General features: G+C 41.1%; 1 protein-coding gene across 2 annotated transcripts; it reads left to right on the forward strand.

Annotated features, from left to right (window-relative positions):
* The first annotated feature begins 5,293 nt into the window (after positions 1 to 5,293).
* grm3 (glutamate receptor, metabotropic 3) lies at positions 5,294 to 46,356 on the forward strand. 2 transcript variants are annotated; one of them, XM_023291242.3, is made up of 14 exons: positions 5,294 to 5,442; positions 9,372 to 9,440; positions 16,239 to 16,298; positions 23,040 to 23,592; positions 24,844 to 24,987; positions 28,917 to 29,186; positions 29,649 to 30,249; positions 36,867 to 37,109; positions 37,214 to 37,403; positions 37,745 to 38,054; positions 38,166 to 38,359; positions 38,590 to 38,722; positions 40,214 to 40,391; positions 42,680 to 46,356. In XM_023291242.3, the coding sequence occupies exons 4-14, from the start codon at positions 23,281 to 23,283 to the stop codon at positions 42,754 to 42,756; spliced, it is 2,652 nt and encodes an 883-aa protein (XP_023147010.1). In that variant the 5' UTR covers positions 5,294 to 5,442; positions 9,372 to 9,440; positions 16,239 to 16,298; positions 23,040 to 23,280; the 3' UTR covers positions 42,757 to 46,356. The 2 variants fall into 2 exon arrangements, with proteins under 2 accessions (XP_023147010.1, XP_035813572.1); XM_035957679.2 differs by lacking the exon at positions 9,372 to 9,440 and having other exon boundaries at positions 5,305 to 5,442.
* The last annotated feature ends 25,733 nt before the right edge of the window (positions 46,357 to 72,089 follow it).

A 72,089-nucleotide genomic window follows, 5' to 3' on the forward strand; every position in this document is an offset into this window, starting at 1 on the left:
GCCCATGCTTTGCGTTTCATTGATTCGGCCTCTCCTTCGTCTCATCCATGCACCCTTATTGTCAGAATGTTGCTGCAGATCGCCTCATATCATTAATCAATTATTCACCAGTAGCCTGTTAATGTTTAATGACTGAGGCTGCTGCGGTCAATTACTAATGAATTGTGGTCGTGGTGAGAAAGCTCAGAGGAGAGGCCAAATCAGATACTACACACAGTCTGTTTGTGTACGTACGTGTGTGCATGTGCGAACATGTAAACCGTGTATATCCACAAATACACCTGGAGTGTGTCTGCATTAGCATGTGTTCAATATAATTTGATTAGCAAGTAATTCTAAAAATAATTTTGTTTTCAATCATTTTTTTCTTGGTTTATTTTTTTTCTATTTATTTTCTTTGATTTTTGCTATATAATATTTAATAGTTTTTCACAGGCCTTCCTTCTTCATACCTATGATGAGGAACACAAACTAATTCTCGATTTTGCAAAGTCAAAAAACAGATGTAAGACTAGCTTTTTGCCAATTTGTGAATATTTTCCAACCAGTTTCGGTCAATTGCCAATATTGACAATGATTATTGCAATTTTAAAAAAAAATCTAATTTCAATATCTGGTCTCTCCTGTAGTGGAATTAACATGTAACATAGAAACACCAATTAGCTGTGCCCTGTCTTATTGTGATGAGCAGCTTGTAGATGTGACCACAAAATACAATGCTTTTCAAAGTACTTTAGCTTACATATGAAACATATCATATTTATTTTTAAGCAAAAGTTTCAACATTGTAAGTTTTGGCCTGACCGGCTTTATCTGCCGATCAGTGTTCTTTATGGGCCGATACCAATATTTTATTTTAAACTCTTTGTCGGCCGATATGATGATGATGATGATGATGATGATGCCAATATCATTGTACATCCCTAAAAAATGGATTCAAAGAAAATGAAGAAAAAAAGTAAACTTCTGAATGTGTGCTCTAGTGTCTTTTTAGTGCAAAAAAGTTAGTTTTTTTGTTGTTTCGTGTGCGTGCGTGCGTGTGTGTGTGTTTATTTTATTGTTATAAACATAATTTCACAATTTTTCTTGTTTTTTTAATGTGGTGAAAGTATTTTTTTAAGAAACTGACTTAATTAATAAGCCATAAAACAGAAAGAGGACAAAAAGAAAGCACAAACAGTGAAAATGTATTACAAAAACATTTTTTCATCCTATAAGGCACAATTTGCCCATTTATTTTCATAGCAGCACATAAAGTTTTTTGTGTAAAGCAACCTGGACAGTGTGCATGTGCGCGTGTGTGTGTGTGTGTGTGTGTGTGTGTGTGTGTGTGTGTGTGTGTGTGTGTGTGTGTGTGTGTGTGTGTGTGTGTGTGACTGGTGAGCAGACGAACATGGAACAGGTCAGTGCTTGTCCTGTGAAGTGTTTGTGGCCTGCAGTCTGTTGGCCATGCCTCTGTAACCAGGATAATTAGAGACCAACCCCCCGTTAGGAGCCATAAACAGCCAAGAAACAACATTAGCGTCATGATACACAGAAAGAAAAGCACACGTTATTACCTTGTCATCTAGAACACATTTTGGGCAAATTTGATATGCGTCATACTTAATTTCCAAATATAAACATTGTTTGAAAATACCAGCTGGCAGACTTTTGTGGAGTTTCGAATCATGATGACGTCCACAACAGCGTTGGTGGGATGCAACAGTGGCATATAAATGTATATAAAGAGAAAGAAAGGAGAGTAGAGGAGAGGTACTTAGTGCATTATTGGAAGTCCTTCAGTAGCGTAGGCATATAGCCACACAACTAAACTCTGTTAAAAAGGAAAGTTTTAAACCTAATCTTTAAAATACAGAGTGTGTCTGCCTCCTAAACCCAGACTGGGAGCTTGTTCAACAGCAGAGGAGCCTAACTGCTGAAGGCCTCTCATTCTGGTCTTGGAAACTCTAAGAACCGCAAGCTAGCCTGCACTCTGAGAGCAAATTGCTCTGTTGAGACAATATGGTACAAGAAGTATTTAAGATATAATTCAGCTTGGTTCATTAAGGATTCTGGGTAAGAAAGACTTTAAATTCTGGATTTTACAGGAGGCAATTGAAGAGAAGCTAAAATGGAAGGAATATAAGCCAGAGCTGAATTGAAACGACCCCACAATAGCAATATACAGTGTATGAAAAATGCTGGCGTCCATACACACAGTAGCTCTAAGATCCAGTCTACTATCTACATGGTTTAAAAACAGGCATTCAGCATATCATGCTTTACAAAAACATGAAGCTGGTATTTGTGAAATGACCACAAGGACAAGAAAAATTGTGGAAATGTAAGTGTGTATGAACCCAAAAGTGTACTTATGGTCACCATGGTATAACTTTACATAGTATAACTTTAGACCATCAAAGGGCAACAACCACATGAAATAAATTATATAAAGGCAGGTAATGGCATGTGAGTGTATGCAGGAACCAAAGTAATTTCTTGTACTATGAGCTCCAAACAGCATCCCTTCTTAGGTAACATTGTCTGCCAGCTGCTGTTTTTCTCTTTGCATAACTGTGTTAAAGGAAGACTCCACACAGGGCCTTATGTGAGAACGATGTGTAACTTTCGCCCATGCAGCAGGAAAAAAAATAGATCTGATTCATCTCACTGAGTTTTTAATTCTACAGACTATTAGCAACTCGCAAACATAAATTCCATAACAGTCTATACCCATTGTAGTGAAATTCAGAGCTTGGTTAAGCTGCTCCCCTGAGATTTTAGCACTCCCATCTGGAATGTGCCCACAGAAATATCTGAAGACTCCTTCCGCCTTAAAACATAACCTCATTTAAGGAAAATAATTTTAGCTCATGTTTAATGCAGCTGCAATCAACCGAATCAGGGCCCTTCTTCCCATTTTTGCCAAACTGTGGCCTTGAGTCTGACCCAAGATTAAAACACATACAATTATTTATCTTTTTGATTTAAATTGAGTTCTTTTTTCATCATATGCTAAATGGAAATTGCCTAAAACAATTTTAATGTCATAACAGGTCACAGCTCCACATTTTTCAAAGTACTTTCGTCCACTTGGCCACATCACAAGCGACCACACTGACCAAAGCAAATGAACGCTTGTGGTTGGAACTAGACCCGTTGTCCGACCAACACTGGGCACACTTCTAAGCACACTCACTCCTCTGTGTGAAGCTCCATCCATCACGAGGCCAAGACAGGACAGAAGACCATGGGAAATGAAGCATGGCTAATTCTATTAGCTCGGGGACACAAACAATCTGTGGGGAATCACAGACGAAAGAAACATAATCCCAGCGGACCCACTTCCTGCTGCATGAGCTGGAGCAGTTCACCATGATGAGGCAAAACGTCACATTCCTCCACACACACACACACACAAACACACACACACACACACACACACACACACACACACACACACACACACACACACACACACACACACACACACACACACACACACACACACAAACACACACACACACAGACACACACACACACAGACACACATGGGGCCTCATGAGTGTAGGTAGTTTCATATAGGGAGGTTCACAATGTCCATATTTGCAATCTATCATGTTGACATCTCTCTCTTGGCCAGTTATTATTCTTTTTCTTTCTTTCTTTCTTTTCTGTTCTGTCTTTCTTTCTTTCTTTCTATGTTGCTTGCTTCCTTTCTATTTTCCTCTTTTTCCTTTCTCTCTTTTCGGCTGTGCTGTCTGTGTGGAAAGGCTGGTCTCAAAGCTCTCTCGCTGAGCGACCCTTATGGGACAAAGCTGGCTTTCTGGGCTTTTTGCATATATGCAGGCCATGCAGACAATGAGGCCTTTATTAGAGTAGCCAGCATCTCCTAGCTGGAACGGCAGGGATGAGGGATGAAGTCTGAGGAAAGCTGTGACTGACACTGGCCACTAGTGTGTGTGTGTGTGTGTGTGTGGTGCACATTTCCCACCTCTTTCCCATGCATGTGTGTGTGTCACAGAGGTGTGAAGTGGATGCTCTTACCCGTACTTCTTCAGTCAACTAATCAATCTCCGCACACCCAAAGCTTACCCGCCATATGGCGTCATGCAGCACATACACGGACAACATCCGATGCAGCCAGAAACTTCCCGTCATAATACATCTGCATATGAAACAGGCGAAGCAACATGCTGTGGCCTTTAGCTGCAATCAGAACACTGCTCTGAGCAAGCCCTCAGACGGTGTATCTCTATGCACTTGACTAACTTTACAATGCAGAAATCAGGCCTCCAGTCTGAGTGCCTCCGTGTGTGTGTGTGTGTGTGTGTGTGTGTGTGTGTGTGTGCAGTGTAGTGTGCATTTTGTGTGTGCGTTCGTGTCGAGCAGAGACAGAGGACGCTCTGTGACTCAATCATGCGTGAAGAGGATTTTCTGTTCAATAGGAGCTGCACACTTGCATACTTGCATTCTAATGACTCCATGTGCATAATCATACAAACAAGTAAAGATGCACAGATGCACGTGTTCATGTTGAACACACACTTCCACATGCAAAAACACACACAAACACACCACTGAAGGGCACTTTTTCTGTTCTTGCAATTAGAAAATAGAGGAAAGAGAGACAAACACCTAACTTAAAAAAAATAATACCCTGCATCACATTAGTGTAATCTATATAAGTAGTTCTAGGAACAGCTCAAAGGGTGGATGTCCTACATCTCTACCACTGAATGCAGCTACTGCCATGTTCTTCAAATATGCCTGAATGAGATGAAGCATGGACAGCATGTTTAGTGCTGTTTCCCAGATTGTCTTTGCCACTGACATCACAGAGTGTAATAATGTGTTTAAACATTAATGGAGCTTGCATGAAATAAAAACAGGGTGTGAATTTCTCTACCACTACACATATGTCTGCAATCAGGCTGCAAGGACAGACAAATAGACGGGTTCTGTTCATCACTCTGCACCTCACATGTACAGCATTCATCCGGGAGCACCTATGTCTCCCCCTCTCTTTCTTTTCACTCTCTGTCTTCATTCACTGAAGCTAGAGTTGTTGTTCTGAGTGGTAAACATGTGCTAAGGGGGGTGAATGGCTAAGTTTTCTTTTTATCCAATAAAAATGTCTCCTTGCCAGATCGATTGTTGTTGCTAGGAGACTGAAGCATCCTTTGGCAAGGGGCTACAGCTCTCCACGTCTGTTGTTTCCCTCCCCATCTCTCTCTCTCTATCTCACTCACTTACGCTCTCGCTCTCTCTCTCGTGCATGCGCGCTCACACCCACACACACACACACACACACACGCACATTCACGGAGCTGGCGCGCAGCGCAGTGGCGCCCATCCTCTCTCTCAGTGCGACTCCTCCGAGGGATCAGGAGTAGACTAAGTCAAACTTCCAGCAGCTTAAGATTTGTGCGCAACCTTTGAAGGATCGAAGTCGTCAAGGTAGGTCAAATATAACATATTCCTCACCGGTGGGCAGTTGTGTTGTAGTCTTAGATTACAGGTTAGGGCGACAGAGTGCAGTGAAAAATTGACAGTCCGGGAGCGTTCAAGCGCGCGTCAGCCAATCGTACGGTGGGGAGCAATTTGCTTTGAACTTTGCGCAGGATTTAAACACCCAGTTGTACTGCATAAACGTGGTTCTCGTGTACTTCTTTTAATCAGATGCAGCTAGTGATCTCGGACTGTGATAGAGAGAGAGAAAAAAGCCCCGGTAGCTAATCTCTGCAGCAGATGCACGATAAAGATACAGAAGGTGAAACAAAGAGTATCTGCAGTTGCGTATTTTACGCTGCGTGGAGAAGTTATTTGGGTTCAGACAGACCGCACTGAGGCATGCCCCTCGGCTTTAGGCTTCCTGGGGAAAGATGGGCGGGTGGTGCGTCTCTGGAAACAGGCATACAGGTGGATGAGATAATCTGATTTGGTCACTGTTTATCAGGGTTGTTAGTTTCCGTTTACCTTTAAACCACCGCTCCACACCTTGCGCCAGAGGGGAGGCGTATGGAGCTTTACTGAAGGTACAGCGGGAAAAATGTGACTTTACACATATACTGAGGCTCAGCAAATGTTCTATTTTTCACTGATGATCTTAGAGGTGTGACAGAACTTGGACTTACTTAATGGATGAACATATTCCTTCATATCACCCACATGTGGTTCCCCCCATGGTGTTGTCATGCACCCCAACTAGAAATAACACATCTGAATTCTGAAAACCAGCCAAAAAACTAGACCCATGGGTGGTATTCCTGTAGAGCAGGTGTGTCTTTATCACCCTCAAGAGTGAGCTTAGAGTGACCTTACCTGTTATTTTCTTTATTTTTTGAAGCAATAGTTTTAGTTATGCTCACATTTTGTTGTGTAATGTGTAGTTTATTTCCTCTTGGAGAGCACATTGATGCACACTTGGGATGGTGTTCAGACAATATCTCCTACGCAACACCACCCATGATGAGGTATGCACTGATGTGCTGATCAGTCAATGAATAACTCTGAGTTGGTGTTGATGCACCTTGTTTCTGTTTTCCTCAATCAAACGGTCAAATGTTACTGAAATATGCAGCAGACAAGTGTGACATCATGTTCTTGTGTTACTGGAGACAGACTTGCATTAAAATAAAAATTATGCAAAATTTATCAAAGTATTGATGCTATTTTTCTTTGTAGTAATTATACACTATGTCTAAATCTGTACTGGAATTATAATATTAACATATAATATTAACATCTGACTTTAGGCTGACTAGATTAGGAGTAATGAGAATTTCAAATTAACGCTGTTCTTTATGTGCTCTGTTAGAGAGGAGTGAAAGAACAAACATTTACTCAAAGGAGGGGTGGGCAGCGCCTGTACCGCTAGATGTCTGAGAAGCTTGAGCCTATAGGAGTCATGCAAATAATAATAATATATGTAACATGATAATAATAAAATGAATACTATGTTGTTGTGAGGCATTAATTAAAATTTAGAATTTAATGAATATGACATAGAATTTGGCAATTTTTCCAGTTTTTAGGGGTGGGGTCAACATGTTACGTGTGCATTAGCGTGTGTAAAATGGCAATTACTTGTTTTTTACAGAGTAGCATCAGATACCTGTATATTTATTTTGTGATTTTGGAATCTAAAACTAAAATCTGTATTGCATTGGTATGCTTCCAATTTATGCTTTACTGATACAATGCAACGTGTTTGTGGTTTATAAACAGATTTCATATGTTTCAGCCCAACTCGTTGCTGTAACTTGTTGCATAATTAAATCTAATTTCATACATGGTGTGTGATTATGTACAAACTGTACGTCAGTGAGAATCTCAGTGTGTGTCAGTGGAGGGTCAAACATGGTGTAGGAGAGGCTCGCAAGTGTGGGTGGGTATTTGGTGGCCTTGTTAAAGCTTAAAGATGTGTTTACATACTTATATATATGTGTGTGTGTTTGTGTGTTTGTGCACGTGTAGTAGAGGAGAATAAGAACCTGTGCGCAAGTCACAGGACAATTTTTGATGGTGAATGGATTTGGCCTTGAGTTTCAGCATTTTTGTGCTGGTAAATGTGCTTACATGAGCATGTGATTGTGCATCTGTGTGTGTGTGTGTGTGTGTGTGTGTGTGTGTGTGTGTGTGTGTGTGTGTGTGTGTGTGTGTGTGTGTGTGTGTGTGTGTGTTTACATGTGTAGAAATGGCCTTGTAGCTGCCACAAAGCACCACTCAGTGGATTCTGTACTGCATGCAGTGGAGCACCTCATCGTTAGCATCAACAGCACAGTGGAGGGTGTGTGTGTGCGTTGGAACAGAGATTTTGAGTTTAGAAGCTGATCATTGAATATCACAGGTGGATGGTTTCCTGTGAAATGATGATGCGTTGATTCAATAATTCGATGTATTGTTCTTGTTTGATAAATCATACAGCACTAACTGGATTAGGAACCAGTCATCTGTTTCCCCCTGGACTGAACCATTAGTGACACTATCTGATCATCAAACACTCAGTCTCTACAAGCCTCTATTACCAGCTCATTCTAATCATGATCTTTACGTTGGAAAAAAAATTCAAATTGTTAAAATATCCAAAAATTTCCGACACACCACCTGCAGCGTGACCTCCTTTCTGCACACACCTGCTCAAAAGCTTGGTAGAATTGTGCATGACGGCAAAGATGGAAATGTGTTCAACCATATATTGGTGAGAATATGAGAGTCTGGAAGTACAGTAACTACCAAGCATATGGATAGAAAGCGAAGAAAAAAAGTGGATTTTGCTCCAAGAGCAGTTTTTGAAGTTCTGTGGACATTTTGTCGCAATTGAAATCCATTACAGCTGACATAAATTTCAGCCAGCCACAGCTACCAGGTTCCATAAAGGACAAAACTTTTCAGCAGAAACCTTAATATGAACGGGACAATTCTTTGATATTTCAAAAGACTGGATGGCATAATGACAGATCAGTGCTTTACACATTTTATCTGATAAGCTTATATTTTGCTGCAACTACAACACAGCCTTCTGAAACAGCTGGATTTTGGGATACTGGTATTTTACCAAAGGCTATCAGGGCTTGTGTACATCTTGTACAAATAATTTGGCAAGAAGATGGCATAGTCACTGTAGCAATATTAATTTCACATTTTGGGTTTCCTACAGTACTATTCAGTATAACTTTAACTTTAGCTTTAATGGTACTATGTGTGTCAAATTATTGAAATGGCATATTTGTTTCTTTTGTTTGTAGAAAATGACACAGTCCCAGTAATTGGTTTGATTAATCCAGTCCTTCAGTCATTCATGGACTGTTAAGAATTCTATACAGTGTTCTCAGTAAATACAATCTATACAGACATATAACTAGCTAATAATAATGTATGTTTTCGTATATTTGATAATTAGACATTTGTAATTGTACACTAAAAAATTCTGTTTTCCATTATGAAAGTTTCCTGTTTTCATTCACAAAGACATATGCCACCACAACTGTGAGCAAAACTGTTTTTTGCAAACAGTTATGAATGCAAAAAACACAAAAGGGCTGACAATGACAGTGAATTACCAGTGGTGCTTTTGTGCCTATTTTACAATAATCATAAATTTTGAGGTCACCAGTAAAAAATGTTTCTATAAATACGTTTTCAGGTCCTACAGGTGTTTCCACTGTCAGCATGTAAGAGTTTTTTTAAGTAGCTGTCCATGGTGCTGAATTCCTCAACAATTTATTTAAGTCATTGTAAGCTGTCTTTTATAGCACATACATGGCAACAATGAAATTAACATCCCATGGAGCAGCATGTTTAGAGTTATTATAGTTAGTTCTGACTTCCCTTCTTTCACACTATTCTCTCTCTCTTTTTCTGGTTTCGTGTGTTCAACACTAAAGACAAGGCGATGAAAACATGGGATCTCATCTCAGCAGAGTCGAGGGGAGTCTAACACACTAACAGAACAGGTAGGCAACTCAAAATCAACGCGTTTTGTCATGCACGCAACAACCAAATGAAATATGATAAACAAATACCTGAAATATGTGAAGTTTCTATGCTCTCCTCCTGCCTGTGTGGGTTTCCTCCAGGTGCTACACTCTCCTCCCACAGTCCAAAGACATGTAGGTTAACTGGTGACTCCAAATTGTCCGCGGGTGTGAATATGAGTGTGACTGGTGATCTGTTTCTCTGTGAAAGCCCTGTGACTGAGTCGCGACCTTTCTCATCGTGCTCCCGGCCTCTACTTAGTGTCAGCTGGGAGCAGCTCCAGCCCTCCAAGTCCCTCTGAAGAAGAAGTGGCTAGCTGCCGAATGAATGAAAAAAATAAAAGCCTGCTACCAAAAAAGAATACTAGGCAACAATCAACCTTTTCGTTGAGAGCAGGTATCATTTTATGCAGCCTCATGTTCCTATAGTTTTCCTTTATCACCATAAAAAGATCTTAGTGTCATTTGGAAACTGCAATTAAACAGATTATAACAAAATTTCCAGTACAACCTCATTAAAGGTTCAATCCCAACAAAGAGATCACATGTATGCATTTACTCTTAAATCTATTAGATTTATTATGCTCAAATTTGAGCTCATTTGTAACTATTCTAACTTTATCCCTCAATATAGATGCTTTTTTCACAGCAGCATCAGGGGTTCATATCTGCCAATTTAAAAGTCCATCTCCAGTCTTTGATCAAATACCTAAAAACTCATCACTATATATCAAAGTTAGATATTTAGACATTTGTTTTTCCCTTCAAATAACCCCTTTGTGCCTAAAAATGTCTTACATGTAACTACACACATGCCTTTAGAATATGCAGCTCTATGACGTTTCTGCGTCTCTCTCCAGCCACCCCTCCTCACTTACTGCAGCTGGAGCACACCAGCTCACCTAAAGATCTACTCAAAGTCTGTAAAACCGCTGCACTATACAGCGGAAAGTTGCAATATTAGAATAATTCAGCCATGCATGTTCAAACTAGAAATTGATTTTAAAGAAGAATAATGATATGGAAAGCTCCACCCCTCAAGTTAGCAGAGTTGACTTCTTTGGTTTGCTAAATAAGAAAACCTCACAGCCTGAATCCCTGCTTTTGAGATCAGCACACTGCAGCTTCCAGATAGAAATGCTCAGCCATGTCATTGCCTTCTACTTTTGCTCATGATATGTCTTCTAGCATGTAAAGAACACTATATGGATGGATGTTCACAAGGTAAAAACGTGTTGTAGTTGCTTTTTTTTCCTACAAAGGGTCTTAAAAGGGACACTCTTTAAACCTAATGTGGGATTTTGCAGGGACTTTTGACTCTTACCAGGGATTAGAAAATAAATCCAGGCTTTTGCTTCATTGATTTTGGCCATTTTTCTTGGTTCTCTTGTGTCAATAAGATAGTTACAGCATTCTTCCGTTGTACATTTTTCAATTCTTCCCCGCAAGTTAGCATGTCTAGGAAGTTATGTACAATTTTTTCCCTACGCGTACTTTGTTGGATATCAGACAATGATAAATGATGGAATTGAAAAGGGGAAAAGCATAAAAGCATGCTGATACTAACCTGACATTTTTGCTTGGAAGTTTAGTTTTTAGAATACTTCATATTTTTATTTTGTTTTTGTCTGTAGTGTTTTTGTATGGTTATTTGCTTCCTGTGTTTTGGTAATCAGCATTGGGAGTATTGTCATTAATAGAAAAACAGATCCTTTATTCTGTTCTGTGAATGCCTCCCGAAGTTCTTGGCTTCTCCGGTATTTATGAAAAAATACCGCTGCTGTCCTCTACATGTTCCTTACACTGTTATGCTCCAGTGACGAAACAGGCATGTGTCTGGAGATCGCTGCTGCATCCCTCAGCTCACCTCTCATCGTTAACTACAGTCACATCGTACACTGTTCCACACACACACACACACATACACACACTTAGCAGCATGCACAAACATACACTGTGGTAGCACTACAATGCGTGTTCACTGACATCTCCCCCTTCCCTGCATCTGCACACACTCACTCACACACACACTCACACACACACTCTCACACTCTCACACACACACACACACACACACACACACACACACACACACACACACACACACACACACACACACACACACACACACACACACACACACGTGCACTCTGGGGATGAGGCAGTGAAAGGGCAGTGGGATGTACAGCTGTGATGGTGTGTCTCAGAGAGAGATCAGACTCGTTAATAAATGATGATCCTGAGGAGGGAAACTGTGTGTATGAGTGTAAGAAGGATAGTGAAAGGTGGCTCACTGGTCATGCAGTGGCTACTATTCATACAAAGTGCCTTTCATTGAACCTACAATGTGCAGATATAAAAAGCTTTTAATGTCTGATTAATATGTTGGTCATTTGTTATCTGATAACAGCTGATTTAAATGATAGCTGAGATAGATAATAATAATGATCAGCAAGATAATGGCCAGATGAAGATCCAGAACTGGGTCAGGATTTGGAATGGATATTGAACAAATAGAAAATACAAGTAAAAACATTTAGAACTATGTATCTTAGTGTTTTGTATCCTATTTGATAATGTTTTGAATGCAAGATTCCAGACTCAATGTGCATTTTGTGTATATTTATTACTAGCATTACTAAACGTATGATTCACACACACCAATAGTTATGACAGTGAAGTCAGAGGTCAGCAATTTCCAATTTTAGATGCTAAATGTTGCATTGTTACATGAATGAATGAGTGGATTTGTTTATTTTTGTGTCATAACTGTTGAAATGGAGTAAACAAGGGATTACATAACACACAATAATCAATATAAATAAAGCCTTCCAGCGGTTGATGTTCACTTTTGGAAGAAAAGCAAATCATTACTCCACACCACAAATGTTCTTAATCAAAAGAAGAATAAAAATCTAGTGGTGCTCATAAACAAAGCCAGAATTTCCAGCATGAATAGATTCCTATGCATTTTGTAGCAATGCACTACTTTCTGTCACACGCTGTCCTCCAGGTTGTGATCACATTACAGGCACAATAAGTTTGGCAATATTTCTCTCCTATTGCATCAGGTATGACAATTACCCTGGATATTCTCTCCTAATGCTCAGGTCGAACTCCCTCTATCCAACCACTCAGCCTTTTCTCGCTCACCGCTGTGTGGGCATCTGCCACTCACCTGGGAACCACATGTGAGCTGTGAATGTCATCCTGAAATAATCAATAAATGATATTATATATAGGGCATTGTGCGAGAAGTCAGAACTAGAATTTGGACTTTTTATGTGATTAAATGTAAATCTGTGCCTGTATTGTTTCTCACATTAAGGGGGTCCTGGGATATGGCCAAGTATCCCATGACAAATTTAACTATCTAAAAAAAAAGTAAGGGTAATTTAATGTGCTTTGCCTGAAAGTTAAGTTGCTTTTCGATTCACTTAGCTTTTGTAATTAACTGACTGACATAACAACCATTTAACTACGGTCAGAAAAGAAAGAAGCCCACGGACAGTTGTGTTTTAATTGCAGCATTAAACAATTGACACAATGAACTCATGAACACATACTCACGGTGCAAATCTTCACTTCAGCTTCAGTCAGTATTTACACATATGTGCTCAAAGCATTGTCCAGCTGCAGTAGAATCGCATATGAAACCTCCATTTTTTCCCGTTGTTTTGTCCTCATAACCTAATGAATTGATAAATATGGAAAGATACATGACAACCTGAATGCAGTTTTTAAATACTTGTTTTATAACCGGCAATGTCACAAGTCAACAAAACACAAAATTGTCCTTTCTGATAGTGTAAAATAACTGTTTTGTCACTTTAAATAAATTAAATGGTTTGTGTTTAACTACAATAGGTTGAACTTATTGCGCTGCAGTGGGAACTCTAAGTCCCACAATTACGATAAAGAAGAGTCCAGGGCTGATGTGAGAGAGCAAATTTAGAAAGTTTGTCATTTAAATCCTAATAATTAGTGAGGAATGACTGCAGTAATTGGTTTTTACACATCACCACCTAACCTGAATCAGTCTAAACCAACCAACATTACTTCTACCGAAGAGGCTTTTGTCTCTGTCCAAGCAAATTATATGTATTTGTCTGACTAACTGCCTGAGATATAGTGTGGTCAACAGCCCATGGCCACTGCTCCCTACCTGTCCATTAATGCTCCGTGTACCTCATGTATCGACCACGGTGACGACAGACTGGCGGGTGTGTGAACATGAATTAAGCAGGATGCAGCAAGACCTGTGACAAAGAGGGGTTGACTGATGCTCCATGATGTCTCCCAGGGTCATTACATGACAGTTAAGTTGATAGATGCCGTCCACAGAGGGGTAATTCTCCTCCTGACAAGCCCACTGCCTTGTACAGTGATGAAATGCGGATCTGATGAATGCTTTCACACATTTCCCAACACTGGTCTGTTTTTAGGCTGAGCAGCCATTTTTAATCATGCCACGTCAGATGAGCTATGGACCACCAAAACTCAGGGAATACACACTGTGAGGGCTATGAAGACATCTGATTGAAACTCTGTGGGAAGGCATAAAAGATACAACTACTTTCACAACGCTGTAGATTAATCTCTAAATTATTTCTTCCAGTTTTGGTCTATAAAATGGCAGAGCGACGTAAAAAATGTCCAACGCTGTTTCCCACAGTGCAGGGGGACCTCTTCAAATTGGTGCTTTGCACAACCAACCATCCCAAACATATTAATTTTAACATGATACAGCAAAGACAGGCAGAAAATCTGCATCTTAACCAGACACATAACTTGAATGAATGATGGGCCTGCCATAAAATCTGAATTATCGATTCATTTCCATTCGGTTTTAGCACTTTCACAGTTAATTAATTTGGAAAAATCACTCACTGTAGTAAAATGTACTGAATAAAATACTCCAGAATGCTGAGCACTCCCACTGTAGACTTAGTGTGGTGCTCAAAGCTTTAAAGCTCTTTTAGTGGAGAATCCTTTTGGAGTACCCACTGCACATGAGAGCGCAGTTTAGCCTGTGTGCCCCTGAAGCACACTACTTCTTATATGGGTTAATCCAGTTTTCATTATAAATGTACTCCTTTATCTGGAACAGCATGTGGATTGTGCACTACACAATGTGAAACTGCAGTTCTGTAGTTAAGCAAAAATCAATGCTGTGTGGTTAAATCTTTTCAATTTCAGCTGTCTGTAAGGTCCAGGAAATCAATTTCTATGTGTCTACTGTGATAGGGCCTTTAACCTGCGCACCTGATGCGGGTCATGGAAGAGACTGATTAATCAATACTGGAAAGGCTGAGCTCAGAGGGTCTGATTATTAATTTTGATTGGTAAATTGTGATTAAGGGGGTTTAACCAAAGTTAGCTGTCATCACACACCCAAAGACCCACTGCCATTCAACATTTAGTCTTTTATTTTCAGTTTTGTATATTTCTTTTCATCATGTGGACTGGCGTGCTTACATTAAAAGGACAGAGGGTTGTGCATCATGTCTCGTTGCCTGTTTGGTTGTTATATTTTGTGAGATCTTTCTGTCCTATTTATGGATCATCAGTCTTTCCTGCCTAAAACGCGCTTCGTAAATAATTAATGGTCACAGCCCATTGCACCCGTTAAGACTGTCAGAAGTCTGGGACACCATGTCTGCGCACATATACTTTACAAACACACACACACACACACACACACACACACACACACACACACACACACACACACACACACACACACACACACACACACACACACACACACACGTAATACTTCTGTGAGGGTTAAAATAAAAGTAGTCCATTTTCCACACATTTTGACAAGGACTACACACATCCTGTCTTTTAAAATTCATGTCCCTTGAACTCCCTCAGCACTAATGAGTAGGACTGGAGTTATTTGGCTTTATTCGCTAAAATGAAGAGGGAGAGATGGGAAGAGAATGAAACACGGAAAGCTGTTGATGAATTAACTGATAATCCTCTGACAGTAGACAGGTCTAATAAGGTGTTGTTCTGATAAAACAAAGCTCCTGTTACCCAACTGCTCATTTTTCTTTCTTTAGAAAAAGAAAAAGAAAGAAGTCACCCAAATATGCACATACAGTGTCTTCTCATACTGTGAGATGCACGTCACTGGTGCAGCTGTGAATTCTGTGAGTTTTGTTATAGACCGATAAACAAGCGTGCACACACAGTAGAAGCATAACACACACACACACACACACACACACACACACACACACACACACACACACACACACACACACACACACACACACACACACACACACACACACACACACACACAGAGCGATGGGTTGTGGGCTATCTCTCCTCTCAGTGTACCGCGGTCCATCGACCCTGCATGGCTGCTCTCAGCTGGATACGTGTCATCCACAGCAGCCCTGCCTGTTAGGGGGAGAGCGAGGGCTGTGGAGGGTGTAAGGGAGGTGGAAATAAATGGGGAGAGAGGGAGGAAGATGGGGAGAAGAGGGGGGTGAGGAAAGGATGCCGGGAACATGGCTTGGAGGAGACGGAGGATGGGAAACAGGAGAGGAGTGTGGTGGTGGTGGTGTGTTTGCAACCTACTCACTGTTGAGCAGGTCAGAGGTGAAATAGGGTTGTCTGTCAGATGCTACTCTGCATCAGAGCTCCCAGTGAGAAGGGTCAGCAGTCAACCCCCTGCTCTGTCCTTTTAATAATAACAGTCGGGTTCTTTTCTGACTGTCTTTTTTCTCCTCATGTGCATCCCCCATGTCTCTCTAATAGGTGTCGTTGGCGATGTTGCCATGTGCCAGCTGCCATCTTCTCCTATGCTTCTTCACTCAGGTAAGACATTCAATATCTGTATAATGTGTGTACATGTAATAAATATGCAGAATTTACTGGAAGAAATCTGAAAAGAAAGTAAATAAATGACAACTTCTGGTCACTGGCCTCGCCAAGAACATGTCCAGCTTATAACCTCCCATAAAATCACAAGTGTTCTTTTTTACCTGTATTTTTTTTCTACAGATCCACATGATTTGAATAGATTAAACAACCATGATGTCCTAGCTACTGGCTTTTTTTCTCCAATTTGGACAGCACTAGCCTAACTGTTTGCACCTTTATGCTAAGCATAGCTAACTGGCTGCTGATTATATGACTAGTGGCTAGTCTGCCATACATGTCAGCTGACATTTTGTTTTGTTTGACCCTAACATGAGGATCACATTAAACAGATGCGTTTCACTAAACTCCATGAAAATGTTCTTAATGCAGTTAGATGCAAATAAAGAATACTGAAGACCAAAGAACCTATGAACATACTTTGAAATATAGCACGTTGACCACTGGCATCATGCAGAAGGATGGACTACAAAGTGAGATAAAGGGGTGAGCAATGTCTGTTGAGCCTAAAGTCCATGGTTTTAGTGTGAAGGTGGTTCTGTCAAACTGGCTAGATCACTATAGCAACCTGTGCTGCAGAGAAAACCTATTCCAGAAGAGGTTAAGTTCAGAGTTTGGGTTTTAGATCTGCTGTAAGAAATGCCATCTGTTCACAAATATATAGATGATACATTTTCGAGTAGGGGAATATACTATGTATGTAAACCTGTTGGCTCATAACCTTAGTAATGCCAGTGAATAAAGTTACAGTAACAGAAACTGTATATGTGGTTTTGCCACAGGAGCCTACATGTTTTCACTTGGTAATGCTGAAAACGCATTAATATATTTTTATGCTTGGTTCTGACTTGCTGCCAAGCCTGTTTTACACAGCTGATTTTGCAGCTAATAGAACACAGATTGGTATTTATCACAGGGAATATTCAATAAACAACATTAATTTCACTTTGATTTTGCCAAAGACTAAAATGATTTGCACGTATCCTTCATTATGGGACAGTGTCAGAAAATGCACTTCTTGAATATCATGTTTAAATGTATGAAGCTTAGAGCTTTAATGTGCAGCTGTCATGTTACAAATAAAGGACTGCATTGAGACTACACTTCTACTATTCCTCTCTTGCATCAGTTGCAGTAACAGTGTTACTTTTTGCCATAATTCATTCCTATATTCCTAATCTAAGAGTGCCACTCTTGACTGAGCCAGGTGGCACACAATCAGTTCATGTTGTACGAAAGAGCAAACGATGCATGAAAAACCTCACTTTATTTGAACCCGCACTGATTCTGATGAAGAAAGCCTGGACTACCAAAGAAAATTGATAACCACTGTTGTGATGCACATTAGTTTTGTCGAGCAAGCTAGCACAAAGGAAGCCAGGCAATGCAGAACGTGTTTCATAGCACATGCCTCAGTACAAATAAGCTGCTAACCACTAGGGCAGCAAATTCACTAATTGTCTTTCTTGTGAGCAGCTGTGACATGTGACGTTTAAGGCCAGTGTTACGCTTTTAGCATCTACGAGAAAACAAGGGTCTGTTAGGTCAACGTTACATAAATTTTGTCATCTAAACAAGTCTACAAGAATGTGAACAGTCCATGCAGCAAATACACTACAAGGTCAGGAGTGTGCATGCATGCAATATGTAGACACCAAGTTACTGCGCATGTATGTAACACAGTGGATTCAGATTGGAATAGAAAATGGTGTAATAAGTCTGCAGCTGTCCTCGAAATGCAAGAGCATTTTTCAATATCTCAATGTCCTTTTACAGTGTGGACTGTTTACATATGGACAGTTTAAATATGTGATTTGTGGATATGATGGATTTTGTAATCTAAACAGGGCATACATTTACCTTTCTGTATCTTAGGTCATGTTTTAAGAACTCAAAATGTTAATTCAAATGAAAATGCATTCGTTATTGCAATGCCAATTGTGCATACATTGGAAAATCTACATGTTATAATGTTCCTTATGCTAAATGTTGATGTCTGGCGTTTTGTCTATAAAGACTAGCATCAGGTATGAATTATTTTTTCCTAATGTAGAGAGGTGTGGACAAAAGTAGCCAATTTTAACTTTAATGCCAAAATTTTAAGAAAGGCTTTTGACACATCTCCTGTCATGGTCTGCATAAGAGCACTTAAAGGATGTTTTTTCCCCCCAGTAATGTATTTGTAGTTTAATAAAGAGCGCCACATGTACAGCCACACTATGATTCTTAAAATACGTGCAATATATTTAAGAAGCCAAGTGTCTGACTGTACTTTAGGCTCCTTGGAAATATTTTTGGTAATAAAGAAAGGAACAAAAAAAGATTTTCTGTTTCACAGTGTGTGCTTTGCTTACACAGTTGCTCTTGAGACAGGAAGCTGGGTTTGGGCACTTTCCAAGAGGTTATAATGAAGCAAACATTCAATTTCGGCGGACACCATGAGAGCAGGGTGAAAATGCTGGGAGATATTATTTGGCACATTTCTGGGAAATTGACTTCAAGAGCTGCCAATTAAAGTAAAGAATACTGTCAACGTAAGGCATTCAGTGAAACTGTTATTATAGTTTTAGCTTCATAAATATACAAGCATGTGCTTATAGGCTACACAAGAGCTCACACTCAAAACAAACACAGCTACATCTGCAGCCTTGTTGTTTTGTTGTCCTCAAAAGTGAGCTCATTACATAGTTACCCTTTGTGTTAATTTTAAATTGCCCTCTAATAATGATGTAAGTTTGTTTAAAGAGTGTATTTCCAGGAACTCCAGCTATTTTCATGGAATAGTGGAAATCCTTCAAGGACGATCTCATTTTTTCTTTGATACACAAGAACACACTTTCTCGCACACACACACACATCGAGCATGTGTGACAGGATCAAGAATAGATATAAATCTTTAATAGACACCATTAATGTCATTCCTCCACAAAAATAGGCTTTAAGTTAAATTAAATGTCCATGTCAGATGGTCTCCTGTGGGATTCTGACGTGAAACAACTCCATGAAGTAAGCCTAACCAGGACAAGAGTCCCTTTTAAAGACGACATCAGGGCACATCATGTGAAGTTCAGTCATGGTTCAAATCCTGCATTCACCCTGCAGTCTTTCCTACAATATCCGTTTGTTATTTATTGTATATCCTGATCCTACATGTTCCTGGCCACACTAATTCTGATCTCTGCTGGTTGAGGGAGAAGGAAGCAAAGACATAGAAATAGTCTGCTTTTAGGTCAACCCCTCAGAGAAGCAGAGGTGTGTGTTCATGTGTGCGTGGCTGTGTATATGTGTGTGCGTGTGTGGGTGGGTGTTTGTCTGGGTGTGTGTGCGTGTTTGTCTGTACGTATGTGTCATATTACAGAGCAGAGTGGTAAAGGTATGGCAGCCGCCTGCAGAAAAATTTGAGCTGCCTGCATCTAAGAGAAGCTTTCATCCTCCTACCTGCCCACCAAAGAGGGGAGACATCTCACACATACATGCACACACATATACACACACAGACGCACACATACACACAAACCAGCAATCAACAGAAATTTCACTACGAGCGTGCTCCTTGGTCTAAATTGATTTTGCTGGTCACAACGTCAACCTCAAGCTTCTGTCTTATCTCTCCTGAGGACTGGAGAGACTGCAAAGGAGACATGAGAGACAGAATTTGAAAGAAGAAGAGAGTTATTTCTTACTCAGGGCTTATAAGCAACTTTGCATAACCTAAGTAGTTTTAGATACATAAACAGACAGAAAAACAGGAGAGCTGGTATAGGTTATTTATTATCTTACGGATATAGCATGTATATCTCGTGATTTGCATTTTCTTAAAGTCATGCTTGTTCTAGAAGCCCATTTCCATGAAGGGTTAATATGCAGTATATCTGTGTATTTCTGTATTGTTATCTGGATAAGCATCTAACAGATGTGACCATTGCTTCACGATGCCATTACAAGCATGCTCATGTTTAGCAGTTGCAGTGTTTACCATGCCCACCGTCGTAATTTATCATGTTTTTGCATGGTTTGCTAATTAGAGGATCAAAGTTATCACAGTCCTTCCTCAGGGCGCAATTAATGTCTCTACCAAATTTCATGGTAATGCATCCAGCGGTTGTTCAAACCATTCCCCTCCAAAAATGTCAACTTTATGGTGGCACTGGAGAAAAAGTCACAGTATCACCAGTTGTTTTGCACCAGGGACTTAGATTATGTGTAGCTAATTTCAATGGTTATCTATTCAATTGATTAACCAATTAACAGAATATCAGACTATCACTGACATCCAACAAACCTCCAATCTATAACAACCATGTATGTAGTTTGGTTCCCACCCTTTTATACAAACTACAGGTGTGTATCGGTGATAGATAATATGCTACAAAGGGTTTAGGCACAAAAGAAATACTAAGGAATAACTAACCTTGATAGGAAGATTATGAAATGGTTGTGGTTAAACAAAACAGGAATGACTATTACTTTGAAACAGAAGCTGACTAGCAATGTCTCATCTGTGCAACCTGACCTCCTTATACAGATTTTGAGATTCTCCAGCACTCTACCTGCACCATGCATTTACTCCTTCATAATTACCATGGCCACAAGAATTTTTTTGCTTTTTATTTGTAATTAAACATATTGTTTTGGGGCATTTGCTGACCCACATTAGAGATTGTCTGAACCCCAAATGACACCATTTATCAGCTCTTGAAAATATAAAAGAAGGGCAAGAAGCATCAGATTTTCATCTTTCTGGTGGCTGTTAAGCAAACCGTCTGTGATATGCTGTTCCATCAGAAACCTTAACCAAATCTAAGTATAAAAACATGATATTTCATCAAAAATCACTTTGTTCTACATGTAAATAAAGTATTTGCTCTAACAAGATTCTGTGCTCATTAGCGCAACTGTGACACTATTAACGATTCAGCTGTGACGAAAAATTACATGACAAAAGTTCAGAGGTGTTTTGACTAAATTAGACTGAACTGCAGACTGTCTTTACACAGAGCATTTTTTTCCTAATATTCATGACATCTGTGGGCTCTTGTATGCTGTTTATGTTCATTTCCAGTTATTTAAATTTTTGTAAAATAAATACTCAGTGAAATTCATTTTTTGATTTTTCTTTTTTTATGATTTATAACATTATAGGTTTGGTATGTTGCACTTTTTGAGTTCTCTCTTTTTCTAGCCATGGTTGTACTGTTTCCATAGAAATGCAGGACTTTATACTGCTGTGGCAAAGGAGCCCATAGTTTGTAAACATGTGACAGGATTTTAAAAAAGAAAAAAAAAAAAACATGTGAAACTAGCCAGAGTTCAGAGATTTATAAATAAAATTTAATTCCGGTTTGTAATAAGCTGCTTTTACAAATACAAATTCACACAGCGAGATGAAAGTTGAAATACCTCCAACTCTTTCTGTTGTCTTTTCAAAAACAAACCCTTACTGTGAAAAGGAAAACTAAGCAGAAGTCATACAACAGCATCACATGGCTGGGACATGACATGGTTACACGGTTCTTGGCTTATAATATTGCTCGCTGAGATTGATCACAGTGGTGGCAGAATAAAAACAGCAAGAATTCTTTTTACTACCAATTCTAAATGCAAAGTACAGTGCCCCAATCTAACAATCCAGAAAACATAACACACAGTGTGTGTTAATACCATGGTGCTAACACATTCAAAATACCCTTCCAAGTACACTTCCTTTAGTGATCCTCAATAGAATCTTCTGTTTTCTTTCCTATTAAATTCCCACAGCTCTACTCTCCATTTTGTAATGCATGATTCCTGCTAAAATCATGCATCTTCACCGGTCAAAACTCCCTCCAGAGCTCCAGAAGACATTATATAACTGTCCTTACATCTATACTAGTACTGCCTGTGACAAATAAATTGTAAAATCTATGGAATGCATCTTTAAAATTAGGCTCACAGACCTCATAATTATCATATTTTAGCCTTGCTCTGACAAAATTGGAGGCGGAGGATGTGACTGAACGAAACAGCTTTAATTGAGTCGTAAGCTGTGATAAGTAGCATCAGCTGTTGTTGGCCTCATTGTTGTCAGATAGCTTCTTTCATGCTAAAATGCATTCAGTCCTCACACTGTAATTATGCACGGGAGAGGGGGAGCAATAAATCTGATATTACACACACACACATACATACATACACACACACTTAGGGGTATAAACTCATAGACAAGCGGAGAATTGTTGAAACACAGATCAGATTAGAGAAGCTTTTCTGATCTGTGGCATGAGAAGGCTGGGCTCATGTATCAACCAGCCATCTAAGCTGGCTTATCCTCATACAACCAGGGGCAGACACACACACATAAGCACACACACACACAAAGAAAGAAAGAAAGAAAGTTTACTGGCTGATGTAAGGGAGGAGGGGGGAGGTGAGCGAACAGTGGGGTACAATCTCCAAACAGTTCCATATCCCTTTTAGTCATGGCCTGCCTTTGGCTGTGAAGCAGAAATGACTTTGGGCCCTTGTTAACAGTGTCCCCAAACTCCCCTAAAGGTCTGCTTTGCTGTCTTTATACTTCATAGTAACACTTACACAAGTATTTCATTGTGTAGCTCTGGACAGCTTTGTGATTTGTCCTATAGCGTGTGGATTGACTAAGTTATATCTCCATCCTCTCCTCTCTATCTCCTCTGCATGCAGAACTGATGTCCAGATGGTGTGCCCCTCCATGTGCGGTCCAGTTCAGCTCTCCCTGACCGTTTCATGGGCCACCAACCGACCCAAGCACCCACGGCCGTTGCTTGACTCAGCCCTGCTGCGCTCTGTACACCTCGTTCTTAACCCCTCACCCCTAACCTCAACCCTCAGCCCCTCACTTCCCTCACTCTCTGTCAAGCCTGTCCTCACATTTTGACAATCCTCAGCCTTCCCTGAGCCCAACATGGTGGCCCGCATTCCCGCTTTAGCGTTGGTCATGATGTGTCAAGGCGTCTTGCTCTCAGACCCACCTCAGCCACGCCGAGAGATACGCATCGAGGGCGACCTGGTGCTCGGCGGCCTGTTCCCAGTGCACGAGAAAGGTGCTGGGATGGAGGAGTGTGGCCGTGTGAATGAGGACAGAGGGATCCAGAGGCTGGAGGCCATGCTGTTTGCCATAGACAGAATCAACATGGACAACACTTTACTGCCAGGGGTCTCCCTTGGGGTCCACATCCTTGACACCTGCTCCAGAGATACGTACGCACTGGAGCAGGTGGGTGAGCCTTGTCACTGTAGATGGTATTGGCTATTATTTAAACACAGTTTTCTGTCAAAGGAGTGTTTTTTTCCTATGCAATCCAGTCGAAACTCTCATCACATCATGTTTGTAAGGTGTAAAAACAGTTTGCAATACCTTTCGCTGGTGTACAATGCCTTATATTTTAATAACTAAAAATGGCTTTTACAAACATACATGTCCAAGATTGTTAAGAAAAAAAAATATTATGGGTTATCTGCAAATGCAAGAAACCGTTTCGATACCTAGTTTTGTAAGTTTAAATGTGTTTTACATGTCTGCATGTATATGGCAATTACAAAAATGACCAATTCCTCAAGAAAAGTAATTTAATAAAATAATATCTATGCAAGAGATTTATTTTCTCCAGGACAGTCTTCTATGTTTATGTTGCAGATCATTGAGTTGTATCTGCATGTACCTATGAATGCAGATACAGTACAGTTCAGATAAAGTTTGTCGAATTAGCTATTTGTTCTCTTACACTGTTGGGCAACTTGGACTTTTGCTACATTTTGTATTTAAGAAGCAGCTCGGCTTAGTAAGTTGTGGTGTCAGAAGTAAAAAGTGCAATGTTTCCATTTTAAATTGAGTAAAACTATACGGCCTCATTAAAAGGTAATATTCAGGTGAAGTAAATGTACCTCAAAATTCTATTTCATCCACATCGGGTAGAGGATCTTGCCTCAAATGATAACAGCAAATCCTTGATGGGAAAGCGAGATTGAAGCTATTTTCAATGAGGGAAATGAGCCAGATAAAGGGAGTGGGGGGAAAGCGCAGCATTTTCCCCTCAGGGATTGTTATCTTCAAAAAAATGGTATCTTATTGCTAAGCTATTTAGGGATGATGCATCTAGTGATCTTATACAATGAGCTCTTTGACTGATTGTACAAACCCTGAATTCTTGACATTTGGTTTGCCAATTCATTAGTTATTTGTCCACAGACCAGAAACATGCTATATTCTGCCTTCATCTCAGAGGAGTTAATTTGCAATTTGGACCCTGTACTGAAAGCATTAAGAGCCTCTAGTGTAAAGCAATGGACTTTTGATAGGTCCTTCTAAAAGATAGAAACTTTGCATTAGAAATCTAATCAATTTTATTTGTGTAGCATATTTCTTACAAAGAACATAATTTAACGACTGATTAAGAATTAATAGATATTATATCCAGTATGGTGGACAGCATTTGATTTTAAATATCTATGTGCTTGTGTTGCCCAGGCTCTGGAGTTTGTAAGAGCCTCCCTCACCAAGGTGGACGACACAGAGTTTATCTGTCCAGATGGATCTTACGCTCTGCAGGATGACAGCCCGCTTGCAATCGCAGGAGTCATTGGAGGATCCTTCAGCAGCGTCTCTATACAGGTAACAGAAATATAGCAATATTTATCTGAGCAATATTCATCATTATCATCTACTTTTATCTTGGTGGGAAGGTTCTTTTTTCGTTTTTTACTCATCCTGGCACAAGCTCCAAGACCAACTGTGCAAAAGCTGACTTCCAGTGGCAGATTCCAGTTCCTGTGTTTCCATGTTTATGTGACTACGTTTGTGTGAGTGTGTGTGTGTGTTTCTGTGCATGCATGCGCTTGGTTCTTGGAATCAAGTTCCATTCTCGTGTTCTTGTGTGTTTCCCCGGCTCTTGTAGCTCTTGTCACAGAGCTGGATAATTTGCATAGTTTAGCATAAAACCTCCTTCTCCCTTACTCCTCTGTGACTGCACAAAAGCCTCCTCCTATCAGTCCTTAAATCCCTAATCTCTGCAACTGTCTCTCTGTCTTCTCTTTCTCACCCTCTCTTTTCTCTTATTCTCTCACATTTTATGTATTGCTTCTTTTCTGTCTTTTAAATCTTGTCTCTCTTTCTTCTCATCACTTCCGACTCCTCTCTTTCTTTTTATTCCATTTTTATATGCATTCAGAGGCATCCCTCCCAGCTATTTGGGGAGAGCTCAGTGTACGCTGACCTCAGCCCCCTTCTTCTTCTTCTCCTCCTCCTCCTCCTCCTCCTTCTTCTTCCTGGGGCAGCCATTGTTAACACATCTGCTCTGCCTCTTGTCCTTCATCACACATAATTATCCTTTGTTTTCTTGCAGCTCATTCTTGTTGCCCTTTGTTGCCATTGCTGTTATTTTCACCTGTCTTTTCTGAGGGCAGCGCTGTTTACGAGACCTGAACAGTGCTCTGCTTTTTGATCACTTGCCAGTGAAGCTAATCCAGCTACTCCTTCATGCCTCTCTACTTGGCCAGTCTGTCTGTTGCTTCTAAATGAAGTAATAGGGAATTATTTTATGTTTAACCATGCACAACTAAACTCCAATGCCTTGAAGGCATTTACTTAACAGGCATCATTCCTCCCCTCCACTCATTCATATGTGTATGTGTATCTGCGTGTGTGTGTGTGTGTGTGTGTGTGTGTGTGTGTGTGTGTGTGTGTGTGTGTGTGTGTGTGTGTGTGTGTGTGTGTGTGTGTGTGTGTGTGACTTGCATTCCAAGTAGAAAACACACAGCACCCCTCCACTGCACCATTTTTTTCTTCCTTCTCTTTCATTTCTTTGGCTGTCCGTCGTTCATATTCCTACAGTACATCTTCCTTCCTCGCTCTCACACAGGAAAGGCAGCAGCAGCTTTCGCTAACAGAGTAAACTCTCCGTGTCCCTACAGACAGGCCACTTAGGTAGCTGTGGTCATTGTTCAGTGGCAAGTAATGGAGCAATGCGGTTACATTTTGCAGCGTGACCTTCCGTGACATTTAAGTCAACTGCCATCTTAAAGCCATAAAACCTACCTGGAGAACTATAAGCAGGGATCATCAGTGTGTGTGTGTGGGTGTGTGTGGGTGTGTGTGTGTGTGTGTGTCCATCAGAGCAGGTGTTGGGTGTATGTTTGGACCTGTCCTTGTGCACATCAGTATACGTTTGCGAGTGTGTTTTCTAATCTTCTACATTATTAGTCAAATGAGATTCTGACATGTTGTCAAAACAGCTCATCAACTGAGCTATGAATGAAATATAGAACAGCCCAGAGTGATGCGCTCTAAAAGGATTAAACTGAGGCGAGAACAGAATGGCTGTGTAGTTTGTGTTTATTTGAGTGACTGTGTGTGTGCATGTTTGATTGTGTATGTTTACATGTCTTTGTGAGCGTGAGTACGTCTGGCAATTATACTTCCATTGTTTGTGTGGCATCTGTGACTAAAACTGTAATGAAGAGAACATGACCAAACCCCAATCAACAGTAAAAGAGAATATTATATGGACACCACTAGACCCCAGATGATGTCCATCACTAATGAATGAGTCAGTGTTTTATTCATCTCTGTATCAGTGTGTGTGTGTGTGTGTGTGTGTGTGTGTGTGTGTGTGTGCATGCTCTATCGTGTGTTTCAACATGTGCATGCATATTTGCAGCATTGTATTTTATCTTCAAAAAGCCACATTATGCATGACGCAATTTCTGTTAGCAGCAGCCTTCTAAATATCTCGGCATTTTTCCTTTGATGGAAAAAATACACTTATTAAAGGATCAATCCAGTTATGTTTTGTGGATTTTATTTCCAGGATTTTGTCAAAATGCCAAAGACACTCGTGAACTCTCCACTTTGGACCATGTGGTCAAAAAGGCAACATAATCCTGTAACACAACAACACTAACCCCACCTTTGAATACTGTTGATTGAACAACTCTATTGTAGTTTCCTTTTGCTAGTATTGTCTTTGATAAGTTATTTTTTTCTTTTCAGTGTTGGAAAGCAATCCTGATGTAGACTGTTAGCCAGCATGGATTTTTCACTAAGACACTGGAGTTTGTTTTAATTGAGCTTTGTACTGAAAATGGTCTGTTTTACATGTTTTGAGTTGTCAGTTGATGAAATCCCTTTGTCACATTGGCACATATTGCAGACAAAAGCTCCCTAGGAAGGGAAACACTCTTTTATTTATTTAATTTATTTATTGTTCCGACTTCGTGGCATTGATCAGATATTTTTGTCATCATCCAACAATGTTGCAAGAGCATTTTTTGGACAGCTAAAGGAAATATTTCTGATAAAAATTAATTAGGGTCATAACTTTCAAGCAAACCAAGGGGTGAATACATCCTTTGCAGCAACATTTGGTGTGCAGATACCAGCGAAATAGCAGTCTTAGTCAAATCCATATTTACCACATGTAGAAAGGTTTCTCATCCCACATAATACTTTTTTAAAAAATACTTCACCACGTCTTGAGTGTTCGCCAGTCCTCTCCTCTTTTTGTGAACTTGCACGCCACTTTCAAGTGCCCTCCAAAATTATTATACAGTAATTGACTCTCTAGCTGCCACCTCACCAAACATTTGCACTGTAAACACTACAAGTAGCTGCTTGACTGCATTCAGTCTTGACTTTAATGCAGTTCCACATTACAGCCCAGAATGATGTCATGTGCTTTCACTGCTGTGGAACTGTTATTAGGTTTTTTGCACATAAGTTGCTGAGATTCATTCATTCACTCCACATATCAAGTTGCAGTGCAAACACAAGGTCATCAAAGACTGTGATCCCAATCAGTCAATTCAAAACTGATTCAAGAAAAGATTTAACATGAAATTATAGGAAATATTCTTTTGTCCTGACACTCCTCCATAAGGTTATAGTGTTCAATTTGAAATTAAATATTAGCAAAATATACTATATCAAGTGCCATTTACTTTATGTTGGTGAATTAAGGCAAAAAAAAGAAGAAATGAGTCAATAAATGTAGAACTCAGCAGTGTGGAACTTGTGTCTCCCCCTTCTGGCAATGAGAGTAATTACATGATGTGCGATGGTATATGCCTCACCCGAATCACTTTATTTTTTAAAATCTAATCCTTCCTCTGAGTTTCTTCTTTATCTTGACCAACAAAAACTTTTCTTGGATAGATTTTTTTTATTGTAAGCTTCTGTTTCCACTGCTTCTGTGCACGAACCTCTTCAGCTTTGGCAAACTAGTCATTGTCAGCTGATGTAAAAGGCAACACTTCCAGTGCACCAGAGCATGAATGTCACCACAGACACAAGACATAAAACTCCAGTATACTATGAAATACAGAAATATTTACTTGTTGCTGAAATTCTTTATCAGCATTGTGTGAACTCATTTGGCAAGGTCTTGAAAATCATGAAACTTCATTTATATGTAGAAGAAAAATCACTCACTCCAGCTTTAAGATCCTACGATACTTTTAAAAGTTGTGATAGTTTCATTTCCCAAGACTAACTTTGGAATTACTTCACCTTTATAATATCTGATTTTGCTACATCTCTCCCCTCAGGTTGCCAATCTTCTCAGGCTCTTTCAGATCCCTCAGATAAGCTATGCTTCAACGAGTGCCAAGCTAAGCGATAAGACACGCTACGATTACTTCGCTCGCACCGTGCCCCCCGACTTTTACCAGGCCAAAGCTATGGCAGAGATTCTGCGTTCCTTCAACTGGACATATGTGTCCACCGTGGCATCGGAGGGGGATTACGGTGAAACTGGTATAGAGGCCTTTGAACAAGAGGCCCGCATGAGGAACATCTGTATTGCCACTTCAGAGAAGGTAAGACATGGAATACATTTTTTATGAGTGTATTCTGTATGGATATAAGCAACTCAAAGAAAAACCTAAAAAACAAAACTTTAATCTGGAGTGTCACCCTGATGTATGGCCTGCAGCTGCAACAGTAACAATTAATAAGGCGCTAAATTTGCCACTATATAAAAGTTTGTCTTTATGTCTTATCTTGTATTATGCTCAAATGTGGTTTAATATAACAGTGGTGTTATCAGTTGTGAACCAGAAAATGAAAGCTTATCTCCAGGAGCTCATTCTGAGTACTTTCACAGTCCCATATTTCATCTCATTTGCTGCAGAGATTCATGTTGGTGTGAGACTGTAGGACACAGTTGTTGTTGTTTGTTTTGTTGTTTTTTTTTGCTTATTTCATCCTGTGAACGATGGTAATAAACACTTGAAGATAACACCTTTGTGCATCTATCATTATAATTTCTTTTTGTCCAGGTGGGGCGTTCTAACGCGAAGAAGTCCTATGAAGCTGTGATCCGCCAGCTTCTCCAGAAACCAAATGCCCGTGTTGCCGTCCTGTTCCTTCGTAGTGACGATGCCAGAGAGCTGCTGGCAGCTGCTGCTCGGCTAAACACCTCCTTCATCTGGGTGGCCAGCGACGGCTGGGGTGCACAGGAAAGCATTGTCAAGGGAAATGAGGTCACTGCTGAAGGAGCCATCACACTCGAGCTGGCAGCCAATCCCATTTCAGAATTCAACCGCTACTTTCTCAGTCTGAACCCTGTCAAAAACCATCGTAATCCCTGGTACAAGGAATTCTGGGAGCAGCGGTTCCAGTGCTCCTTGGGGTCAGTAAATGTGGGACTGGGAGAGACACCTCCCCCACCATGTGACAAGGATTTGTCAATGGACAAGAGTTCCTTTGAACCAGAGTCCAAGATCATGTTTGTGGTGAACGCGGTGTATGCCATGGCTCATGCCCTTCATAATATGCAACGGAGCCTCTGCTTCAACACCACCAAGCTGTGTGACAGCATGAAGGCTTTGGACGGGCGCAGACTCTACAGGGATTACATCCTTAATGTCAGTTTCACAGGTAAGAGAGCTGGAGCATGGCGAGGAGAGTGAAGAGTCCTAGATAAGGTGTTCAAGGTGGATGAAGAGTGAAAAGTGAATGTCGGAGAGGGAGTTGGGAAGGAAAGGGGAAAGATAGCGAGAAATAGCCAGGGAATGTGAGCGTAGTGTCTAGTTAACAGTCCTCTAATAAACAACACAGGGGATGTTGTCCTTCTCCTCAGCCAAAGCAGCCAAGCCACAGAACATAAAAAGTACTGAAACAAATCTGCTTAATTGCTACGTATTGTCAGAGCCAGCTTGCCATTGACACCTTTTACCCATGCGTAATTGATACGACACTACAAAGTTGCTTTGAGGAATGAGAGCCACAGTTAATCCGTCAGTCATATTCTTCTCTCTTGCGCTAATGAGATTGTGTGTGTTATAATAGCTCCTATAGCAGGCTGCCTGTCTGTCTGTCTGTCTCTGTAGAGTTGGGAGAGAAGAGACAGAGGATTGGCTTGACTGACAGATGGCGTACAAAGGAAGCGTTATAAATAAACTGCTGTGTCTCAGGGACTGACACAGGTTTAGAGGTGCTTATTCCTCCACCGACCGTGACCAGGAGCAGACATCAAAACAGCCAGACAAACAACACTAACGCGGCAGCTTTGCCATGGGACGTTGGGGAGAGAGAGCAGTAGGGATGGATGGAAGACGAGGAGAATGGCATCACTTATTGAGGGAGGGTGGAAGGAGGCTTACAGATAAGACTGACAGGCAGACTAAACTGAGGAAAGTGAGTTTGGGGTGAGGTAAAAGGGAGTAAGACAGAAAAAGAGATAGGGAGGGAAGGAGGGGAAGAACAAGTGAGCACCGAGGCAATTCCGGAGTGGGACAGCATGCGTCAGCAGAAGGAGAGGATTCTCTTTGAAATTCCCCGTCTTCATTTCTGCTACAAATCAAAGGACTTGGAGCATTTCTGTCTGAGAGGAGGGAGTCAGAAAGAAGGAAAGAGAGAGGAAAGAGTGTGAGTAAGCTAGAGAGGGAGGAAACATTGAAGGCGATTGCAGTCATAGCCTCCACTTGGCATAGATGATACCACTCTGGTATAGGATGCATACAGAGAGGAATGGAATAGATATGCAAATTCACACATAGAAGTTTAAAAAATGTTTTGGAATCAGTCTTGAGAGGAGAGGAGAGGAGGTGTGAATCTCTCTGTGACTTCCCTACGTCTCTATATCTGATCGTCTCTCTCCCTTACACCCCCCTCTACCACTGTCATTCCCTTCTTTTCACCACTGATGTACGTCCACGAGGCGCACGGCTTTATTCTGCAGTCGGGAAGAATAACAGCATATGCAAGGATCTTGAGTTCTTTACAGCTCAGTGTCAGTGACAATGGTGACAGAATGACAAACAGCTGTATTGGTAAAAATGCATTGAGGGAGACTATGTTGATAAGAGCTCAGATGATGTGGATGACAGTACAGTTAGACTGCGCACTGTGGCAGCGATTGTTTTGAGTTGTTGGTTAGCCCTGAGTGACTCACTCTCGCTGCTGTACATATACATCTTTCCATCTACAGTTATGTGAGGAAGAAGCCGAGGTGAGTTGAGGTTGGATTTGGTGTATAAATACTGCAGCATCACCATCCGCAGTGCTCTCAGTCTGAACTGTAGCAGACGGAAAACCAACAGTGTTCAGCGCTCTCTATCTCTCTCCGATTTTCTCCTTCTCCTATTCGCACATGCATGTCCATTGCATCTTCATGCGTCCAAATACGCCAAAGTACTAACCACTGTCTTTAACTTTATATTCACAGCAGAGCACACTGTGTCTTTAACCGTGATGAGGCTTGTTTTGTTGTGTTTTACTGACGGTGTATGTGGTGCACTGAGGCAGTATGTTGTGCGGTTAGGAGGGTGTTTTCATATGCAGCTCTCTTCATCTGGTCTCATCTCGCTAGTTGCTATGGTAATGAAGCCGACACTGTTGCCAATTGTTGAAGTGATCTGGTAGATCATGGGAACTGCTCCACACCAACTAGTAATAGACACAAGGGCATATTTGTGCGTTTTCACGAGGCCTCGCTACATACTTCAAACACAAAACACAGACATGCATACACAAACATGTGCAAAACAGTCAGCTTTTTTTTTCTTTTCTTTTTTTTTTTTTTTTTTTTTTACAAAGCGGCAGCTTGAAATGCTTGTTTTTCTACCGGCATGAAATTGCAGACACCCCCAACCCACACACTTCTCAAAGCCATCATTCAACTCCCACCCATCCACCTCCCCGATCTGCAGCAAACAGATCAGTATATACACACATGCATGCAGTCTTCTGTTCAAATAGTGGTGATAGATGTGATATTCCCCCTTCTCTGCGCTTGTGTGTATTTGTGCGTGTGCGTGTGTGTGTGTATGTGCATGTCTGTGCGTGCGTGTGTGTGTGTGTGTGTGTGTGTGTGTGTGATATGTCTGTGTTAGCAGAGGCGGTGTGCCTTCAGGGCCATATTGAGCAGTAAGCTTACTGCAACGTTTAGATGCTAGAGAACAACCTTCACTCATTCTCTCCCTCGTTTTCTCTTCGCTCTCTTCCTGTGTCTCTCTGTCTCCGTCTCTCTCTCTCTTTCTCCATCTTTCTGTCACTCTCTCCTGCTCTTCAACACTCTATCTTTCTATATCTCTCCTTTCTCACCCAGAAAGTGTCCTACTCTCTCTACATTCAAAAACAGCACATCCCACTCAGACTTCACAAGGTTGCTCTCCTGCCTCCACTGCCTCTCTGTGCCGGTCTGTTCCTCCACTCCTTCACTTTGCTCATCCTTCCATCCACCCTTCACCTATTCTCTATTGATTCCTCCCTCTAAAGGCTTTCCTCCATCCACCTATATCTCTGCTGCCATGACATCAGTTTCTTGCTATTCCCCTTTTGCTATCTCCTCTCTTTTTTCTCACGCATTCTTCTCCCTTGTCACTTACCTCCCTTTTTTTTGCCCTTATCTTGTCTCCCGGCTCATCCTCCATCCCAACACCTTCCGTTTTTTGGCCTGACTTCCTTTTGTCTCCTCTATCTCGCCACCTTTCTTTCAGTCAGGCCTGCGCTGCTACACCTTCCCTCCTATACATTTCTCACCTTTATTTCAGACTTTCTTTTCTCCACCCTATCTGTCGTCTTATTCCCCTGTGGCCTGTTGTTCCATGGCCCATCCATGGCAGTACCTCCATCCCCTGGGACCGAATCTATAGGGAGAACAAATAAAGCTAATGTGATCTGTCTGTGTGCATTTGTGACATTTGGAAGCCTCCCTGCATATATATTTATACTGAGGGATGTGCGCTTGTGTGTGTTCACATCCTCGCACAAGGAAAAGATTCCCCTTCTTTACTCCGCTCTCTCCACTTTTAGATTACTTATTCCTACTTATTCCTCCCAAGCCCCTTTTTGCCTCCTCTCCCTCTCCTTGCCTTTAATACCCACAATCCCCCTTGGGCTTCGCTTTAGCCCGACATGGCCGAGAACATAATTAATTTCTCAGCTTCTGAATGAAAAGCCTGTTTTCACCATGCTTCTAATTAAGCTAGAATAATAAGGTGTTTCTCAAGTTAGTGGGAATGCTAAAGTCTTTCAAAAATTCTGGAATCTGGTTTCAGTTGCCTTATAAATGCACTTTGTCTCTGCTAATTTCATTTATTGTTATTGTATGTGCCATTTGTTTCATATTTGGTAGCCAAGACCAGATGTTCATTAATCTTTTAAGATAAACAGGACTCTAATGACAGCTGATCTGCACAAACAGCACACTGTTTCACTGAGTTTAAAGGTATTGGTCTAGAGTTTGCTTTAGCTTGTCAGACACGGTACTACAACTACATGATTTCAGAAGTCATGGTTCACATTTGGATGCTGACGACACCTCACAGGTGTGGAAAGTCACTCAGAGCTGTGGTGCTGAGGGCAGTCCCTGCTGTGGGTCTCAGCTGGACTGAGCTGAGCGAGTGGGAAGTATTGTATGGATGAGGTGACACAGAATCTTTTATCAGCGCTTGTTTTAGGTTTTCGGAAAGTGTTAAGACACCGCAGGAAAGCCGACAAGCTTCTGGTAGGAAGCAGTCACCACGTTCAATTCTTCAAATGATTGAATCGCTTCAGTTCACGGTTCGTTGCGGTTACATCATACAGAAACATGTTGTCGAGAGGTATACCTGAGGGAGAGAATTCCTTCTAGTCACTCACTTGAGAGTCACATGTTTTTTAGCCTCTAGCTGCATGATGGCAATGTCAGTCCACCAGTTTGATCCAGGCTGAAATAATTCAACAACTATGGGATGAATTGGCATGGAATTTGACAAAGACATTCACATTCCCCTGAGGATGAACCTAAATGTGTTAGCAGTGTTTTAAGTGTTGTCTTATATTATTCAGTGCTATAGGTGCAAATACTAGGATGTTAATAGATAAACTAAGATGTTGGTGTTCCTGCTATTGTACTTGTTACACATGAGTACTTCGGAATTGTTATTGCGAGTGTTTTAGCATGCCAATGTTAGCCTCAAAACAGGAATCCTTGGCCACTGGAGCTCACTATATTTTTAAATTTAGCCTAGGATAGCAATGAGGAGAGAGAATGCCGTCCATCAGTCAAGGACCGGGGCTGACTGTCTCCGCTCTCTGCAGTCAGAGGAATCTTGGTGGCCTTCGCCAGCGCTAACTTGCACCCTCATACGCTTTCTTGATAAGCCATTCTGTCACGTCAGCAAGGTCACTGATGCTGGCCATAGGGAGGAATAACCAGCCCTCTGAGTCGACTGCTCGCGATTGTGATCTGTTAAAGTGAAGTCAAGGGCAGAACAGCATCCTCAAATGGGTCTGTAGGCCAATACCGTTATCTCTTTAGTCTGTAGCTATTACACATAATTACCACATACAGCTAATTAGGCTTCAGCACACATCTAAGGTCCTAATAAGGTGCAGTTATGATAATTAGCTAGTGGCGAAGTGTTTCTGCAAATGTGCACGGGTGTCTAAAAGGAGGAGGAGGAGGGCCAGGCATGCATTATTGCTCAGTGTTATTAGCTGACTTTATTATCTGGCAACTTGCAGTATAATGGATTCATATCTCTTCTTCGTCTCCAGATATTATCAGCACCTTCTTATTGAAATCATTTTCATTTAGCTGTCACCGAAACATTTAGCCCCAAAATCCAAAGCAGACTTGACACTTGGAATTTCCTGTGACAAAGGGAGAGAGGAGGAAGATAGAGGGTTGTGCTGTCTCTGTGATTTATGGATTTCATAAACCCTAACCCCCTCTGCTGCCATCTGACACGCCATTCTTCTCTGAACACACAGGGCTTTCACAACAATAGCACAGCTTTAGCCGCTGACAGTGTTTTGCACGCGCGCACATACACACATTCATGCACACACGCAACTAACAGCGGGGTCAGAGCTTTGGTTCTGTCAGCACAGCCTCCCACAGCGCTCAGAGCAATACCTTAGCCATCACACTGTAAAGCAAAACCTAATGGAGCCTCCACTTGTGTGCACATCATCACACACAGACACACACATACACACTCCTCAGCCCAACAGCTTATTTGCAATCTGTATTCTGATTCATTCTACTGATCCCAGAGCTGTATGTATGGAGAATGAATTTGGGCTCCGATTTCTTTCAGTTACCCAAAGACACAGAGATATGAAAAAGGCAGCACAGTATCATCAATGCTGCTGCGCACTGAGGACCGAGAGCCTTGTTACACATTGAAGAGTGATGCTCTATAAACCCGGCACACGCTGCACTATCCCTAGTCACATCATCATTTGACAGGCAGCAGCATATAACATACCACCCTATGTGTCAGCAACACAGAGTTGATTGCTCTGCTGTAAGGACTGAAGTGCCACTGTAGGAGTGACATACACTTTGTCTGTGTCAAAACGACCAAGTGTCAGCACTGTCAGGTCCAACGCTGCCTGCAACACATCAGAAAGTTACTTCTCGTTTCCAGTCCACAGACCTTTTCTCCTTTTTTTTTTTAATGGTTTCAGCATCCTGCCAATTTTACAGTCTCTTCTGTTCCCACATCCTCAGGGTAGATGGTAATCCTTTCATAACATGTATACAAACCAATTTGGCAGGTTCAAGCAGTGTACCTCCCTCACAGAAGAAACCCAGAGGCTAATTCTATCAGTGTGTGGGTAGCTATAGCATTGCCCAGGGATTCAGTTCTCTGCCTTCATGGCTATATGACTTTATGGGCAGTTTGTTAATGATGCATTCAGTAATAAACTTTATCAGACCAGATTTTAGACCAGCAGTCGTGTCCCTGTTTGACTTTAGGGAAGGATGGGAGGCCAGTGACGCACACATCACTAAGCATACCTGGCATTTATAGCCTCTTAGCAAATAGTTTTGTAACTGGCTGGTCTTCAGTAATGAAAATGCTATTGTTATGCCCTTCACTGTCTGTTCTGGACTCCTAAGGCTTAGCTGACCATTGTTTATTGTCTCTGCTGCTTTTAAAAAGCATCAATGAGACATCAGTGGGATGATTGTTCCTGATTGTTTAGCTTTGATCTCCTTTCTCACTGCCTTTTTCACTTTTTTGTCCCTCTCTTTGTCTCCTCTCACCCCCCTCCAGCGCCTTTCTCTCCTCCTGGCAGCGAGACAGTAGTGAAGTTTGATTCCCAGGGGGACGGCATGGGCCGATACAACATCTTCAGCTACCAGCGCTCTGGTGATCGTTATGTTTACGTGCCAGTGGGCGAATGGGCAGAGAGCCTGAGTCTGAGCAGCGATCTGATTCGTTGGCCCAGAGAAGTGGTGCCCACCTCACAGTGCAGCGACCCCTGTGAACGCAACGAGATGAAGAAAATGCAGGCAGGTAGGAGAGTGAATTTCAACAATTTTCTTTTTCTGTCACAGAGACATACCGAGCAGCAGTGTCTCCTGAAAAATCTCAAACTGCCACATATTCCTATTTCCCAGGTGAGTACTGCTGCTGGATCTGCACAGCCTGTGAGCCTCATGAATACCTGGCTGATGAGTTCACCTGCTCGCCCTGCGCTCCTGGCCAGTGGCCCACTGATGACCTGACCTCCTGCTATGACCTTCCTGAGGACTATATTATGTGGGAAGATGCCTGGGCCATTGGTCCAATTACCATTGCCTGTGTAGGGTGAGTGAAAAAGGATTTCTGAAATCAAGGATCTGTTGTTTGAAAAATTACTTCGAAAAGCAAGTGGTAAATCTGCCATTATTAAATTCCATGTGCGAAAAAAGAAAAGCTGGCAGATATAAATAACAATTATGAAATTGGCAGCTCTTAGTGTCTGGTCAACTGAGACTTGATATTAGACAATTTACAGCTCTGTTATTCTGACTGCTTGGACCACTTTATGTTTCCATACCTAGGAAGATGATGGCACTATTTAGTTTTTGACTTGTGAAACAGAATATGAACAGTGACTTCATGACATTGACTGTCTTCTGGCTGCACGACTTCTTCCCCATCCCCAGGTTCATGTGCACCGGCCTGGTGTTTTGGGTGTTTATCAGACACAACAACACACCGCTGGTGAAAGCATCAGGCAGAGAGCTGTGTTACATCCTCCTCTCGGGAGTCTTCATGTCCTACGCCATGACTTTCCTCTTTTTGGCCAAACCCTCTCCTGCCATCTGTGCCCTGCGGCGCCTCGGCCTGGGCACATCATTTGCTGTCTGCTACTCCGCCCTCCTCACCAAAACCAACAGAATCGCCAGGATTTTCAATGGCGTGAAAGACGGAGCGGGTGCAGTAAGGCCACGCTTCATTAGTCCATCCTCTCAGGTGAGTGACTGCAACATCACGTCCATCCATCTGCATCAGCCAGATGGATGGATGGACAGACAAGCAGTGGATCTTGATGACCTCACCTTCCTCTCCTCCCTTCTTTTCCAGGTTTTCATCTGTCTGAGCCTGATCTCCGTCCAGTTAGTGATGGTGTCAGTGTGGCTGTTGCTGGAGGTTCCCGGGACGCGGCGCTTCACGTTACCAGAGCGACGGCAGACTGTCATCCTCAAGTGTAACGTACGCGACTCCAGCATGCTGCTGTCGCTGGGATATGATGTGCTCCTGGTCATCCTGTGTACTGTGTAAGTGTGTCATAGCTGGTTTGATTGGCACTGCAATTACGTAAAAGGCACCGTCACACATGTTTTATGTTTTCCATCGTGTCCACTCCAAATGACGAAGTGCTGGGCTCTTAGAAAAATTACAAATCAGGTCTTATTTCAGTTTTATAAGGTTTGTTTTCAGTAGAGTAGGAGTTGGCACTTTTCCAGATGATGTCTGACTAATCGGAAATATGATTCCCTTCTTCTAGGTATGCCTTCAAGACCAGGAAGTGCCCTGAGAACTTCAATGAGGCCAAGTTTATCGGATTCACCATGTACACCACCTGTATAATTTGGCTGGCCTTTCTTCCCATCTTCTACGTTACATCTAGTGACTACAGGGTACCTTCTTTCACATACACACATGCACAAGTTTTTTAGTAGGACATTGCATTGATGTCCAAGCAACTGATGTAATCCTAAGCTTAAAGGAAAAGTCTGATATTTTGAGATATTCTCTTTCTAACAGCAATAGATGAGAAGACGCTGATATGCTAAATATGACTAGACACTAGTAGTTGGCAAATTTAGCCTCGTGTAAAGACTGGAAACTGGGCAAAACATATTTCCTGGCTCTGTCCACAGCTTACTCATTCATACATTGTGGGATTTAGTTGAATTAATCCAAAAAACAATGTGTAAAAGGGAATTTTTTTAGGCTTGGATGTGCATAGTTCCTAAACTGTCCACTTTCCTTAACAAAAAAGCAAAGATTTACCTTTCAGAAATCGTTTTTTGTCCCCTCGACATGACTAATAAAGATGCACAGGTAGCAAAACAGCAGCAGCACAGGTGTAGTGGCAACTTAAACAATTTCTAATCCTGTTGGCAAATGTCCCAGCTCTGCAGTCCTCGGGTGACAAACAGACAGGCTCCGTCAAACTGCTGACACATGTCCAGATTTAACAGCGAAGGGGAGTGAGTGTTCACCTGAGCCATACAAATCTCAAGCACACACACAAACACACCTCAAGCACACACTTCCACAAACACACAGAGTATCAAAGGGCGCAAGGGAGGAGTGCTGATGCCAGAGCTGCTCATTTGATCCCCATAAAAAACATCTCACCTTCTCTGCTCTCTCTCTCTATTGCTCTCTATCTCTCTCTGGAAATAAGCATTTTTTTTGGCTTTGTAATCTGACTTTAAGATTAGTCAGGTACAAGCACAACATCACTAACATGCATACTCACCCACTCACATAAGTACATACATACACAGAGGAGATGTTGAAGGGTTGATTACTAATGTGCTCAACTGTGCTGCTATTATTCAGCCATCTCTGCACAGTGATTATGGAAGCCTGAAAGGAACATATACCATGCAAATCTGCAGACCAGCTATTAAGAGAGAAAAGATTATTCTTAGCATTGATTTCATACAATAAATCGCATAGAATGAAGTTAAAGCTCCCAGGGAGAGACTTCAAAGTCTTGCTGCTGTGGTCTCTGTTGATTAAGTCTTTTTATTGATCGATTCTGTAATTGTTATCCTCTGGACTGTTACAAGGCAACAGAGTCTGCCAACAGAGTTGCACAACAAGAGTTGCACTCTCGCTTTACAGACATCATTGGCTCTGTGTTCACATAGAGATCAGTTAGCGTCTTCAGCAGTGTTTTCATGTCTGTATTTATCTACTGCTTATCAGCTTGACTGTAATCTATCATTTTATTTAAAGCTCTGAGCATTAAGCATTCAAGACGCTTTTGCCTTTGGAAAATGTTCATTATTACAGATTATTATGATCAAATTAGCACTTACCATCATCTAAATTAGCACAAGATTTATCAAAGTCCGGCTTCTAATTACTGCCTTCTCATTTCTCCTCTGCAGGTTCAGACCACTACCATGTGCATCTCAGTCAGCCTGAGTGGCTTCGTGGTCCTCGGCTGTATGTTCGCTCCCAAGGTCCATATCATCATGTTCCAGCCCCAGAAGAATGTGACCAGCCACAGGCTTAATCTCAATCGCTTCAGTGTCAGTGGGGCTGCAACCACATACGCATCTCATGGTAGGCTACATGCAGTTATCTTTTGCTTTGCATCTTGCATAGACTGCGTTCAATATCCAGCACAACAGTGCTGTATTTTCCAATATTCCTCTGAAAGTGTCACCTTTAATGCATGATTGATAACTTTATTCTTAAACTTTAAAGAGTGCCATCTCACTGACAGAACTGCATAGTTGACGAGTGTAGAGCAAGCATGGATGCAATTTTTAACAAAGCAAGTGTTTCTAAATGATTTGTAAATAGGCAGTAAGGTTCTGTTTATTACCATCTGATTTGTTGCCATTTACAAACCCTGGGTCGATTTTTTACGTTAACAGAGCTTAATGGTTGGTTAAACTGCATTAGTATCACATCTTCCTCTCAAATTTACAGGCACACTATAAATTACAAAGCTACTTAGGCTCTTTATGATTGTTCTAATGTTGCATTGAATTTACATCTTGTTTGTAAGAGATGGTTAGTGTCTATTTCTTATTTACATTAATGGTTCCCCAGTGTTCTAAAATGGTGCTCTATTTAAAATTTCAATTGCGCTTCCCTCGTTTCCTTACCAACGTCACCCTGTATCAGCTGCTCGGACTCAAATATCAATGTAGGCTTTGCAATTTCTTTCTTACCGTGACCACTTTAATCTCACAACCACATCTTGATGATGTCTTAAAGACATTTGCATAATTTATGTGACATTCTTCATTACTTCTTCCAATAAGGAAAAGGATTTTTCTAGACGTTCTATTACAGTTGTGCAAAAGTTTGGACAACTAGGGGCAAATTGTTTTTTGAAGCAAGTTTTAGATTCATGAACTCAAAAAACAGCAAACATTTAAACAGTAATATGGCCAAGTCTGGACTTCTTAGCTACTCTTTGGAAGATATCACAGCTTGCAATGCTGTTTGTGTCCAACTAAGAGTCCTTCTGTTCTTGATTTAGGACCATTTACCAATTCTTCTTTGCAAAGCACTTCAAGTTCTAAGATGTTTTGGGTTGTCTTGCATCTCCCTACAGATTTAGTGTGATGTGTTTCCATAAGTAGTTATGGTCGATTTCAAAGTTTGTTTTGGATCATTGTATTGTTTTAGAAGTCGGGCTCTTTTCTCTTTTAGTTTCTCGGCTGACTGCAGGATGTTTGCATTCAGAATTTTCAGAAATTTAGTGAAATCCATTATTCCGTCTCTCTGGAACGTATTGCCTGTGTCACTGACTCCCACACAACCCTAAAGCAGAGTATTTCCACTCCCACACCTAGCAATTGGCAAAGTGTTCTTTTCATCAAATGCTGCTCCTCTTTTTCACAAACTTACAAACTGTTGATTGTGGCTGAAGAGCTGAATTTTAACTTAATCAGTTCAAAGGACTTCTGACTCACTTGCTGCTGTGCAAACCTCAGATAATCAAAGATTATTTTGTGATGATATTGCAAGTAAGGTTGCACCAATGAAACAGTGCAGAGCCACTCTGGTATCAGTTAAACCTTCCTGCAGGTCCTTTGCAGTGATATGGGGGATTTTCTTTTCCTTTCTGCCAAGCAGATGTACAGCTTTGTCCGAAAAGTTTTAGTCTCTCAGATGTTGTCTTGATTTCCAGAGTTGCTATCGACTGCCAATTTTTAATGACATTTTGGACAGTGGAAATTGCAAGCAGAAGCATTTTTATATCTATTATAGTATTCCCCTACCTCATAGACACCAATTAGCTTTATTGTCAGATACTCATATAGTTGCTTAGAGCAGGCAATAGCCGTAGAGTGTTTTCACAAAGTTTGATGAGTCAGAGAATTTACCAGCTCTGGAACTGCCATCAGCTGATAATTCCTAATGTCAGTCCCAATAAGTCATTTAAGGTTTAATAAGTTAATGAAGTTCTGAGACTTTACAAATAGGAAGGTTTTTGCACATGACAAAATAACTGTTTTGATTTTACATTTTTTCATTACTTAAAAAAACCCTAAATGTAACAAATTAAAAACATTAATTTGAATGTCTGTTTGTTGTAGAGGTCAGACTAATTGAAATACTGATATTAGTATATTCACCTATTTTGATATGATTATTTGATGTTTTTGGCAAAGCGATTTCAGGTTGAGGTTTGGTTTAAATTCTGAAATTTGGCAAAGATATTGTTGCTTCATATTGCATCTTTTTCTTGGTTAGGCATCAGAAATTATTAACTCTAGAAGGGTTTTATGAACATTCACACGCAAAAATCTCATATTTAAGAATGCCAGATTTCTGTCTTCCTATGTAATTTCCATCTTATTTCAACCTTCTTGTTCCATGTCTTTTCGTAGCTTCTGTCAGCGCCCACTACGTCCCGACTGTGTGCAACGGCAGAGAAATTGTCGACTCCACCACTTCCTCTCTGTGACCACATCCAGTCCACTCTCTAAATCAGCCCCTGCGACTGTTAGCCAATTGATGAACATTATCCCCGTCGACTTATCCTTTCCCCGCCTCATACGCACACTGTACAAACTCACACACGTTAACATTACCAAACGATATGTACACACACACACACACACACACACACACACACACACACACACACACACACACACACACACACACACACACACACACACAAACAAACACCTTCCTTGTGGACTAGAACTGTATCGTTTCACAAATGTAGAAATTGTGTAACTATAATTAAATTATTTTCTAGGGATGTATATACATGGAATCGACATTGTTGTATGTAGAGAAACAAAAGAACAAAAAAAGTTTTTAGGAGGAATTTTTGGAGCCTTTGTTTTTGATAGCTTTGTTATGATGCTGTGTAAATAGACATGCGCTTAATCATGGTAGGAGGGGCTGTGTCCCTTAGTCCTGATGCACATTTGTGGCTCTGCTTGCCTCACCTGCAATATCCCACAGACTTTTTATTCTCATGCTTTTTTGTAGGTCTCATTGTAATAACCGATTATGTATGCATTTCTATTGTGTATCTGTACATTTGTATATTATACTACTGATGGTTCAAACAGCACAATGTTGACAGTCTTGTAACCCCAGAATGAATGTGGACAAAAGCATAAACTGGACAGGCTAGAACAGCTGGAATGGACATGTACAAAAAACAACAACAACAAAAGAAAATCCATCAACACCCATTGACAATTTTCAGTTTGAGAATTAAACTACTCACATCATGACAGATGTGTTTTACATCCTAGATCTGTATAAGAACCTATTGTGGCTGTTTTTGCAGGAAAAGATGTTTTGCCTTTGATACAAATGTTCATTTTTTTCTATTTCTAATCATGAAATCCCTTTATCTAAATGGCCATAGTTCCACACGTGTTCACCAAAGCAACAGTGTTTCACTCCCACTCTTATGCTGCTGCTTCTTTGAAGGATTGCTGTAATGGATTGCTAATAATAACTAATAGCAGGGCTGAAAAAATAAAGTGCAACAAATGCATTTCTTTTGCCTCGAAACTGTGGATGCAAACGGTGCTGCTGCGGTTCTGTCAACAAAAACAAATCAGTGTCTCACCCAGGAATTATGAACTTTAAGTAACCACATGACTCAAACACTAATGGAGGAAAATAGTCTGCTTTGCTGAACACGTGTTGGATTTTTCCAACTACAGGGGAGTGGTAGCTTATGTTTTTGTGCCCCATAGATACAGTATGTGGTGATGTTTTGAATATGGCTATGTGCCTTAATGTATGTTTGATAGAGCTCCAGGTAGAGGTTGTAAGAGATCAGTTTTGCGTTACCAGCTGCAAATCCTTGTTTGGTAAATGTAAAAGTGGACTCAGTATAGAGTACATGCTTCAGGGCAACACTATGCCAGTTAGTTTTATTCCCTACCAAGCCTTCTACCATTGATTGTTTACCTGATGTATTGGAACAGTGACTCTGCAGCATCCCTAGGTTAAAATGACTTTCTCTACCGCCCTTCTTTCTCCAGTCTGTTATTAAAAAGGTGAAATGGATATTTCTGATATACACCCATCAAACTCATTTTACTTTTTACAGCTTAGCAGCTCCAATAAAAGAAGGGAAGGGAAGAGAAGCTCATATACCATTAAGATGAAGTCACTGACTCGCTGACTTATTGAAGTGTGCAGTTTACATGTCTGTGTTAAATGTGTTGACGTTGAGAGGCACAGTGGAGCAGCTGGCTTTGGCAGTCCCAGAGAGGCTCACGAGAGGAAGCAGAGCACACAATGTCAGCTGCTGGCAGATCCCAGCTAACAACAGAATGTTAGAGCAGAACTCATATGCATAACATAAATAAAATTTATAAAAACATCAATACACATCAAACTCTCCGTTTGTGGCAGAAAATATTGCAGACTCTGCTGGATGACAATAATGAGGGGGTGGAATAAATGATGAAAAAAAACATGAAAAAAGCTGTTCTAAGAATATTTAAATAGCCTAATTAGCGGACTAATTTAGCATTTTTCATTTTAAAAAGAAGACATGCAATAATTTATTGCATTTAGGATGTTAGTAATTTTTTAATAAACTGATCTTCAATGTTTACGTATAATATGCTGTCTAAAATAAAGTGTGACTGTTACATTTGATGTTTTCAGCAAAAGATGTGATCAGAATCACTTACTTGCTTCCCCAGACGAGCATTTTAATTCTATTTTCTCCGTGTTAAAATTCAGTAGATACGGACAGATCTGTTGAACATTCATCCCTTGACTGGTCTACACCTTTGCACAGCCACTCTCCAACAGCACCCTGTGATTATCACACTGAATGATGGATTGAAAGAATTTCAGTGGATGCGCCAAGATGAGCCGACCTACATTGGGGCGTGTGTGTTAGGTGCAGAGAGCAGCAGGAGTGAGCGATGTGGCAGAGCAGAGGGAAGCTGCTGCTGGATTATGTAAAGCACTCCCACAGCCCAGAAGTCACAGCGCTGCTATGGAAGCTCAAAGCATCTCAGAGATTCACTGTCTTTGTTAGAAGAAGGCTTAGCCATTCACTCAGTGGTCCTGCTCCCACAAGATACACCCTGCATGGCAGGTTGCTATGGACAACCACCACCACATCCGCTGCTGGAATGTCTATTTGTCTGCATGAAGAGAAGGGTGGGAGGAGGGGTGAGGAGTGGCCGAGAGAAGAGGAATAGAAAGAGGAAAAAACGGATAGCTGGTCTTGATTCAAATTGGCAGTGACTGATGAGATTCGGCTCTGCAAGGCCCCTGTACTCTAGTCCTGGCTTTTAATGGCCACACAAATAGAGCACTTAACCCTGATTCTCCTCTCATTTAGTCTGGGGACTAGACTCGAACAAGAGTCCCATACTCTTCCTCTGACCCTCTCTCTCACAACCCGTCTCACCCCTTCGACCTTTCCCTCACCAGCTTTGTCCACCTCAGCTCTACTCCAATGTGTGAAACTTGCAACGGCCGGTCTCAGCCAAGACCACCTAAGCCAGACCGACAGAGTGGAAGCCCACACTTGAACTGAGGCACTTAGATCCGGGTGCCCAGTGCAGCACATGCCATCTAGGCGGCCTTGAGGAGGTTGGAACAGGGATAAGGGGATGTCAGATAAAGGATTTGGAGACTGTGTGGGAAAATGAAATTGGAGTTTAGATGTGAAGAAAATGCGTCACTTTAAAAACGCATCACCTTTTCTGAGTTATGAGCCTACGTATCCGGTAACTCTCACTGGAAGCTTCCTTAATTGGCTTTATTCTTGGTTATCCTTTTCAAACTGCCATCCACTATACAGACATTGCTCCTCTATTCAGCCTCTGCCAACTGCCATGTGCTCTCCAAAGGTCTCTGTGCTATAGCCCCCGCTATACAACAGAATGTGTCCTTGGCCTCTCGGCTTTGAAACAACACAAGATCTCTGCAGGCGAAATGAACCCGAGGTCAAGCTGAACTCTGGAACTGGCCTATCACAAAGCAATAGTTCCATGTTTAATGATATGTGCAATAAAGAGGCTGTGATGACATCATAATAAATAACAACAAGCAAAGAGATGGTCTCGTCTGCTCATCTTTCCGTCTGGTCTGATCACAGAAAGTAGCTCAGCGGGTCTGTGTGTGTATTAATTGCTGCGAAAATGTTCAGCTCAGTTGTAGACGGATTTGTCTCGTCAGCAACGTTAACAGCCCCTCACCACCATTTCCACACACACGGGCTCTATTCATAGTGTGTGCTGGCAAATGCTGAAAGATGGCTCTAACACTTTGCCTCATCTGTTCTCTAAGTGATGGCACTCCAATTAAACCATCTACTGGAGTGCTCCCTGCTTTAGGACAATACACTCCAGTGTAAAGGCTCAGTGTCTTGAACTGAGAAAGACTGAAAGCCAAAATTAATAAAATCCAAACAATGAGAAAGACAGCAAAAAAAGGTCTAGACAGATTGAAATGCAGAAGCAAAGAAAGAAAAAAAGAAATACTAAAACTCTCAAGGGTCAGAGTAATTTTTTTTTTCTAAAAAGTAAGAAACATGTCGGATTGTTTGATGATTATATTAGACTTTTCTTGTAGCCTTGCAATTATCCCCCTCTGGTGGTTATCTCTGATCATTGCTCTAATAACTGCAATGTATTTTGAGCTACAAGCAGGAGTTTAACACATATGCATGGTTAATAGACTAGTTGTAGATTTGCTTTCAGACCTAAGCATTGGTCATTTGTGATTGTAAACCCTGCAGATATCTAACAGAACATTTAATTGAGCAAAGTGAGAAGTTGCCTCTCAGTTATTTGCTGCCCTCTGCAGGACAATTCAATGAAAGCCAGTAAGGCCCTGAGGAATGTGAGGCCTTCGAGCAGGGATGGGCAATTAATTTTCATATGGGGCCACGTGAGAAACTTTGACGGTTGTTAAGGGCCGGACCAATACACTTACAGCTCTGCTCAATATATATCTCAATAAAAACAGTAAATGAAACATTACAATGATACAATGTAAACTATTTAATGGAAGATTTTGTTTTTTCATTTAAACTATGATTGCTGCCTATTGAGTTGTAGATATTTTTGATGGTGTGACTTCCTTCAGTGTGGGCATGTGGATGAGAATGTTGCCCTCCAACTGGCTTGAGAAACTTCAGCTTTCTCATAAAAACGGTCACCAGGCTGTACATTTCATGTGCAAAGAGGCCCTCGCCTTGCAGCTTGGTATTTAGTTCATGCATTAGTGCAGTCACATCAACAGCAAAAGCAAGGTCTGCCATCCACAGTCTGCATCTGAGAGCTCAGTGATGTCCCTGCCTTTCTTCTCACAAAACTCTTGATCCTCTGCTCTCAGATCCCAAACTCGTTTAAGCACCTTGTCCAGGCTGATCCATCTGACAGCTGTCTGGTAACCAAGGTCACCATGTTCACTCTCACCTCCTCCAAAAAGACAACAAACTGTCTGTAATTCAGTGCTCTTGCCCTGATGAAGTTAACTACTTTAGTTACAACATCAGTCACGTGGTTGATTTTTAGCACTGACTTACACAGCACCTCCTGATGTATAATACAGTGAAAAAATATCAGTTTCTGTTCTGGGTTTATTTCAGCCACTTTATCTTGCTTCCGTTTCCAAAGTCCAACATTTTTCCCTTCAAATTTGGACAGCCATCAGTTGTAACACCAACCAAACTCTCACCATTTTAGTCTCAGCTTGTTCATGCGTGTATTTACCTCAGTGAACAAATCACTCACCGTCGTGGTCCCTTCATTGGCTGCACAGCTGCCAGCTCCTCTGTCATCTCAAAGGTTTTTGTTAGTCCACGTACAAAGATAAGTAACTGGGCTGTGTCACGGACATCACAGCTCTCATCCAGAGCCAAAGAGAAAACGTCTAAACTGTCCACTTTGTTGTGCAGCTGAAGCTCCAGATTTTCTGCGATGGTCTCCACCCGCCTCGTTACGGCTCGCCTGGAAAGGGTCACATTAACGAACGCTTCTTTTTTTCTCCAGGCATATAAACGCTGCAGAGTCCACCAGACTTTCTTTGACAAACTCTCCATCAGAGAATGGCTTACTGACATCCCTTTATGTGTGAGCTTTGGTAAAAAAAAATCCTTGCTGCTTTAGCAGTTTATCTAGCAAACCTTCAGATATCCTCCTCGCTCTGCATCAGTCAAATGTTTGTACTTCTCCGCATGTTTGGTCTCGTAATGTCGATTCAGATTATAATCCTTGAGCACCACGATCTGTTCTCCACAAAGTAGCCCACAGCTTTACCCCTCACTTCAGTGAAGAAACACTTGGAAGTCCATGTCTTGTTAAAAACTCTGCATTCGGAATCAATCTTTCTTTTTTGCCGTTATTCCAGTTTGACTGGTGATCAGGTTAACTGGCGATAGTTTCCGTCTCCAGATGTTTCGTTCGCAGATTCGTCACGATCAGACCTGGATTTACGTGAAATAAAGATACCAGATAAAGAAGACCTCGCCGAAAAACGCCGGCATCACTACTTAATAAAGTCTGTATCCATGTAAATATCATCTACAGACAGTAAAAAGAAACGTGCGGGCCGAAATAAAAAACACATTTTTCAAGTAGGTGAGAGGATTCGAAACCACGTAATCCAGCGATAAAATTACGAGACCGCTGTTTTACTCATTGTGCTACCGATCAGCTCTGCAAGCATTCTGCTTCATCTACATAGAGCACTGTCATTCTGTCAGGTGTTTAACACCTGGTGATTGTTCAGGAAACACGTCCATGTCAACTGGGGATAATCACAACTTAACACAGGCTGCCTGGTTAAGAACGAGTCAGAAAACTATTTATTGTCTCACCAATAAAACCCACAACATAGAAGCACGTCCACTGCTGTGTTGTGTGTTAGTTTGTGTGTTCAGTGGAACAGATCCAGAGCAGAACTTCGAGCTTAACTCGGGTTTGTTCTCAGAAACACTCAGACTCTCAGCAGCCTCCCATCAGAACAACATGCAGCAGAACATTAGCTTGATTTGCTAAAATACATCGGAACAAACTGAGACCACGTTGTTTAAACTAGTCACTCAGAAAACAGTAAAAACTCGTTCAGTCATCCACATCCTAACCGTCATTCAGAGCACGTTAACCACTGACAATATTTTTTTTAAAAAAGAAAAAAAAGGTAAGGGAAGTAAAGGGATTTGATCTGGTCAAAACAAACAATGGTTTATTCGCCCTATCAGGGAGCCATGAGCACCTATTGCATGTATTGAAGTGACTACAGTCACATTTGAACGTTACAGCTACAGATATTCCTGTTGGACTCTGAAGATATTGTGCTGCCATATTTGTATATTTAGCCTACATGTGCTCTAAGGTGGATTAGGAACGTCATTAAATCAAATACTGTCAAACACCACAATTCACTCTAGTCTTCCTCTGCGACATCATTAAAAGTATCTTCTGCCATTTCTAAACCAGCCAGGGTGTTTGGGAAGACACAAATCACACAAATATATTGTTTGTTTTGACCAGGTCGGATACCGTTACTTCCTTTAAAAAAAAAAAATATTGTCAGTGGTTAACGTGCTTTGAAATGATACCCCCTGGCTCTTCTTATAAAAAAAAAAAAAAAAAAAAAAAAAAAAAAAACTGGCTTAAACGTTTAATATATCACTTAGTCATTTATGCTAGAAAGTGTTATCAAAAAAAAAATCTCACAGGTGTAAATGTCTCACTCTCCTAATCTACACTCCCCACTACAGAACCCCCTCCTCCTCCTACATTTCTCTCTCTCCCTCTCTATATGTCTCCCTTTAGCCCTCTCCCCCTCTCACACACTCACCCCCCTCACTCTCACTCACACTCTATGTACCCCCCATGTTTATTGTGCCTGTATGTTTTATAATGTGTTTGTTGATAGTTTTTCAGGCCATGATGTGCTATTATATAATGTATATATAGATCCTGACCTGCTGTATACATCTCTCTCCAACACTCACAGCTCACAGACAGCAACAGACAGCTCACAAGCAGTGCTTTAAGTGGGTCCAAAAAAGTGCAGGTACTCTATTTTCCTATATCAACCATTAAAAAAACAAAACACAAAAACAAAATTGGTACTAAAGCTTGCGCTATACTTGTACCTAATCGATTGTGGCCAAATAAGTTGTGGCAACTTATTTTACTGTTACAACAATGTTTGTTGAACTTGTAAACCAACAAAGATATTAAATATAAATTTAAACAATTAAATTTCCTTCACTTTTTTATTAACAAACTGTAAGTTAACAGCAAGTGAAAAAATTTCAAACTGTCAATAAAACTGCATTTTTTCTGCTCTTGAAATAAAAAAAAACAAAGTGCTGAACATATCCATCAAATAAATACAAATATAACACAAACAAATGTGCAAAAGGAACAAAATAAGACAACAAATAAAATGCACCAATAGTTTAACTTACATTCAAATTTTTTTGTTTGGAACAAAGAACATTCACTTCTGAAAAATAACACTGAAAATAAATACAAATTTAAGGTTCTTTTCCTTTACTGAAAAAAGTGCTTTTCATTTCACTATCTTTTCAAAAGTACTATGGTCAGTGGTTTATATTTACAGCGGACTCTTTGTGAACTCATTCTCATTCAACTGCATTTTATAACTTGAGTAGAACTTTGATCTGAAACAACCTTTACTTGTTGGCTCAGTAATATGTATTTTAAATATTAGCTTTTAAAAATAACTGATTGCTTCTTAAGTCTGTTTTTTCAGAACATAAAAAATTATTTAAAGCAAATGCCCAGATTACCAAATCTTTGATATTATACAGTTGTGTGATTATGTGGCTCTAGCAGTTGTAAACCAAGACAAAATTATGTGACACTTCCAGAGGTGGTAAAAATTATTTCATTACTTGACAAAAATCATACACAAAGGTGAAATGCACTCTAATAAAAGTGGGTACAAGTAGTTATGCCAAATTTTACTTGAGGGAAAATTAGGTAAAAATATGAAATTGTTTTAAGTACTTTCTTATCTTATTCTTTCTTTTCTTATTCTTCATTCCTGTTAAAAGTTTCTGGTATTGACAGTAAATCTGCACAACACTATCTAATTTTCTGTAGTCTTCAGCAAAAGCTGTTAAATTGGAGTGATATTGCGGGCATTCTCTACTCTTTACTTTACTAATGCAAAACTCTGCCCATGTTTACACCATTTACTTTTTGCAACTGGACATCTATTGGCATATCTGTGAAAGGACGACCATGTTTGCCAATCTTGTAAGCTGTTCTGAAAACATTACAGGTTGATGTGAAGTCAGCCTTCTGCATATCTTCAATGTGTTTTTGCATAACATTGTGTGTTGCCTTGTTCTTTATCTCAACTGCTTTTTTGTGGTAAATAGTGTCTTTGTGCTCTTTAATTTTCTTTCGCAGTGAAGCCTGTTGTGTAGATTTATCCCTTCCAAATGGTGAGACTAAGAATCCACACCACTCCTGTGATGCTTTCTGCCCTTGCTGCATGTCCACACGCATGTCCACACGAACATTTATTTAGCTGCACACGCTACAACCCAACTTTTTATTTTTGCTCTTGAGCCACGTGTAGTTTTCAGAAAAATAAAGAACTTGTGCTTCGGACCAACATTTTGGCCAATTATCCTCACGAACTCCGCTTTCATGCTCGGAGGGGCCAGGAGTGTTGATTGCCTCCTCCTCATTACTCGTGACAATGTCCACAGTGTCAATAGTGCTGCCAGCATTACCTCGCGTCTGACTCTGTCCTGCTCCTGTAAGATTAGACTGGCTTGGTATCGTGTCGGTTTGCGAGTCCGCCTCTGATTCTGACCGTGTTCTTTTTGAACCTTTGAGCCAAGACAGCATGGTAGCGTGTTTTACTGCATTTTGTCAACTTTGGAGCTGCGGTTAAACACACGATGTTGGGCGAAGCGCGGGCTAGCATGTCATGTTTGTTTACCGCGCTCTGATCTCGCGCTGCTTTAAAGCAAAGGAGGAATACGCATGCGCGCCTCTCTCGTAGAGCGCAGTGGTCTATGGGAAATGAAGTTTGAGTAAAATGAAGTAGCGGTCGAGCTTCTGGTGGATTAAAATGCGATGATCAGCGTACCGGTACGCTGAAAGTACGTTCTTGACACTTGGAGAAGTGCCAGGACGCCCGAAGGATATTTTTAGAAGTCCCGGAACTGAGTACCGGCCCGTACCGGCCCACTTAAAGCACTGCTCACAAGGACACACACAGACGTTATATTACATTACTACATACTCAGTGACAGAACATCTTCTCTCTCTATGTTCAAGTTTAATATCGTAGCCTGGAATGTTCATGGCATATGCTCACAAACAAAAAGAGTTAAAATCATGGACTATGTCTCTAAATTAAAAGCAGATATTTTGCTCCTCCAAGAAACGCATTTACTACAGTCGGAAGAAAAATGTTTATCAGACTCGAATTTTAGTATTATCTTTTCATCTTGTTATAACAGCAGACAAAGAGGGGTCTCCATTCTAGTCCATAAGAGAGTACCATTCACTTTAAACAGTACAGTAACAGACTCAGAGGGCAGATATATTATTATCCAGGCAACAATCTGTAATAAATTATATTCTATTGTAAACCTCTATGCTCCGAATAATGACGATCCAGCCTTCTTTCACACTGTTTTCTCTCACTTAGCAGACTTATCTGCTAACTCAACAACTATTATCGGTGGTGACTTCAACATAGTTTTAAACCCTTCAGTAGATCGATCTAATAGTCCAATACATGTAAAACAATCACAATCAGTTAAAGTCATACATGATTATATGAAAGATTTCGGACTAGACGACGTCTGGAGACTCAAAAACCCTACAAAGAGGGACTATATGTTTTTCTCTCCGGTGCACAAAACATTTTCAAGAATTGACTTTTTCCTCTTAAATAACTCTATCGCACATAAAGTTACTACTAAAATCCACACAATCATTATCAGCGACCACGCACCAATATCACTCAGCCTGCAAACAGATTCCATCCCTAAACCTCCTCAGACTTGGCGCCTCAACATCTCTCTACTCAAAGACCCAGAATTTGATCGAGTAATAAGGAGTGAGTGGGCAGACTTTCTAAAAAACAATGACTCTAATGACTTATCTCCATCTTTGCTTTGGGAAACTGGAAAGGCCGTAATCAGAGGTAAAATAATATCGTACTCCTCATACAAGAAAAAAAAAGATCTACAAACAGAGACAGAAATTGAAGAAAAAATTAAACAACTTACAGAGAATTATGCAATAAACCCAAGTGATCAATCATGGTCCGAACTACAAAATGCAAAACTAAACCTCGATAATATCCTATCCAAGAAAACAGAGTTTTTATTACAACAACTAAGATATAATGACATCGAACACAATAATAAATCAGGAAAATTTCTGGCAAACCAACTCCAGTGCAATAAAGAAAAATCCTTCATAACAGCAATTCAGGATCCCTCAGGAAAATATACTCAGTCACCTCAGGTAATTAACCAGACCTTCTATAATTATCTCATTTATCAGGTAGAGATTCATCCTGAAACCTGCAGGAAGATGCTAAATTTAGAGGAAAAACATCAGAAGTGTAACATTTATGGGGCAGAAATTCATCCCGAGAGCCCTGAAACCTGCAGAAAGATGCTAAATTTATGAGAAAAACATCAGAATTATAATATTTATCAGGTTGAGATTCACCCTGAGAGATTTGAAACCTGCAGAAAGATGCGAAATTTAGAGGAAAAATATCAGAATTATAACATTTATCAGGCAGAGATTCATCCCGAGAGCCCTGACACCTGCAGGAAGATGCTAAATTTAAAGGAAAAACATCAGATTTATAACATTTATGGGGCAGAAATTCATCCCGAGAGCCCTGAAACCTGAAGAAAGACATTAAATTTAGAGGAAAAACTGAGAAATTACAACAAAAGCTGCAGGAAGACATCAAGTTTAGAGGAAAAACATCAGAATTATAACATTTATCAGGCAGAGATTCATCCTGAGTGGCCCGAAAGCTGCAGAAAGATGTTAAATTTATAAGAAAAATATCAGAATTATAACATTTATCAGGTAGAGATTCACCCTGAGAGCCCTGAAACCTGAAGAAGGTGCTAAATTTAGAGGAAAACATCAGAATTGTAATATTTATCGGGCAGAGATTCATCCTGAGAGCCCTGAAACCTGCAGAAAGATGTTAAATTTAGAGGAAAAACTGAGAAATTACACCAAAACCTGCAGAAAGACGTTAAATTTAGAGGAAAAACTCAGAAATTACACCAAAACCTGCAGGAAGACATCAAGTTTAGAGGAAAAATATCAGAATTATAACATTTATCAGGCAGAGATTCATCCTGAGTGGCCCGAAAGCTGCAGAAAGATGTTAAATTTATAAGAAAAATATCAGAATTATAACATTTATCAGGTAGAGATTCACCCTGAGAGATTTGAAACCTGTAGAAAGATGCTAAATTTATAAGAAAAACATCAGAATTATGACATTTATCAGGTAGAGATTCACCCTGAAACCTGCAGGAAGATGCTAAATTTAGAGGAAAAAAATCTGAATTGTAACATTTATGAGGCAGATTCATCCCGAGAGCCCTGAAAGCTGCAGAAAGACGCTAAATTTAGAGAGAAAACATCAAAATTAGACCAAAACCTGCAGGAAGATGTCAAATTTATAAGAAAAATATCAGAATTATAACATTAACAAGGCAGAGATTCACCCTGAGAGCCCTGAAACCTGCAGGAAGATGCTAAATTTAGAGGAAAACATCAGAATTGTCACATTTATCAGGCAGATTCATCCTGAGAGCCCTGAAATCTGCAGAAAGACGCTAAATTTAGAGGAAAAACATGAAAATAACAACTTTTATCGGGTAGAGATTCATCCCAAGAGCCCTGAAACCTGCAGGAAGATCCTAAATTTAGAGGAAAAACATCAGAATTATAACATTTATCAGGCAGAGATTCACCCTGAGAGCCCTGAAACCTGCAGAAAGATGATAAATTTAGAGGAAAAACTGAGAAATTACACCAAAACCTGCAGAAAGATGCTAAATTTAGAGGAAAAACATCAGAATTATAACATTTATCGGGCAGAGATTAATCCTGAGAGCCCTGACACCTGCAGAAAGATGCTAAATTTAGAGGAAAATCATCAGAATTATGACATTTATCGGGCAGAGATTAGTCCCAAGAGCCCTGAAACCTGCAGGAAGATGCTAAATTTATGAGAAAAATATCAGAATTATAACATTTATCAGGTAGAGATTCACCCTGAGAGCCCTGAAACCTGAAGAAAGACATTAAATTTTGAGGAAAAACAGAGAAATTACACCAAAACCTGCAGGAAGATGCTAAATTTAGAGGAAAACATCAGAATTATAATATTTATCAGGTAGACATTCATTCCGAGAGCCCTGAAACCTGCAGGAAGATGCTAAATTTAGAGGAAAATATCAGAATTATAATATTTATCAGGTAGACATTCATTCCGAGAGCCCTGAAACCTGCAGGAAGATGTAAAATTTAGAGGAAAACATCAAAATTATAATATTTATCAGGTAGACATTCATTCCGAGAGCCCTGAAACCTGCAGAAAGACGCTAAATTTAGAGAGAAAACATCAAAATTAGACCAAAACCTGCAGGAAGATGTTAAATTTATAAGAAAAATGTCAGAATTATAACATTTATCAGGTAGAGATGCACCCTGAGAGCCCTGAAACCTGCAGAAAGATGCTAAATTTAGAGGAAAAACATCAGAATTATAACATTTATCGGGCAGAAATTCATCCCGAGAGCCCTGAAACCTGCAGGAAGATGCTAAATATAGAGGAAAAATTGAGAAATTACACAAAAACCTGCAGGAAGACATCAAGTTTAGAGGAAAAACATCAAAATAACAACGTTTATCAGGCAGAGATTCATCCCGAGAGCCCTGAAACCTGCAGGAAGATGCTAAATTTAGAGGAAAAACATCAAAATAACAACTTTTATCAGGTAGAGATTCATCCTGAAACCTGCAGAAAGATGATAAATTTAGAGGAAAAACTGAGAAATTACACCAAAACCAGCAGAAAGATGCTAAATTTAGAGGAAAAACATCAGAATTATAACATTTATCAGGCAGAGATTCATCCCGAGAGCCCTGAAACCTGCAGAAAGACGTTAAATTTAGAGGAAAAACATGAAAATAACAACTTTTATCGGGTAGAGATTCATCCTGAAACCTGTAGAAAGATGATAAATTTAGAGGAAAAACTGAGAAATTACACCAAAACCTGCAGAAAGATGCTAAATTTAGAGGAAAATCATCAGAATTATGACATTTATCGGGCAGAGATTCATCCCGAGAGCCCTGAAACCTGCAGGAAGACGTTAAATTTAGAGGAAAAACTTCAGAATTATAATATATATATATATATATATATATATATATATATATATATATATATATATATATATATATATATATATATATATACATATATATATATATATATATACTCATTCACCTCAGGAAATTAACCAGACCTTCTATAATTATCTCATTTATCAGGTAGAGATTCATCCTGAAACCTGCAGGAAGATGCTAAATTTAGAGGAAAAACATCAGAAGTGTAACATTTATGGGGCAGAAATTCATCCCAAGAGCCCTGAAACCTGCAGAAAGATGTTAAATTTATGAGAAAAATATCAGAATTATAATATTTATCAGTTTGAGATTCACCCTGAGAGATTTGAAACCTGCAGAAAGATGCGAAATTTAGAGGAAAAACGTAAGAATTTTAACATTTATTGGGCAGAGATTCACCCTGAGAGATTTGAAACCTGCAGAAAGATGTTAAATTTATAAGAAAAATATAAGAATTATAACATTTATCAGGCAGAGATTCATCCCGAGAGCCCTGAAACCTGCAGGAAGATGCTAAATTTAAAGGAAAAACATCAGATTTATAACATTTATGGGGCAGAAATTCATCCCGAGAGCCCTGAAACCTGAAGAAAGACATTAAATTTAGAGGAAAAACTGAGAAATTACAACAAAAGCTGCAGGAAGACATCGAGTTTAGAGGAAAAACATCAGAATTATGACATTTATCAGGTAGAGAATCATCCCGAGAGCCCTGAAACCTGCCGAAAGATGCTAAATTTATAAGAAAAATATCAGAATTATAACATTTATCAGGCAGAGATTCATCCTGAGTGGCCCGAAAGCTGCAGAAAGTTGTTAAATTTATAAGAAAAATATCAGAATTATAACATTTATCAGGTAGAGATTCACCCTGAGAGATTTGAAACCTGTAGAAAGATGCTAAATTTATAAGAAAAACATCAGAATTATGACATTTATCAGGTAGAGATTCATCCTGAGAGCACTGAAACCTGCAGGAAAACGTTAAATTTAGAGGAAAAACATCAAAATTGTAACATTTATAAGGTAGAGATTCATCCTGAGAGACCTGAAACCTGCAGAAAGATGTTAAATTTAGAGAGAAAACTGAAAAACTAAACCAAAACCTGCAGGAAGATCCTAAATTTAGAGGAAAAACATCAGAATTATAACAGTAATCAGGCAGAGATTCACCCTGAGAGCAATGAAACCTGCAGAAAGATGCTAAATTTATGAGAAAAATATCAGAATTATAACATTGATCAGGTAGAGATTCATCCTGAAACCTGCAGGAAGATGCTAAATTTAGAGGAAAAATATTAGAATTATAACTTTTATCTGGCAGAGATTCATCCCGAGAGCCCTGAAACCTGCAGGAAGACGTTAAATTTAGAGGAAAAATATCAGAATTATAAAATTTATCAGGTAGAGATTCACCCTGAGAGCCCTGAAACCTGCAGGAAGACGTTAAATTTAGAGGAAAAATATCAGAATTATAAAATTTATCAGGTAGAGATTCACCCTGAGAGCCCTGAAACCTGCAGGAAGACGTTAAATTTAGAGGAAAAATATCAGAATTATAAAATTTATCAGGTAGAGATTCACCCTGAGAGCCCTGAAACCTGCAGGAAGACGTTAAATTTAGAGGAAAAATATCAGAATTATAAAATTTATCAGGTAGAGATTCACCCTGAGAGCCCTGAAACCTGCAGGAAGACGTTAAATTTAGAGGAAAAATATCAGAATTATAAAATTTATCAGGTAGAGATTCACCCTGAGAGCCCTGAAACCTGCAGAAAGATGCTAAATTTAGAGGAAAAACATCAGAATTATAACATTTATCAGGTAGAGATTCATCCTGAGAGCCCTGAAACCTGCAGGAAGATGCTAAATTTAGAGAGAAAACATCAAAATAACAAGAGTCTGGGTGTTCAAGTGAAGATGAAGGTCCTGGTATTCAGATGAAGATGAGAGTCCTGCTCTTCAGATGAAGATGAGAGTCCTGGTCTTCAGATGAAGATGAGAGTCCTGGTCTTCAGATGAAGATGAACATGAAGACCAGAGTCTTGGTGTTCAGGTGAAGATGAAGGTCCTGGTATTCAGATGAAGATGAAGACGAGGGTCCTGGTGTTCAGATGAAGATGAAGACAAGAGTCCTGGTCTTCAGATGAAGACGAGAGTCCTGGTCTTCAGATGAAGATGAAGATGAAGACAAGAGTCTTGGTGTTCAAGTGAAGATGAAGGTCCTGGTATTCAGATGAAGATGAAGACGAGAGTCCTGGTGTTCAGATGAAGATGAGAGTCCTGGTCTTCAGATGAAGATCCTGGTCTTCAGATGAAGATGAACATGAAGACGAGAGTCTTGGTGTTCAGGTGAAGATGAAGGTCCTGGTATTCAGATGAAGATGAAGACGAGCGTCCTGGTGTTCAGATGAAGACGAGAGTCCTGGTGTTCAGATGAAGATGAAGACAAGTGTCTTGGTGTTTAAGTGAAGATGAAGGTCCTGGTATTCAGATGAAGATGAGAGTCCTGGTCTTCAGATGAAGATGAGAGTCCTGGTCTTCAGATGAAGATCCTGGTCTTCAGATGAAGATGAACATGAAGACGAGAGTCTTGGTGTTCAGGTGAAGATGAAGGTCCTGGTATTCACATGAAGATGAAGACGAGCGTCTTGGTGTTCAGATGAAGACGAGAGTCCTGGTGTTCAGATGAAGATGAAGATGAAGACAAGAGTCTTGGTGTTCAAGTGAAGATGAAGGTCATGGTATTCAGATGAAGATGAGAGTCCTGGTCTTCAGATGAAGATGAGAGTCCTGGTCTTCAGATGAAGATGAGAGTCCTGGTCTTCAGATGAACATGAAGATGAAGACAAGAGTCTTGCTGTTCAAGTGAAGATGAAGGTCCTGGTATTCAGATGAAGATGAGAGTACTGGTCTTCAGATGAAGATGAAGATCCTGGTCTTCAGATGAAGATGAACATGAAGACGAGGGTCCTGGTCTTCAGATGAAGATGAAGACGAGAGTCCTGGTCTTCAGATGAAGATGAAGACGAGAGTCCTGGTCTTCAGATGAAGACGAGAGTCCTGGTGTTCAGATGAAGATGAAGATGAAGACAAGAGTCTTGGTGTTCAAGTGAAGATGAAGGTCCTGGTATTCAGATGAAGATGTGAGTCCTGGTCTTCAGATGAAGATGAGAGTCCTGGTCTTCAGATGAAGATGAGAGTCCTGGTGTTCAGATGAAGATGAAGATGAAGACAAGAGTCTTGCTGTTCAAGTGAAGATGAAGGTCCTGGTATTCAGATGAAGACGAGAGTCCTGGTCTTCAGATGAAGATGAGAATCCTAGTCTTCAGATGAAGATGAACATGAAGACGAGAGTCCTGGTCTTCAGATGAAGATGACAGTCCTGGTGTTCAGATGAAGATGAAGAGAAGAGTCTTAGTGTTCAAGTGAAGATGAAGGTCCTGGTATTCAGATGAAGACGAGAGTCCTGGTCTTCAGATGAAGATGAAGATCCTGGTCTTCAGATGAAGATGAACATGAAGACGAGAGTCTTGGTGTTCAGGTGACGATGAAGGTCCTGGTATTCAGATGAAGATGAAGATGAAGATGAAGACAAGAGTCTCGGTGTTCAAGTGAAGATGAAGGTCCTGGTATTCAGATGAAGACGAGAGTCCTGGTCTTCAGATGAAGATGAACATGAAGACAAGGGTCCTGGTGTTCAGATGAAGATGAAGACGAGAGTCCTGGTATTCAGATGAAGATGAAGATGAAGACAAGAGTCTTGGTGTTCAAGTGAAGATGAAGGTCCTGGTATTCAGATGAAGACGAGAGTCCTGGTCTTCAGATGAAGATGAGGATCCCGGTCTTCAGATGTAGATGAACAGGAAGACGAGAGTCCTGGTGTTCAGGTGAAGATGAAGACGAGAGTCCTGGTCTTCAGATGAAGACGAGAGTCCTGGTGTTCAGATGAAGATGAAGACAAGAGTCTTGGTGTTCAAGTGAAGATGAAGGTCCTGGTATTCAGATGAAGATGAAGACGAGGGTCCTGGTGTTCAGATGAAGATGAAGACGAGAGTCCTGGTCTTCAGATGAAGACGAGAGTCCTGGTGTTCAGATGAAGACAAGAGTCTTGGTGTTCAAGTGAAGATGAAGGTCGTGGTATTCAGATGAAGATGAGAGTCCTGGTCTTCAGATGAAGATGAGGATCCTGGTCTTCAGATGAAGATGAGGATCCTGGTCTTCAGATGAAGATGAACAGGAAGATGAGAGTCCTGGTGTTCAGGTGAAGATGAAGACGAGAGTCCTGGTCTTCAGATGAAGACAAGGATCCTGGTGTTCAGATGAAGATGAAGACAAGAGTCTTGGTGTTCAAGTGAAGATGAAGGTCCTGGTATTCAGATGAAGACGAGGGTCCTGGTCTTCAGATGAAGATAAGAGTCCTGGTCTTCAGATGAAGATGAGAGTCCTGGTCTTCAGATGAAGAGGAGAGTACTGCTCTTCAGATGAAGATGAAGATCCTGGTCTTCAGATGAAGATGAACATGAAGACGAGGGTCCTGGTCTTCAGATGAAGATGAAGACGAGAGTCCTGGTCTTTGGATGAAGATGAAGATCCTGGTCTTCAGATGAAGATGAACATGAAGACCAGAGTCTTGGTGTTCAGGTGAAGATGAAGGTCCTGGTATTCAGATGAACATGAAGATGAGGGTCCTGGTGTTCAGATGAAGATGAAGACAAGAGTCCTGGTCTTCAGATGAAGACGAGAGTCCTGGTCTTCAGATGAAGATGAAGATGAAGACAAGAGTCTTGGTGTTCAAGTGAAGATGAAGGTCCTGGGATTCAGATGAAGATGAAGACGAGAGTCCTGGTGTTCAGATGAAGATGAAGACAAGAGTCTTGGTGTTCAAGTGAAGATGAAGGTCCTGGTATTCAGAGGAAGACGAGGGTCCTGGTCTTCAGATGAAGATGAGAGTCCTGGTCTTCAGATGAAGATCCTGGTCTTCAGATGAAGATGAACAAGAAGACGAGAGTCTTGGTTTTCAGGTGAAGATGAAGGTCCTGGTATTCAGATGAAGATGAAGACGAGGGTCCTGGTGTTCAGATGAAGACGAGAGTCCTGGTGTTCAGATGAAGATGAAGACAAGTGTCTTGGTGTTTAAGTGAAGATGAAGGTCCTGGTATTCAGATGAAGATGAGAGTCCTGGTCTTCAGATGAAGATGAGAGTCCTGGTCTTCAGATGAAGATGAAGATGAAGACAAGAGTCTTGCTGTTCAAGTGAAGATGAAGATCCTGGTATTCAGATGAAGATCAGAGTACTGGTCTTCAGATGAAGATGAAGATCCTGGTCTTCAGATGAAGATGAAGATCCTGGTCTTCAGATGAAGATGAACATGAAGACGAGGGACTTGGTCTTCAGATGAAGATGAAGACGAGAGTCTTGGTGTTCAGATGAAGATGAAGACGAGAGTCCTGGTGTTCAGATGAAGATGAGAGTCCTGGTCTTCAGATGAAGATCCTGGTCTTCAGATGAAGATGAACATGAAGACGAGAGTCTTGGTATTCAGGTGAAGATGAAGGTCCTGGTATTCAGATGAAGATGAAGACGAGCGTCCTGGTGTTCAGATGAAGACGAGAGTCCTGGTGTTCAGATGAAGATGAAGACAAGAGTCTTGGTGTTCAAGTGAAGATGAAGGTCATGGTATTCAGATGAAGATGAGAGTCATGGTCTTCAGATGAAGATGAGAGTTCTGGTCTTCAGATGAAGATGAGAGTCCTGGTCTTCAGATGAAGATGAAGACAAGCATCTTGCTGTTCAAGTGAAGATGAAGGTCCTGGTATTCAGATGAAGATGAGAGTACTGCTCTTCAGATGAAGATGAAGATCCTGGTCTTCAGATGAAGATGAACATGAAGACGAGGGTCCTGGTCTTCAGATGAAGATGAAGACGAGAGTCCTGGTATTCAGATGAAGATGAAGACGAGAGTCCTGGTCTTCAGATGAAGACGAGAGTCCTGGTGTTCAGATGAAGATGAAGATGAAGACAAGAGTCTTGGTGTTCAAGTGAAGATGAAGGTCCTGGTATTCAGATGAAGATGTGAGTCCTGGTCTTTAGATGAAGATGAGAGTCCTGGTGTTCAGATGAAGATGAAGACAAGAGTCTTGCTGTTCAAGTGAAGATGAAGGTCCTGGTATTCAGATGAAGATGAGAGTCCTGGTCTTCAGATGAAGATGAGGATCCTAGTCTTCAGATGAAGATGAACATGAAGACGAGAGTCCTGGTCTTCAGATGAAGATGAGAGTCCTGGTGTTCAGATGAAGATGAAGACAAGAGTCTTAGTGTTCAAGTGAAGATGAAGGTCCTGGTATTCAGATGAAGACGAGGGTCCTGGTCTTCAGATGAAGATGAGAGTCCTGGTCTTCAGATGAAGATGAAGATCCTGGTCTTCAGATGAAGATGAACATGAAGACGAGAGTCTTGGTGTTCAGGTGACGATGAAGGTCCTGGTATTCAGATGAAGATGAAGATGAAGATGAAGACAAGAGTCTTGGTGTTCAAGTGAAGATGAAGGTCCTGGTATTCAGATGAAGATGAGAGTCCTGGTATTCAGATGAAGATGAGAGTCCTGGTCTTCACATGAAGATGAAGATCCTGGTCTTCAGATGAAGATGAACATGAAGACGAGGTTCCTGGTCTTCATATGATGATGAAGATGAAGACAAGAGTCTTGGTGTTCAAGTGATGATGAAGGTCCTGGTATTCAGATGAAGACGAGAGTCCTGGTCTTCAGATGAAGATGAGGATCCTGGTCTTCAGATGTAGATGAACAGGAAGACGAGAGTCCTGGTGTTCAGGTGAAGATGAAGACGAGAGTCCTGATCTTCAGATGAAGACGAGAGTCCTGGTGTTCAGATGAAGATGAAGACAAGAGTCTTGGTGTTTAAGTGAAGATGAAGGTCCTGGTATTCAGATGAAGATGAAGACGAGGGTCCTGGTGTTCAGATGAAGATGAAGACGAGAGTCCTGGTCTTCAGATGAAGACGAGAGTCCTGGTGTTCAGATGAAGACAAGAGTCTTGGTGTTCAAGTGAAGATGAAGGTCCTGGTATTCAGATGAAGATGAGAGTCTTGGTCTTCAGATGAAGATGAGGATCCTGGTCTTCAGATGAAGATGAGGATCCTGGTCTTCAGATGAAGATGAGGATCCTGGTCTATAGATGAAGATGAACAGGAAGATGAGAGTCCTGGTGTTCAGATGAAGATGAAGACAAGAGTCTTGGTGTTCAAGTGAAGATGAAGGTCCTGGTATTCAGATGAAGACGAGGGTCCTGGTCTTCAGATGAAGATCCTGGTCTTCAGATGAAGATGAACATGAAGACGAGAGTCTTGGTGTTCAGGTGAAGATGAAGGTCCTGGTATTCAGATGAAGATGAAGACGAGGGTCCTGGTGTTCAGATGAAGATGAAGACGAGAGTGCTGGTCTTCTGATGAAGACGACGGTCCTGGTGTTCAGATGAAGATGAAGATGAAGACAAGAGTCTTGGTGTTCAAGTGAAGATGAAGGTCCTGGTATTCAGATGAAGACGAGGGTCCTGGTCTTCAGATGAAGATGAAGATGAGAGTCCTGGTCTTCAGATGAAGATGAGAGTCCTGGTCTTCGGATGAAGATGAAGATCCTGGTCTTCAGATGAAGATGAACATGAAGACCAGAGTCTTGGTGTTCAGGTGAAGATGAAGGTCCTGGTATTAAGATGAAGATGAAGACGAGGGTCCTGGTGTTCAGATGAAGATGAAGACAAGAGTCCTGGTCTTCAGATGAAGACGAGAGTCCTGGTCTTCAGATGAAGATGAAGATGAAGACAAGAGTCTTGGTGTTCAAGTGAAGATGAAGGTCCTGGTATTCAGATGAAGATGAAGACGAGAGTCCTGGTGTTCAGATGAAGATGAAGACAAGAGTCTTGGTGTTCAAGTGAAGATGAAGGTCCTGGTATTCAGAGGAAGACGAGAGTCCTGGTCTTCAGATGAAGATGAGAGTCCTGGTCTTCAGATGAAGATCCTGGTCTTCAGATGAAGATGAACATGAAGACTAGAGTCTTGGTGTTCAGGTGAAGATGAAGGTCCTGGTATTCAGATGAAGATGAAGACGAGCGTCCTGGTGTTCAGATGAAGACGAGAGTCCTGGTGTTCAGATGAAGATGAAGACAAGTGTCTTGGTGTTTAAGTGAAGATGAAGGTCCTGGTATTCAGATGAAGATGAGAGTCCTGCTCTTCAGATGAAGATGAGAGTCCTGGTCTTCAGATGAGGATGAAGATGAAGATGAAGACAAGAGTCTTGCTGTTCAAGTGAAGATGAAGGTCCTGGTATTCAGATGAAGATGTGAGTACTGGTCGTCAGATGAAGATGAATATCCTGGTCTTCAGATGAAGATGAACATGAAGACGAGGGACTTGGTCTTCAGATGAAGATGAAGACGAGAGTCTTGGTGTTCAGATGAAGATGAAGACGAGAGTCCTGGTCTTCAGATGAAGACGAGAATCCTGGTGTTCAGATGAAGATGAGAGTCCTGGTCTTCAGATGAAGATCCTGGTCTTCAGATGAAGATGAACATGAAGACGAGAGTCTTGGTGTTCAGGTGAAGATGAAGGTCCTGGTATTCAGATGAAGATGAAGACGAGCGTCCTGGTGTTCAGATGAAGACGAGAGTCCTGGTGTTCAGATGAAGATGAAGATGAAGACAAGAGTCTTGGTGTTCAAGTGAAGATGAAGGTCATGGTATTCAGATGAAGATGAGAGTCATGGTCTTCAGATGAAGATGAGAGTCCTGGTCTTCAGATGAAGATGAGAGTCCTGGTCTTCAGATGAAGATGAAGACAAGAGTCTTGCTGTTCATGTGAAGATGAAGGTCCTGGTATTCAGATGAAGATGAGAGTACTGGTCTTCAGATGAAGATGAAGATCCTGGTCTTCAGATGAAGATGAACATGAAGACGAGGGTCCTGGTCTTCAGATGAAGATGAAGACGAGAGTCCTGGTATTCAGATGAGGATGAAGACGAGAGTCCTGGTCTTCAGATGAAGACGAGAGTCCTGGTGTTCAGATGAAGATGAAGATGAAGACAAGAGTCTTGGTGTTCAAGTGAAGATGAAGGTCCTGGTATTCAGATGAAGATGAGAGTCCTGGTGTTCAGATGAAGATGAGGATCCTAGTCTTCAGATGAAGATGAACATGAAGACGAGAGTCCTGGTCTTCAGATGAAGATGAGAGTCCTGGTGTTCAGATGAAGATGAAGATCCTGGTCTTCAGATGAAGATGAACATGAAGACGAGAGTCTTGGTGTTCAAGTGAAGATGAAGGTCCTGGTATTCAGATGAAGACGAGGGTCCTGGTCTTCAGATGAAGATGAGAGTCCTGGTCTTCAGATGAAGATGAAGATCCTGGTCTTCAGATGAAGATGAACATGAAGACGAGAGTCTTGGTGTTCAAGTGAAGATGAAGGTCCTGGTATTCAGATGAAGATGAGAGTCCTGGTCTTCAGATGAAGATGAGGATACTGGTCTTCAGATGAAGATGAAGATCCTGGTCTATAGATGAAGATGAACAGGAAGATGAGAGTCCTGGTGTTCAGGTGAAGATGAAGACGAGAGTCCTGGTCTTCAGATGAAGACAAGGATCCTGGTGTTCAGATGAAGATGAAGACAAGAGTCTTGGTGTTCAAGTGAAGATGAAGGTCCTGGTATTCAGATGAAGACGAGGGTCCTGGTCTTCAGATGAAGATCCTGGTCTTCAGATGAAGATGAACATGAAGACTAGAGTCTTGGTGTTCAGGTGAAGATGAAGGTCCTGGTATTCAGATGAAGATGAAGACGAGCGTCCTGGTGTTCAGATGAAGACGAGAGTCCTGGTGTTCAGATGAAGATGAAGACAAGTGTCTTGGTGTTTAAGTGAAGATGAAGGTCCTGGTATTCAGATGGAGATGAGAGTCCTGGTCTTCAGATGAAGATGAGAGTCCTGGTCTTCAGATGAGGATGAAGATGAAGATGAAGACAAGAGTCTTGCTGTTCAAGTGAAGATGAAGGTTCTGGTATTCAGATGAAGATGTGAGTACTGGTCGTCAGATGAAGATGAATATCCTGGTCTTCAGATGAAGATGAACATGAAGACGAGGGACTTGGTCTTCAGATGAAGATGAAGACGAGAGTCTTGGTGTTCAGATGAAGATGAAGACGAGAGTCCTGGTCTTCAGATGAAGACGAGAATCCTGGTGTTCAGATGAAGATGAGAGTCCTGGTCTTCAGATGAAGATCCTGGTCTTCAGATGAAGATGAACATGAAGACGAGAGTCTTGGTGTTCAGGTGAAGATGAAGGTCCTGGTATTCAGATGAAGATGAAGACGAGCGTCCTGGTGTTCAGATGAAGACGAGAGTCCTGGTGTTCAGATGAAGATGAAGATGAAGACAAGAGTCTTGGTGTTCAAGTGAAGATGAAGGTCATGGTATTCAGATCAAGATGAGAGTCCTGGTCTTCAGATGAAGATGAGAGTCCTGGTCTTCAGATGAAGATGAGAGTCCTGGTCTTCAGATGAAGATGAAGACAAGAGTCTTGCTGTTCATGTGAAGATGAAGGTCCTGGTATTCAGATGAAGATGAGAGTACTGGTCTTCAGATGAAGATAAGGATCCTGGTCTTCAGATGAAGATGAACATGAAGACGAGGGTCCTGGTCTTCAGATGAAGATGAAGACGAGAGTCCTGGTATTCAGATGAGGATGAAGACGAGAGTCCTGGTCTTCAGATGAAGACGAGAGTCCTGGTGTTCAGATGAAGATGAAGATGAAGACAAGAGTCTTGGTGTTCAAGTGAAGATGAAGGTCCTGGTATTCAGATGAAGATGAGAGTCCTGGTGTTCAGATGAAGATGAAGACAAGAGTCTTGCTGTTCAAGTCAAGATGAAGGTCCTGGTATTCAGATGAAGATGAGAGTCCTGGTCTTCAGATGAAGATGAGGATCCTAGTCTTCAGATGAAGATGAACATGAAGACGAGAGTCCTGGTCTTCAGATGAAGATGAGAGTCCTGGTGTTCAGATGAAGATGAAGACAAGAGTCTTAGTGTTCAAGTGAAGATGAAGGTCCTGGTATTCAGATGAAGACGAGGGTCCTGGTCTTCAGATGAAGATGAGAGTCCTGGTCTTCAGATGAAGATGAAGATCCTGGTCTTCAGATGAAGATGAACATGAAGACGAGAGTCTTGGTGTTCAAGTGAAGATGAAGGTCCTGGTATTCAGATGAAGATGAGAGTCCTGGTCTTCAGATGAAGATGAGGATACTGGTCTTCAGATGAAGATGAGGATCCTGGTCTATAGATGAAGATGAACAGGAAGATGAGAGTCCTGGTGTTCAGGTGAAGATGAAGACGAGAGTCCTGGTCTTCAGATGAAGACAAGGATCCTGGTGTTCAGATGAAGATGAAGACAAGAGTCTTGGTGTTCAAGTGAAGATGAAGGTCCTGGTATTCAGATGAAGACGAGGGTCCTGGTCTTCAGATGAAGATCCTGGTCTTCAGATGAAGATGAACATGAAGACGAGAGTCTTGGTGTTCAGGTGAAGATGAAGGTCCTGGTATTCAGATGAAGATGAAGACGAGGGTCCTGGTGTTCAGATGAAGATGAAGACGAGAGTGCTGGTCTTCTGATGAAGACGACGGTCCTGGTGTTCAGATGAAGATGAAGACAAGAGTCTTGGTGTTCAAGTGAAGATGAAGGTCCTGGTATTCAGATGAAGACGAGGGTCCTGGTCTTCAGATGAAGATGAAGATGAGAGTCCTGGTCTTCAGATGAAGATGAGAGTCCTGGTCTTTGGATGAAGATGAAGATCCTGGTCGTCAGATGAAGATGAACATGAAGACCAGAGTCTTGGTGTTCAGGTGAAGATGAAGGTCCTGGTATTCAGATGAAGATGAAGACGAGGGTCCTGGTGTTCAGATGAAGATGAAGACAAGAGTCCTGGTCTTCAGATGAAGACGAGAGTCCTGGTCTTCAGATGAAGATGAAGATGAAGACAAGAGTCTTGGTGTTCAAGTGAAGATGAAGGTCCTGGTATTCAGATGAAGACGAGAGTCCTGGTGTTCAGATGAAGATGAAGACAAGAGTCTTGGTGTTCAAGTGAAGATGAAGGTCCTGGTATTCAGAGGAAGACAAGGGTCCTGGTCTTCAGATGAAGATGAGAGTCCTGGTCTTCAGATGAAGATCCTGGTCTTCAGATGAAGATGAACATGAAGACGAGAGTCTTGGTGTTCAGGTGAAGATGAAGGTCCTGGTATTCAGATGAAGATGAAGACGAGGGTCCTGGTGTTCAGATGAAGACGAGAGTCCTGGTGTTCAGATGAAGATGAAGACAAGTGTCTTGGTGTTTAAGTGAAGATGAAGGTCCTGGTATTCAGATGAAGATGAGAGTCCTGGTCTTCAGATGAAGATGAGAGTCCTGGTCTTCAGATGAAGATGAAGATGAAGACAAGAGTCTTGCTGTTCAAGTGAAGATGAAGGTCCTGGTATTCAGATGAAGATGTGAGTACTGGTCGTCAGATGAAGATGAAGATCCTGGTCTTCAGATGAAGATGAACATGAAGACGAGGGACTTGGTCTTCAGATGAAGATGAAGACGAGAGTCTTGGTGTTCAGATGAAGATGAAGACGAGAGTCCTGGTCTTCAGATGAAGACGAGAATCCTGGTGTTCAGATGAAGATGAGAGTCCTGGTCTTCAGATGAAGATCCTGGTCTTCAGATGAAGATGAACATGAAGACGAGAGTCTTGGTGTTCAGGTGAAGATGAAGGTCCTGGTATTCAGATGAAGATGAAGACGAGCGTCCTGGTGTTCAGATGAAGACGAGAGTCCTGGTGTTCAGATGAAGATGAAGACAAGAGTCTTGGTGTTCAAGTGAAGATGAAGGTCATGGTATTCAGATGAAGATGAGAGTCCTGGTCTTCAGATGAAGATGAGAGTCCTGGTCTTCAGATTAAGATGAGAATCCTGGTCTTCAGATGAAGATGAAGATGAAGACAAGAGTCTTGCTGTTCATGTGAAGTTGAAGGTCCTGGTATTCAGATGAAGATGAGAGTACTGGTCTTCAGATGAAGATGAAGATCCTGGTCTTCAGATGAAGATGAACATGAAGACGAGGGTCCTGGTCTTCAGATGAAGATGAAGACGAGAGTCCTGGTATTCAGATGAAGATGAAGACGAGAGTCCTGGTCTTCAGATGAAGACGAGAGTCCTGGTGTTCAGATGAAGATGAAGATGAAGACAAGAGTCTTGGCGTTCAAGTGAAGATGAAGGTCCTGGTATTCAGATGAAGATGTGAGTCCTGGTCTTCAGATGAAGATGAGAGTCCTGGTGTTCAGATGAAGATGAAGACAAGAGTCTTGCTGTTCAAGTGAAGATGAAGGTCCTGGTATTCAGATGAAGATGAGAGTCCTGGTCTTCAGGTGAAGATGAGGATCCTCGTCTTCAGATGAAGATGAACATGAAGACGAGAGTCCTGGTCTTCAGATGAAGATGAGAGTCCTGGTGTTCAAATGAAGATGAAGACAAGAGTCTTAGTGTTCAAGTGAAGATGAAGGTCCTGGTATTCAGATGAAGACGAGGGTCCTGGTCTTCAGATGAAGATGAGAGTCCTGGTCTTCAGATGAAGATGAAGATCCTGGTCTTCAGATGAAGATGAACATGAAGACGAGAGTCTTGGTGTTCAGGTGACGATGAAGGTCCTGGTATTCAGATGAAGATGAAGACAAGAGTCTTGGTGTTCAAGTGAAGATGAAGGTCCTGGTATTCAGATGAAGATGAGAGTCCTGGTATTCAGATGAAGATGAGAGTCCTGGTCTTCATATGAAGATGAAGATGAAGACAAGAGTCTTGGTGTTCAAGTGATGATGAAGGTCCTGGTATTCAGATGAAGACGAGAGTCCTGGTCTTCAGATGAAGATGAGGATCCCGGTCTTCAGATGTAGATGAACAGGAAGACGAGAGTCCTGGTGTTCAGGTGAAGATGAAGACGAGAGTCCTGGTCTTCAGATGAAGACGAGAGTCCTGGTGTTCAGATGAAGACAAGAGTCTTGGTGTTCAAGTGAAGATGAAGGTCCTGGTATTCAGATGAGGATGAAGACGAGGGTCCTGGTCTTCAGATGAAGATGAAGACGAGAGTCCTGGTCTTCAGATGAAGACGAGAGTCTTGGTGTTCAGATGAAGACAAGAGTCTTGGTGTTCAAGTGAAGATGAAGGTCCTGGTATTCAGATGAAGACGAGGGTCCTGGTCTTCAGATGAAGATAAGAGTCCTGGTCTTCAGATGAAGATCCTGGTCTTCAGATGAAGATGAACATGAAGACGAGAGTCTTGGTGTTCAGGTGAAGATGAAGGTCCTGGTATTCAGATGAAGATGAAGACGAGGGTCCTGGTGTTCAGATGAAGATGAAGACGAGAGTGCTGGTCTTCTTATGAAGACGACGGTCCTGGTGTTCAGATGAAGATGAAGACAAGAGTCTTGGTGTTCAAGTGAAGATGAAGGTCCTGGTATTCAGATGAAGACGAGGGTCCTGGTCTTCAGATGAAGATGAAGATGAGAGTCCTGGTCTTCAGATGAAGATGAGAGTCCTGGTCTTTGGATGAAGATGAAGATCCTGGTCTTCAGATGAAGATGAACATGAAGACCAGAGTCTTGGTGTTCAGGTGAAGATGAAGGTCCTGGTATTCAGATGAAGATGAAGACGACGGTCCTGGTGTTCAGATGAAGATGAAGACAAGAGTCCTGGTCTTCAGATGAAGACGAGAGTCCTGGTCTTCAGATGAAGATCCTGGTCTTCAGATGAAGATGAAGATGAAGACAAGAGTCTTGGTGTTCAAGTGAAGATGAAGGTCCTGGTATTCAGATGAAGATGAAGACGAGAGTCCTGGTGTTCAGATGAAGATGAAGACAAGAGTCTTGGTGTTCAAGTGAAGATGAAGGTCCTGGTATTCAGAGGAAGACGAGGGTCCTGGTCTTCAGAAGAAGATGAGAGTCCTGGTCTTCAGATGAAGATCCTGGTATTCAGAGGAAGACGAGGGTCCTGGTCTTCAGAAGAAGATGAGAGTCCTGGTCTTCAGATGAAGATCCTGGTCTTCAGATGAAGATGAACATGAAGATGAGAGTCTTGGTGTTCAGGTGAAGATGAAGGTCTTGGTGTTCAGATGAAGATGAAGACGAGGGTTCTGGTGTTCAGATGAAGACGAGAGTCCTGGTGTTCAGATGAAGACAAGTGTCTTGGTGTTTAAGTGAAGATGAAGGTCCTGGTATTCAGATGAAGATGAGAGTCCTGGTCTTCAGATGAAGATGAGAGTCCTGGTCTTCAGATGAAGATGAA

The sequence above is a fragment of the Amphiprion ocellaris genome, chromosome 3, assembly GCF_022539595.1.
Source record: "Amphiprion ocellaris isolate individual 3 ecotype Okinawa chromosome 3, ASM2253959v1, whole genome shotgun sequence".
NCBI lineage: Eukaryota > Metazoa > Chordata > Actinopteri > Pomacentridae > Amphiprion > Amphiprion ocellaris.

Bases quoted from the DNA above. Each gene is read 5' to 3' on its own strand.
- grm3 (XM_023291242.3), top strand. From the start codon at position 23,281: ATGGTGGCCCGCATTCCCGCTTTAGCGTTGGTCATGATGTGTCAAGGC. The intron at 23,593-24,843 runs GTGGGTGAGCCT...TGTGTTGCCCAG, and splicing joins ATACGTACGCACTGGAGCAG to GCTCTGGAGTTTGTAAGAGC. The intron at 24,988-28,916 runs GTAACAGAAATA...CTCTCCCCTCAG, and splicing joins TCAGCAGCGTCTCTATACAG to GTTGCCAATCTTCTCAGGCT.